The sequence below is a fragment of the Saccopteryx bilineata genome, chromosome 1 (assembly GCF_036850765.1).
Source record: "Saccopteryx bilineata isolate mSacBil1 chromosome 1, mSacBil1_pri_phased_curated, whole genome shotgun sequence".
Taxonomy (NCBI): Eukaryota; Metazoa; Chordata; class Mammalia; order Chiroptera; family Emballonuridae; genus Saccopteryx; species Saccopteryx bilineata.
In genome coordinates, this window is record NC_089490.1 from 137,677,627 (window position 1) to 137,749,715 (window position 72,089).

The 72,089-nt window shown below is 44.1% G+C and overlaps 2 pseudogenes; both read left to right on the forward strand.

The window, feature by feature from the left end:
* The first annotated feature begins 8,071 nt into the window (after nucleotides 1–8,071).
* LOC136319339 (tubulin alpha-1B chain pseudogene) lies at nucleotides 8,072–30,451 on the forward strand (annotated as a pseudogene).
* LOC136321702 (U6 spliceosomal RNA) lies at nucleotides 12,865–12,934 on the forward strand (annotated as a pseudogene).
* Nucleotides 30,452–72,089: the final 41,638 nt, after the last annotated feature.

Sequence of the window (72,089 nt, forward strand, 5' to 3'; positions counted from 1 at the left end):
TTTGTACAAGTGTTGAGTCCTTCTTCCCATGTTGCCTGCGTGTGGTGGGGAAGGCAGCTCAGATGCTGACACCTCTTGTTTGCTCATAATTGATTTTTTCAGCAAAACATGTAAAAGGACTTTGAAAAGTTAGAAACTCTCTAAATTGAAGCCATTTATTTTCAGCACATGCACACAGTATCAGCTGATACAATTTCATGCTTTGTGACTGGTTACCAGGGGAACATTGGGAGGTGGAGGCCTTATGAAGGTCTCTCTGTTCACATCCTCTTCATGCTGGCAGCATGGCTTGTGTGTGAGGCATGCTCCACCTTACCCAGAAGCAGTGTGCCATAAGGGGAGGAACCACACATTGGTTGCCAAAATATCCGTTTTGAGGTTTACCTCTGTAGATAATTAACCATGTGACCCTCCTGGAACATGAAGGTAATAGCCTGCATTGCTTTTGGGCTGCTGGCCAGCATCCAGTGAGAAAGCATATGGTTTTCAACCTTTATAACAGGAAGGTGACGGTGAGTGCTAGACACTGAATGCTTGTGCCTCCCGAATTCATATATTGAAGCCCTACCCCTCAATGTGGTGGTATGGAAGGAGGGGACATTGAGAGGTGACTAGTGCTTTCATGAAAGCGACCCCCCAGAGAGCTCCCACACCTCTTTGTCCCTGTGAGGATAGAGTAAATAGATGGCCATCTATGAACAAGGAAGCAGGTTCTCACCAGACACGGAACCTGCAGGCACTGTGATCTTGGAATTCCCTTACCCTAGCACTGTGAGAAATCAATGTCTATAGTACTTCTGTTGCAGCAGCCCCAATAGGCTCTATAGCAGGGGTCAGGAACCTTTTTGGCTAAGAGAGCCATAAAAGCCACATATTTTAAAATGTAATTCTGTGAGAGCCATACAATATGTTTAACACTAAATACAAGTAAATGTGTGCATTTTATATAAAACCAACACTTTTAAAGTACAATAAGTCTCTGAATTCCTTTTAATAATGTTGTTATGCTATTGCTAACCAATGATGAATAAAGTACCATTAATGCGACTTCTGGTGCTGCATGGTTTTGCTGATGGCTTTATGGTCTGGTTGTTGATACATGGTGAGGTTAAGCTTCATGCAGGCGTTAACGGACTTCTATCCGTTAAATGTGATCGTAGGTTGTTCTTAACGTTCTTTAGATGTGAGAAAGACTGCTCACATGCATACATAGAACCAAACATTGTCAGTATAGCAATACTCACATGCTGCAGTGTGTGGTATGTGATGGGAAGTGCGTTTCAAGTTTTGACAGTCAGCTGGTCTGTGGGTTGAAATTTTTTCATTTCTCCCCACTTGTGTTTGCTCGCCAACTCTGCTTGCTGTTGTGCAAGTCTTTCTAAATCTTCATTCAGTGAATTGAACTTATTCACCCACATGTCTGAGACCTTCAGATCAGCAGCTTGTAGCTCAAAATCTCTGATGGAGACACCGGGGATGTAACTCAGGTTGGCGTTGTCCACTGCATACACGTGTGGATGGGTGATGAACTTAAAAAGACGAGTGTGTTCACAAAATTCTCCAAAGTGTGCATTGAATGACTGCAGAAGATTAGATGTGAAGCCCACTAGCTGCTGGAGATCAAGATGTTGAGCAGTGTCATTTGCTGTGCATGTATCTTTAAACTCTCCCAGTTTTTCAAAGTATAGTAAACTATTTGTTTCAATGTCGGCAATGAAGAGTTCTAGCTTGTTTTCAAATGCAAACACTGCTTGTTGAAGGGATAAGACTGTATTTCCAATGCCTTGAATTTTCACATTGAGCTATTTCACATGTTCAATCATGTCCATAGATAGTAGAACTTCAGGAGCCACTCAGTGTTAGCTAACTCAGGATGTTCGACATTTTTCATTTCAAGAAAAGTCCGGATTTCACTCAGACAAGCCACAAAACAGCTGAGCACCTTCCCTCTTGACAACCAATGCACATTGCTGTGCAGAAGCAGACCAGGATAATTATTCCCAACTTCATTCAGCAGTGTTTTAAACTGGTGATCATTTAAAGCTCAGGCAACAATAAAGTTGACCACCCAAACGGCCAGCGATGTCACCTCACCAAGCTGCTCGCCACACATCTGAGCACAAAGTACCTCCTGATGTAGATGCAGTGAAAACTTAGGATGGGTCTCTTTTCATGTTCATGAAGAAGCCCTATGAATCCTGATTTTCCCCACCATGCACGGAGCACCATCAGTACACACCTAAATAAGTTTATACATTGGTAGATTTTTTTCTTTAGCGAACTCAGTGAAAGACTTGAATAAATCCTCCCCTCTTGTTTTCTCTTTCATGGGCAAAATAGCAATACTTTTCTCATGTAGTGTGTCACCGACAGCATACCTTGCAATCACGTTGAACTGGGATAAATGGCTTACGTCTGTTGACTCATCCAAAGCGAGAGAAAAGAATGGTGCTGCATTTATGTCCTTCACTTGTGTTGCCTCAATTTGATTTGCCATCATGATGGTATGATCGTGAACAGTTTTTGCCAACAGAGGCATGTCTTTTATTTGTTTGATTATCTTATCTTTATCTGAAAAGTCATAAAAAAGTTCATTGGCAACATCAAGCATGAATGTTTTGGCATACTCCCCATCTGTGAATGGCTTTCCGTTTCTCACAATTGCTAAAGCACCAGCAAAGCTATTTGAATTCCAGTCACCTTGTTGGGTCCAAACACAGAGTTGCTGCTGACTAGCTTGCACTCTGCACAGTAGCTCTTGACATGCTTTCTTCCTGCTGTCCCCTGCTGGATATTTTGATGCAAATCTAGTATGGTGTGTATCAAAGTGCTGCTTTATATTTGACCGTTTCATCATTGCAATTTTATCATTGCATATTAGACACACTGCAGAACCTGCTCTCTCCACAAAGGCGAATTCCTCTGTGCATTCCTGTTGAAAAGTACAATACTCCTCATCTTTTTTCTTTTAGCCATCTTCTTCATCAGAATTGTTTCTGCAGTTAGCCAGCTGACTACTTGATTAAAAGGAAGGATATTTACTTCCTGACCTCACAACAACCCATGTATGTTACACATTATCCAATAAAAATTTGGTGTTGTCCTGGAGGACAGCTGTGATTGGGTCCAGCCACCCGCAACCATGAACCTGAATGGTAGGAAATGAATGGATTGTAATACATGAGAATGTTTTATATTTTTAACGTTATTATTATTTTTATTAAAGATTTGTCTGCAAGCCAGATGCAGCCATCAAAAAAGCCACATCTGGCTCACGAGCCATAGATTCCCGACCCCTGCTCTATGGTCATGATGGTGGTGGTGGTGGTGATGATGATGATGACAAGGATATGTTTGCTCCATATGACCCTCAGAGAATTATAAACATAAAAATTGAAGAGGGTGGCAGAAGGTCACAGAACAGGTGGAAGATCTGTGAACCCTGCAGTATGAAGCCTCCAAAGGGTAGATCTCAATGCTGCTGAGAAAAGCCCTCAGAGAAATGTTTGTGGACCTTTCTAACGCAACACCGTGAGCCTCCTCAGGATGGACCCAGGGCCTCTTTCTTATTCTTTGCTCTAACCCACTCAGAAGAGTTTCAGTCAAGTGGACCTTTGGTCCTAACCCTCACAGTCCAAATGATGGCAGGCGCTCTGGCCAGACCTCCCCTTTTTGGACCCACCAGTGTGCTGAACATGCCCTGGATGCCAGCAGAGCCTCTTTCTTTTCCTGATTCTGGGTGAACACTTGGGCATGACAATCCTTTTCTTACAAACGTGCCTCTTTCCACAAAATCAATGACTTTCTCTAAATATATCAATCAAAGTTCTGTAAATTGAGCCATCCTGTCAGTGTGGTAGGAAAGCTTGCTAGCTCCAGGAATCTCGAGGAAACCCCTTAGATGCCTCAGCACAGCAGGTAAGGAATAAAGGTTTGAGTCTAACCAAGTCAGATCATTCAGTGTCCAGTGTGCTATCTGTCCCAAATATTTTCATCCATTTCTTTTTCATGATCCTTCCCTCCCGACCTCTATGTGATTTACATGTAGGCACACTGGTTCCTCATCATACCAGGCACGACCACTTTCCAGCTTGGTGAACTCCTACTCAAGCACCAAAGCCTACTCCAATTGTCCCCCTTTTTCTGCAGCTTTCCTTGACTATTTCATTATTAATGAATTATTAGTTTTCTCTTGATCCCCCAAGAATTTTCAATACATCTTCACTGTAGCACGTATCACATTGATAGAGGTATTCATTTACCTGTCAGTCTCCCTCTGTTAGAATATGAGTTTCCTAAGGGCAGGGATCGTGTCTTAAATATCTTTCTTATCACCTGCACTGGCATGGTGGACTGCATACAGAAAAAGTAATCAATAAACATTTGTTGAGTTAAATTGAATTTGTAAATTAGATTTACTTAAGGAAGACATACTTGTTTTCATTTCACCAATGGATTCTTGCTTGGTCTATAAATTATTTCACCATGGGATCTCTTTAAAAGGTAAGTAAGCCCCCTGGTGTATCTGCAACAGGAAGCAATTTCAAATAAGCCACGCACCCCCCCATCATTTTTTTGCAGGAGTGTTTTCCCTGCGTAAAATGGGGTGGGCCAACGTTCACATCTCGAGCCTGCAATCAATACCTTCCTCATGTGTAGGAAGAGCTTTCATGAGTTCAGAGATTGGTAGATTTTTCCTTCTGCCCTTCCGCCCATGAAGACAATGCCTGGGCCTACTACCCTAGTGGTGGTGTGGTAGGGCATCCAGGGCACAGCCTGAGCTGCTGACACAATCGGAGTCTGCTGAAGACACGGGGTGGAGGGAGGGAGACCGGTTCTCTCACTGGGAAGCATGTGCTGCTACTCACTGCTTGGCCCTCACAACAGCCCATCTCCATCCTGCCCAAGATCACTCATTAAAGGTGTAAGGAACTCTAAACTATTGAGACTGATGCTTCTTGGCACTAACATTGCTATTAATATTGATATCCCTTGTAATGCCAGCATCGCATGAACAGGACCTTGTGCAAGCTCCTCAGATTCTGTCTTCTCCTCCATTCTTAGGATCCCTAGACTTGCCCTGTAGCTTATTTTTAAGCATTTTAAATTATCAATCACACTATAAAAGGGAACAAGAAATCAAACCTGGCCTTTACTCCTCTGTAATATGGCGTGTGCTGGAATGGAACCTTCTCTACGGCTAAGCTGGGGGGTAGCTTTTGTTTTTGACCAAGACGGAGCATGATGGATCTGTAATCACTCATTCATCCCCTGGAAATTTAGGGAGTACTGCTGTTTCCCTAAAAAAGCACTTGGGCCCCAGGAATGAAGAGTCAGGGTTCTGCCCTTCTCATGGTCAAGGCTGAGTGGGACTCAGTGGTGAGACATGCCTAGGGAAGGGGCATCTCTTGGTTGGATGCAGGGGGCTGTGCTCAGGAGAGACTTTCTGGAGTCGCTGACAGCAGAGACCAGCCTTGTTGTGGGCTGACTTGTGTTCCCTTCAAATTCAAATCAAACCCCAGGACCTCAGAATGTAACTGTACTTGGAGTCTTTAAGGAGGTGATTAAGGTAAAGTGAGGTCACTAGGTTGAGCTCTAATCCAAATAACTGGTATACTGATAAGAAGAGGAGATGAAGACACACATGGGGGACAACTACGTGAGGTCACAGGGAGAAGATGGCCGTCTACACGCCAAGGACAGAGCCTCAGGAGAAACCAACCTTCTTGACACCTTGGTCTTGGACTTTCAGCCTCTAAAACTGTGAGTAATTAAATCTCTGTTGCTGAAGCTGCTCGTCAGTTGTGCTCTGTCCTGGCAGCCTGAACTAACTAACACAGACCTTAAGACTGATGCCAGTAGAGGTGTTTGGTAGGCGGTGCCCGTCCAGGATGATCTGGGAGTCAGAACACGTGGAGGGCATCTGGAGCCAGAGGGGTGGGCAAAATTTCACAAGGAGAGGCTATTAACATAAAAGAATGAGGGACACCAACACTTCTTGCGAACAGAGCTTCTCAGATGTCCCTTTCTCCACAAAACCTAGCGAAGGATGCAACATGAAGTCAAAGGTACATGGAGAAGTCATTATCAAGCAGGCCTGGGCTAAGTGGGCACTGAGGGCATGGAGCACACTCTTCTGGTGGGCAGAGCAAGAAAACAGGCCGTTACAATGTGTTGTGGTCTTTCCAATGATCTGTTAGTGGCTTTATGTTTACAGAGTCTTCCCCATACTCATCTCATGCACGCTACTCTTGGTGTGCATGGAGATGTGTCCTCCATCACCCTTACTTTGTGAATGAAGAAACGCCAGTTCAGAGGAGGCCCATTGAGGGCCCATGTCCTCTTAGCTGGTGGACTTCTTGTAGGAACACCTTCTGCCTGGTGATCAGCAAAGGGACGGGCCTGGGTCCACTGGATGACACAGGCTACCTCGTGCTGATTCCACCCCACTTGGCTTCCCCACCCGGGGTGTGCTCCGGCTTTTAGCTCACACTTAAGCAATTATTTTATCATGGTAGGACTTTGGGTTTACTTGCTCCCTTATTTTCACAAGGGTTGGATTTTCTTACAAAAACTTCCTTGTTTCAGCAGGCTCCTCTTACTCCTGCTACATCATGTTAAGTTCGGTGTTCCTTAAACCCCCTCTTTCTATGCGCTCCCTGTCTGGGTCTTGGCCTTCTGCCCTGGACCTTCTGCCTTCGCTGACCACCACTAAACTGGCCGCATCCCCGAGCCCTGTGTCTCCTGTGTGCTGCTCTCCAGGCTCCAGGCAAAAGCCCACGGGGCTTGCACGGGTGAGCCTTCACCACCTCGGAGGGATGAGGACAGCAGAAGCCGGGGAAGCCTCACCAGCGTCCCCCCAGGTCCGTGTCCCTGCGGCCGAGCTACTGCAATTTCTGCCTGCCATCCCAAATGCAAATGGAAGTCACCTTCTTGAAGATATATTTTCTTGATAGATTCCTAAGTCTAGGTTACAAGAAGAATTTTTCCTCTAGTCTGGGGAAAACCAGCTAATGCGTCCCTACTCCTTGAAAAATAATAACCCTGACCTTGTTGTGCTAAAAGGCTTACTCTCCTTATATCTTGGCCTGGTTTTCATTACAAAATGATCTTGTATTAACTCTGAGCTATCTGGGGTGAAGGGCACCATGTGCAGAGTTTCTCTCCAGCCCCAGACTTCTCTCCTGAGAACAGAGGAGATTTAAGTGCACCCCACCCCCATCTATGCCTTATCTAAAACTGTTGCTACTCTAGGGCTTGAAGCCAGGCATGTAGGTTCAATCCCACATCCTTTCTTGCCAGTGTGTTTTGAGGGCTGTTCAGCCATGCTGGGTGAGCACAGGTGAATTCTGACTTGGTGAGAGCTTTTCTGACTTGGTGAGAGCTTTTCATATCCTGGCACAAGTGAGTCATTTGTCCACAAGCTTGGGCTGTAGCACTTTTGTATTATAGATACCAGGTGATGCACAATGTATTGGCACATTGTATCGAGATAAAAAGTCCCTGCTTTCAGGGAAATTACATTGGGGATAAGAAACATGTAATAATTTGATTTTCGGTCAGGGCACACAGGAGAAAGGACCATCTTCTTCTTCACCCCTCCCCTTCTCCCTTCTCTCTCTCTCTATCTGTCTATTCCCTTCCTGTAGCCATGGCTGGAATAGTTCAAGCAAATTGGCCCCAGGCATTGAAAAAAGCTCTATGGCCTCAACTCAGGCACTAAAATAGCTCGGTTGCCAAGCAATGTCCCAAGATGGGCAGAGCATTGGCCCCATAAGGAGCTTGCTGAGTGGATCCTAATTGGGGTGCATGCAAATCTGTCTCTCTGACTCCCTGCTTCTCACTTAAAGAAAAAAAATAATTGCAATAAAAAGTCATAACTCCCTGTAAGTCCCTCTCACACTTTTGCCCTCCAGGAGAACCACCTTCCTTAGTGAACCTTGGGGACAGTACAACCCCTTCACTGTGCACATTATACAAATGCAGAATCTCAGCCCAGAGTGGAGAAGAGAGAAGGAAACACACCTGAGGAGCTAGTGTGGCTGGCCCTGTGCTGTCTCCTATGTGTGCAATGACTGGTGGGAACAGCCCGCTGTCCTCCAAGGTTCAATGCAGGGCTCAGGGATGGACCAGGCATTCCCATGCTATCACGAGCTCCACCTCCCGTGTCCTTCCCTTGTTCCCTGACCACCATGCTCTTGTGGAACCCTCTTCAGATCCTGCATCCTTTCAGGCCAAGCAGTCCTCTTGTCCTGCCTCCTCACTTCTCAGGTAGGAGAGGAGGGAGGGAACTCCTTACTCTGTCAGGCAGGTGGGGAGACAGAGACTCCACACGGATTCATGGCCTGTCGCATCCACCCTTTATTTTGGCTCCATTCCTGATCTCTCCTCTCAGTACCCCCAGGTCGAAGACCCCCTTGGTGTGGCCACTCTGTGCCCTCATCCCAGCACCCATCAGTGATGTGCGTCCAAGCTCCCTGGTGGCCAGGAGCAGCAGTGAGAAGCAGACTTCCATCTCCACTTTCTTTTTTTCCCTTCTCTGGGGATGACCTGCAGGTCTCCCCCGACCCCCTGCCAGTGTGCTCACTCCCCGCTTCCCAGTGGGAGGGCCTGAGCCCAGCACGGAAGATGTTTTTCTGTTGGTACAGTTGGTGCTGGTCTGAGTGGGCAACTCTGGCTTGATTTGTGGCCCTCTCCACAGGTTGAATGAGAGGGCCTCTGTTCTCTACTGCCCCTTGGGGAAGGCTGAGCCTGTGTGTGGCCGGACCCTCCGCTTTGATCCCACATCAGACTCAGGCTTTATTATTTTTCCAAGCACCGTGATTATGCCCCTAATCATGTCAGGAAATGAAAAGCCACAGACACTTTTCGGCTCAGCAGCCCGGCAAGTCTTTGTTGTATTATGAATGTGAAAGTGGATTGCGCCAGGGAAACAACGGGAAGGCAGTGTCCGAAGCGACCTTGATAAGAGGAGGCTTCCCCCAAGGTCTAGGGCAGCTCAGGCTGCTTTGAGTCAGGAACCAGAGAGGTCCGAAGGGCACAGGGAAGTCAGGGGGCCTCAGGACTCTTCCAGCTCAGTCTGCAAAAGGCACAGGGAAGACAGGCTGAGCCCGCCCCCCAGACCAGCCCACATGTTATGGCTGCTCTGCTCCTGCTCCCTATTTGGTCTGTTTGGTAATGGACCTGCTGCACAGCTGTCTCCCTTCCTCACAGGGGAGCTTTCTCCTTTTCTCTGTCGTCCTCCAGGAGAGGAGGGTGACGTACATGCGGGTTCGATGCTTGTTTGATGAGCAGATGTCAGTGTTATCAGCTCAATAATAACAATGACAATGGGAGTATGTAGATAACACTGACAATGCACTCTAAGTAATTTATTTATTTTTATTTATTTGTTTGTTTTTCCTCTGGGTGTCTCAAATGTCGCCACTTAGTCCTCACCACCAGTCTCAGAGGATCCCATGTTTATTGTATCCCCAGTTGATCATCTTTCCAATTCTCCTTCCCCACACTCCATGCTATTTTATTAAGATCTAATTGCAGAGAAAATAAAGGCGAGAGAAGGTCTTTTTTCTCCTTCTGATCCTTAATCTGAAACAAAAATCTCTATGTAACATTCACTGCTGATTTTCCTTCCTCTTCCATCTCTCCTTTCTTGCTGTGTTCCATCTCTCTTCCTCTCCTTCTTCCCCTACCTCATGTCTCTTCTCCCACCTCATGTCTCCTCCCGCACCTCATGTCTCCTCCCCCACCTCAGGTCTCTTCCCCCACCTCAGATCTCTTCCCCCACCTCAGATCTCCTCCCCCACCTCAAATCTCCTCCCCCACTTCATGTCTCCTCCCCAACTTCATCTCTCCACTCCCACCTCATGTCTCCTCCCCCACCTCAGGTCTCCTCCCCCACCTCAGATCTCCTCCCCCACCTCAGGTCTCCTCCCCACCTCAGGTCTCTTCCCCCACCTCAGATCTCCTCCCCCACCTCAAGTCTCCTCCCTCACCTCAGGTCTCCTCCCCCACTTCATGTCTCCTCCCCAACTTCATCTCTCCACTCCCACTTCATGTCTCCTCCTCCACCTCATGTCTCCTCCCCCACCTCATGTCTCATCCCCCACCTCATGTCTCCTCCCCCACCTCATGTCTCCTCCCCCATCTCATGCCTCCTCCCCCACCTCATGTGTCCGCTCCCACCTCATGTCTCTAGTGCATCTGCCTGCTGCCCTGGGTGGCCTCAGCTGCATCCCTATCTTGTACTTGCTCAGGAGCCCACTCATCCTCTGTTCTTCGGTTCCTGCCATGAATATCTTTAATTTCATCATTTACTTCTTGCCTTCCTGATTGAATGTCATAGATAGTGTTTCTGTTGATGGCCTGCTCATTTCTAAAAGCACATTTGCTCTTTTGTGGGCCCACGTGCACATGAAGAAAGCAGTGTGTGACCTGCACATCATGAGGCCCTGCCTTCCTCCCAAAGGCAGTGGGATCAGCAGCAGAAATGAAGATGCACACATACCTATGGGGCGGGGGGTCAGGCCTATTTGCTGGGGCCTGGTCCGCAGGAGCCTCCACTCCCCAGTAGCCCCAACATCCACAGTGTCGTAAAGCTCTCTTCCTGGGCATACAACAGATGCTCACTGAACACACATGCATGGGATATTTTTCATGAGCAAGGCTCCATGAGAAAACAGAGGTGAGAGACCCACCCCAACCTGGGGTCTGGCTGCAATGATGGCTGTGCTAACAGCTTTATGAGTCAGATGCTGTTCTGAGTGCCTGGCAGGCAGTCACTCATTGAATTTTTGTTTGACAGCCTGAGCAGCTGGGTAATGATAGTATCATCCTCAGCATTTTACAGACAAGAAAACTGAGAAAGAGTGAGGTTAAATAAATTGCTCAAGAGGGCAATGCTGGAGGAGTGGAAGATGGCAGCAAAGTAGGCAGATGCACAGACTCCCAGCTCACACCACTGAACTGGATTATAAACTAATTTATGAACAATCAGTGCAAAAACCCAAATCTGGACTACAAGAGCAGCTCTCAAAAAGCAAGAAGCAAAGAAGAAGCCACAACAAACCTGGTAGAGAGTGCCTGAATCTCCCCTGCTTACAGGAACAGAGGGGGGGGGTTGAGGCTGGGCTCTCACTCCAAGGAAAAGAGCAGTAAATACTGCTCACAGCCACTTGCCTGGCCATCAGGGAATGAGGTGTGTTGAAAGGGCCTGCTTGTCTTCCAAAAAGAAAGGAGGGAGAGAGAGACAGATGGTGAGGGGGAGAGGAATGCAGGTGATGACTTGAAAAGCTGACTCATTCAGTGCTGGAGGCAGCCATAATTGGGGGAGGGGCTGATCCTTCCACAAAAGAGAATACAAAGTGCTTTCAGGTCACAGAGATACAGACATCTCTCCAGCTCCAATCAGTGCAACAAGACACAGTTGAAAACAAGAAGTGGGGAGGAGGGGCAGTAACTCAGGTCTTCATGGAGATCTGAGATACACCTCCCCCTACTGAAGCTGTGAAAGCAATCCACCCCCAGAGAGATTAACTGGCAGAAGAGGACTTCAGAGCCTCAGGTCACACCCACCGCAATTCTGGATACAGTTTCAAATAAGCCCCTTGCTGAGATCAGCAAACAGGACAATCACCTGTTAAGAAAACAAAAAACCAAGACTTCAAAGTGGCCCAAATCTAAAAGTGGATTACAAATAATAGCTGATGCCAACCCAAGAAGACCTAGAAATAACACAATTGAAAACTGGAGGTAGACAACACCAAGCCTAGACTCAACCAGATCTACAAACAAAACACCCAAATACATAGATATGAGAAGACAGAGAAGTGCAATCCAAATGAAACCACAAGAGAAACATCCAGGAAATGAACTGAGTGATATGGAAATAACCAAACTTCCGAATGCAGAGTTCAAAATAATGATTGTAAGGATGCTTAGGGATCTTAGAACAACAATGGATGGTCATTACGAACACCTAAAGAAAGAAATAGCAAGTATAAAAAAGAAGATTGAAATATTAAAAAAGGAATCAGTCGGAGATGACAAATACAATATCAGAAATGAAGACTACAATGGAAGGAATTAAAAACAGGATGGATGGAGCTGAGGATTGAATCAGCGAGTTGGAGGACAACTGGAATGAAGGCATGAAAGCAGAGAAGAAAAAAGAAAAGAGACTCAAAAAGTCTGAGGAAACTCTTAGAGAGCTCTGTGACAACATAAAGAGAAATAACATCTGCATTATAGGGGTTCCTGAAGAAGGAAAGAACAAGGGATAGAGACTTTGTTCAAGCATATCATAGCTGAAAACTTCCCTAAATTAATACAAGAGAAACTCTCACAAGTTCATGAAGCACAGAGAACTTCATTAAAGAGAAACCCAAAGAAACCTACACCAGGACATATCATAATTAAAGTAACAAAGCTAAGTGATAAAGAGAAAATACTAAAATCTGCGAGAGAAAAAAAGGCTATCACCTACAAAGGAGCCCCCATAAGGATGACATCAGACTTCTCAACAGAAACACTTGAGGCCAGAAGGGAATGGCAAGAAATATTCAAAGTAATGCAGAACAAGAACCTACAACCAAGACTACTTTATCCAACAAGGCTATCATTTAAAATTGAAGGAGAAATAAAAAGCTTCCCAGACCAAAAAAAAAAAAAAATTATGAATTCATTACAACCAAACCAGTGCTGTAGGAAATGTTAAGGGGCATGATGTAAACAGATCAAAGTGGTAAAAGAATATAGCAAAAGAGGAATAAAGCTTTGAAGAATAAAATGGCAATAAATAACTACATATCAATAATAACCTTAAGTGTAAATAGATTAAATGATCCAATCAAAAGACATAGGGTGGTGCTCACTTCGGCAGCACATATACTAAAATTGGAATGATACAGAGAAGATTCGCATGGCCCCTGCGCAAAAGACATAGGGTGACTGCATGGATAAGAAAACAGGACCTGTACATATGTTGTCTACAAGAGACACACCTTAAAACAAAAGATGCACATAGACTGAAGGTGAAAGAATGGAAAAAAATATTTCATGCAAATGAAAATGAAAAAAAAGCTGGGGTAGCAATACTTATATCAGACAAAATGGACTTTAAAACAAAGAATATAGTAAGAGATAAAGAAGGCCACTATATAATGATAAAGGGAGCAATCCAACAGGAAGATATAACTATTATAAATGTCTATGCACCTAATATAGGAGCACCTAAATATATAAAGCTGACTTTGATGGATATAAAGAGCAAGATCAAAAGCAATACTATAATAGTAGGGGATTTCAATACCCCACTAACATCACTAGATAGATCCTCAAGAAAGAAAATTAACAAAGAAACAGCAGACTTAAAGGACACACTAGATCAACTCGATTTAATAGATATCTTCAGAACCTTTCACCCTAAAACAGCAGAATATACATTCTTTTCAAGTGTTCATGGTACATTCTCTAGAATAGACCACATGTTAGGGCACAAAAGTGGTCTCAACAAATTTAAGAAGACTGAAATCATATCAAGCACTTTCTCTGATCACAATGGCATGAAACTAGAAATCAACCACAACAGAAAAGCTCAAAAATTCACAAACACATGGAAACTAAAGAACAGGTTGATAAATAACGAATGGATTAAGAATGAGATCAAAGAAGAAATAAAAAAAATTCCTAGAAACGAATGATAATGAGCATACAAGAACTCAAAATTTATGGGACACAGTGAAAGCAGTATTGAGAGGGAAGTTCATAGCACTACAGGCATATTTTAAGAAGCTAGAAGAAGCTCAAATAAACAACTTAACCCTGCATCTAAAAGAAATAGAAAAAGAACAGCAAGTAAAGCCCAAATGTAGTAGAAGGAAGAAAATAATAAAGATCAGAGCAGAAATAAATGACATAGAGACTAAAGAAACAATACAGAGGATCAATGAAACCAGGAGCTGGTTCTTTGAAAAGGTAAACAAGATTGATGCACCTTTAAGTAGACTCACCAAGAAAAAGAGAGAGAGGACTCAAATAAATAAAATTAAAAATGAGAATGCAGAAATAACAACTGATACAAGAGAAATACAAAATATTGTAAGAAAATACTATGAAGAACTGTATGCCAAAAAACTAGACAACCTAGATGAAATGGACAAATTCCTCGAAACATCTTCCAAAAATCAGTCTGGAAGAATCAGAAAACCTAAACAGACCGATTACACCAAATGAGATTGAAACAGTTATCAAAAAACTCCCAACAAAGAAAAGTCCTGGGCCTGATGGCTTCACAAGTGAATTCTACCAAATATTCAAAGAAGAACTAACTGCTATTCTTCTCAAGCTATTTCAAATAATTCAAGAGGAAGGAAGACTTCCAAGCTCCTTTTATGAGGTGAGCATAATTCTGATTCCAAAACCAGGCAAAGACAACACAAAGAAACAAAATTATAGGCCAATATCCCTGATGAATATAGATGCTAAAATCCTCAACAAAGTATTAGTAAACTGGATCCAACAATATATGGAAAAAATCATACACCATGATCAAGTGGGATTTATTCTGGTGAGACAAGGCTGGTACAATATTCTCAAATTAATCAATGTTATTCATCACATAAACAAAAGGAAGGAAAAAAACCACATGATAATTTTAATAGATGCAGAAAAAGCATTTGATAAATTCAGCACCCATTCTTGATCAAAACTCTCAGCAAAGTGGGAATACAGGGAACATACCTCAACATGATAAAGGCCACAGCAAACATCATACTCAATGGGCAAAAATGAAAAGAAATCCCCTTAAGATCAGGAACAAGGCAGGGGTGCCCCTTTCACCACTCTTATTCAACATAGTCCTGGAAGTCCTAGCCACAGCAATCAGATAAGAAGAAGAAATAAAAGGCATTCATGTTGGAAAAGAAGAAGCAAAGCTATCATTATTTGCAGATGATATGATATTGTATATAGAAAACCTTAAAGTCTCAGTCAAAAAAACTACTAGACCTGATAAATGAATTAAGCAAAGTGGTAGGATATAAAATTAATACTCAGAAATCAGAGGCATTTTTATACACCAACAATGAACAGTCAGAAAGTGAAATTAAGGAAACAATCCCCTTCACTATTACAACCAAAAAAATAAAGTACCTAGGAGTACATTTAACCAAGGAGACTAAAGACTTGTACTTGGAAAATTATAAAACATTGATAAAAGAAATCTAGGAAGAGGCAAACAAGTGGAAGCATATACCGTGCTCATGATTAGGAAGAATAAACATCATTAAAATGTCTATATTACCCAAAGCAATTTATAAATTCAATGCAATACCAATTAAATACCAATGACATACTTTAAAGATATAGATCACATATTCAAAAAATTTATATGGAACCAAAAGAGAACACGAATAACTTCAGTAATCTTAAAAATGAAGAATAAAGTGGGAAGTATTACACTTCCTGATATCAAGCTATACTACAAGGCCATTGTACTCAAAACAGCCTGGTATTGGCATAAGAACAGGCACACAGATCAATGGAATAGAACGGAGACCCAGAAATAAACCCACAGCTCTATGTACAACTAATATTTGATAAAAGACGTAAGGCAATACAATGGAGTAAAGACAGCCTCTTCAACAAATGGTGTTGGGAAAATTGGACAGTAACCTGCAAGAAAATGAAACCAGACCACCAACTTACACCATTCACAAAAATATACTCAAAATGGATAAAAGACTTTAATGTAAGGCGTGAAACCATAAGCATCTTAGAAGAAAACATAGGCAGTAAGCTCTCCGACATCTCTCGCAGCGATATATTTGCTGATTTATCTCCACAGGCAAGGGAAATAAAAGACAGGATAAACAAATGGGACTATATCAAATTAAAAAGCTTTTGCACAGCCAAAGACAATAAGAACAGAATAAAAAGACAAAATACACAATGGGAGAACATATTTGACAGTACGTCTGATAAGGGGTTAATAACCAAAATTTATAAAGAACTTGTAAATCTCAGTACCAGAAAGACAAACAGTCCAATCAAAAAATGGGCAAAAGAAATGAATAGACATTCTCCAAAGAGGACATACATATCGCCAATAGGCAGATGAAAAAATGCTCAACATCACTAATCATTAGAGAAATGCAAATTAAAACCACAATGAGATATCATCTCACACCGGTCAGAAGGCGCTCATCAACAAAACAACACAGAATAAGTGCTGGTGAGGATGTGGAGAAAAGGGAACCCTCCTACACTGCTGGTGGGAATGCAGACTGGTGCAGCCACTGTGGAAAACAGTATGGAGATTCCTCAAAAAATTGGAAATCAAACTGCCTTTTGACCCAGCCATCCCACTTTTAGGAATATACCCCAAGAACACCATAGAATGGTTTCAGAAGGAGAAATGCACCCCCATGTTTATAGCAGCATTGTTCACAATAGCGAAGATCTGGAAATATCCTAAGTGTCCGTCAGAGGACGAGTGAATTAAAAAGCTTCGGTACATATATACTATGGAATACTACTCAGCCATAAGAAATGATGACATCGGATCATTTATAATAACATGGATGGCCCTTGATAACATTATACTGAGTGAAATAAGTAAATCAGAAAAAACTAAGAACTATATGAACCCATACATAGATGGGACACAAAAATGAGACTCAGAGACATGGACAAGAATGTGATGGTAACAGGGGGAGGAGGGGGGGAGGGGGTGAAGAAGGAGAGGGAGGGGGGAGAGGGAGGGGAGGGGCACAAAGAAAACCAGATAGAAGGTGACAGAAGGCAATCTGACTTTGGGTGAGGGGTATGCAGCAAAATCAAAGGTCTAAATAATCTGGAGATGTTTTCTTGGAACATATGTACCCTGATTTATTAATGTCACTGCATTAAAATGAATAAAAATAAGATTAAAAAGAAAAAGAGGGCAAAGCTATTCCACAGCAGAGCCACAACTCAAACCCAGCAGTATGAGGCTGACTGCATGCTCCCTGGCCGGTCTGTCCTGGAGGAACAAGCCTGGGTGAGGCATGTGTGAGTACTACTCACAGGGGAGCACTGTTCCGGGGAGAAGAGCTCTCCTCGGCTTAGGGAGATCAGTGGAGTCTTCTGGGGAAGGGACACTGGAATGAGGTCTTCATGGAGGGGTAGGATTCAAAGAGGTGAAAAAGTGGTGTTTTAGGCAGTAACAATGAAAATATCAGAGACATGGTTTTAGAGGAGATAGAGTGTGGGAGTATGTGTGTGCATGTGTATGTGTGTACACACATGTGCACAGGTCTATATATGTGTACACATGTGTGCGTATGTCTATATGTGTGTGTTCATGTGTGCACATGTATATGTGTGTGTGTGTTTGTGCATGTCTGTGCATGTGTGTGTATGTGTGCTGGCCTGCAGGGGCTATGAAGGAGGAACAAGGGTTCAGTTCATCCAATAAGTCCCCTGTCATTTTGTTGGGAGGAGGCAGGGCATTCAGACTCTTATGGGGGAGGTCAGAGCTGAAGTGGGAGCCTGGCAGGCAGGCAGGTGACCGGCCCCTCTCTAACCCTCTGCGGCCTTGCTGCGCATGCTCTGCTTCCCCTGCTTGTCTCCTGTGAGCCACCGGCCTGCAGCAGACCGGCTTTCCCAGCTTTTCTCGGCTGTCATGGTATAAGTGTAAAAAATCAACCACTTATATTTATTTAGGGTTATTTACAAACGGTAATGTTCAGTGGGAAAACAAATTGAGAGATCTGAGCAGAGAGGCAGCATCTGACGCTGGAGTGAGATTTGTTCAGACGGGGTGGCAGATGCCCTTGGTGGATATGGAAGCAGCCCTGTCTGGTGGCAGGCAGGAAAGCTGTGAGGGACAGGAGCAGAGGACAGGACTGGAAGGCAGAGGGTAGGCAGTGAAACCCCTAGTGTGGTGTGCCTAGGATCCAGCCACCTGGGCAGAAGCACGCCACCTGGTTGCGATGATGAGCTGTGGCCGTGCTCCTACTGGTGGGCCTGGGTGGCGTGCTGCATGCATACCGTAGTGCGTGCGTGTGTGTGTGTGTGTGTGTGTGTGTGTGTTCTTGGGTGATGCTGTGTGGTCCTACCTCTACCTTTATTCTTGATTCATTCTGATCTTCCTTCTCCAGCACGAATCAAGTGTAATGCTCATTTCCTGGGGTCTCATTGGACAGCTGTGACTCTTTCCCTGAGGAGGAGTCAGGTGGAACAGGTGGGACACTTCTCATCAGGAAATACAAAACTGTGTTACTAGAACCCCAGAGTAATGGTAGGCGCTCTCCCTTTAATGGTTGCTTATTTCTGCTGGGCTCCAAGTTCTCCTGTGGTCCCATGGCCATGACCTGTGCCTCTACCCAAACGGTGCTCCACACCCAGTCCTCCCCTCCCACAGGGCTGCCTCTTGACCTGAGCTGATCAACTCGGGCCCATCTAGGACTTGTATGGGATTCACTGGGTGAGAAAACTATTGTGTTCTCCTGGAATTGAACCAGAAAGAACGGAGGGATTGCAGCAGCCACCTGACCACCCCAGAGGAGGACCCTGTCCGAGAGTGACCCCCGAACAAGTGAAGGTTAAGTTGATGGATGACAAAGAGGGCCTTGGTGATGTTTGAAGCCCTGAATATAAATCCATGAAGCTAGTCAGTCCTAGGATTTCTCAGCTGGGTAAGGTAATGGGTTCTATTTATTTCCTTTCCATCACAGATTAAGTCACTTGAATCTGTGACACAGTCCTAAATGACATAGTGCTGACCACTGTTTGGTAGACAGAACAGCTGAGTGTATCTGTGTGGGGGAGGGGGAAGTGTCATAGAAAAGCCTAGAAGTAAGATCCCAACTTGCTCACCCAAGGCTGCTCAGGAATCATTATTCAGAGAAGTGCCCACCTGCAGAGAGAGAGCAGACGGTGGGGACGAGATGTGAGTTCTGGCCCCTCCACTCGCATCCATCATCATACTGGTTATGATGGGCGGAGGAGAGAGGGCAAACACTGTCAGGGCCTTGGAGACTTCCCAACTCCTCATTTTATGGCTGTGAAACTGGAGACCCAGGGAAAAGCCATGCCTTGTTCAAGACCACACACTGGATTAGTGATGGATTCTTTATTTTAACTTGATTTTGCTGGAGTACAAAGTTGTTGGGGGTCAAGGGAGAGCAGACAGAAATAGTTATGTGCCCATTTTCATGCCCCTGAGTTGACCGTGGACTGGGAAACCCATCAACGTGGGTGCATTTCTTACAGAAGGGGACTGGAGGGGGCAGCACTGGGGCTGGACTGGAGGGGCAGTATTGAAAGGAAGGACTCAGGGTCTTCAGGGTCTTGTCCAATCGAACCTGAGCCCACCCCGAACCCATTTTTAAAGTGAGCCTCTGCTGGCTCTGTTTTCGCCATCACATTACTACCTGGCTCCCAGAGCTTGGACCCTCCCCCTGGCCTCTCATCCTTCCATCTGAGTGGAGTGGGGCTTCATTAGTAGTTGGGTATGAGGCTGACCCAGGCTGAGGACTGGAGAGGAAACTGGCTGTGAGCTGGGGAGGGCAGGGACAGGCGGGAGAGCATCATCAGAGAGGATTCTGCTCAGAGTAGCTTCTGATCTCCAAATGGTAATACCAAGCATTCACGAAGATCAATACCAGGTTCTTCTGTCAGATCACACTCTGGGGGAAGGCAGTTTCTTCTACTCCAGGCATAAGTTAGTTGTCTCTGACCTTCTGGAAGAAATGACCAAAGATACAAATATACACACACACAAGCAACACATAGAAATACACAATAGGAACATGCATTCACACACCTGCACACACACACACATACACACACATACTCACATACATGCACACACAATGCACCAACCACATACATGCGCACACACACAGCCACACATACACATATGCATATACAATGTGTACACACATACAGAAAAACATACCTATATATGCAGACATGTACACATACTTACACACACATGCAAACACATATGCCCATGTGTATACATACATACATGCATGCATTCATCTGAGCACACAGAGGTGGGGGAATGTGGCTCGGGGACTGCCTCTTCTTTCAAGTCTTCCCCCGTAGCCCGGCTCCGGGTCCATGCCCCCCACAGGAAGCAGCTGCTGCCAGTCTCCAGGGCTCCTCAATGTGTTCAGGCAGTCAGCAGTACCGTTCCTTTCAAAGCTTCCAAACCTCTCCTGTTTGGATGTTTGGCAAAGCACCCTCTGCTTTGCGGACTGCCTCTGGCTTGCAGAGGGTGTGAGAGTCCACTTGCCTGGAAGACATGCTGAGCAAGGGGCGGCGTAGCTGTGACCGCAGTACCCAGGGCTTGTCTTTGCCTTTCCTGGGCCTGGGGTTCTCAAAAACCGTCTCTTTGTGTTCACGTCTATCTTTAAGGTTCTTGGCTTTGACGCCTAGTCTCTTCTCTCGTCACTAAGTTTGATTTTTATACCTGGCTCCTCATAGTTCACCTGGCCTATCTGCCTCAGTGCAGAGAGAGTCTCCCCTGAGGTCAGGGGTGCATGGGTGCTGGTGGCTAAAGCTGACAGCCAGCGCACTCACCACAGAAAGAGCCTTCAGGGCCTGAGCAGGGGCCTGTGAGTGGAGAGGCCCTGGGACAAGTGGCCAAAGCTGAGTTGGAAGAGGCAGGCAGTGTTCATAGTAGTTATATCTGATTCCAAATCCTGAAAAGATGACTTCAAATTGCCACATGCAAGAATTGTTGCATTCTAAACTTTATTCTACAACCCAAGTAGTGTCTGTATGTGTGTGTGGTTGTGTGTGTACACATTTTTTTTTTTTAAATTCAGTGAGAGGAAGGGAGGCAAAGACAGACTCCTGCATGTGCCCTGACCGGTAGACACCCGGCAAGCCCACTAAGGGGTGATGCTCTGCCCGCCTGGGGCATTGCTCTGTTTCTCAGGAACAGAACTCTTCTTAGTGCCTGAGGCAGAGGCCATGGAGCCATCCTCAGTACTCAGGGCCAACTCACTCCAATCGAGCTATAGTTGCATGAGAGGGAGAGAGAGCGAGAGCGAGAGTGAGAGAGAGAGAGAAAGAGAGAGAGAGAGAGAGAGGCAAGAGGGGGAGGGGTGGAGAAACAGATGGGTGCTTCTCTTGTGTTCCCTGCTGGGAATTGGACCTGGGACAGCCATACACCAGGCTAACACTCTACCACTGAGCCAACCAGCCAGAGTGTGTGTATACATTTTCATTCTCCTCACTCAAAAAGTTCTTCACTCCTTATTAAAAGTAGAGGCTGAGTGGCCGATAAATTGCTGACACCTTTGACATGAATATTGTTCAGTTATTCACAGATGTGTTTGGGCAGACAAAGCTCTGCTTCAGCACATTTCCCCTGTTAACCGCAGGCATTCACGTTATCGCAGACCCAGCCATCGTCAGCGCACACTCAGCAGCTCAACTAGTCCAGTGTCTTCTTCTTCCCTCCACCGTTTTCTCCTATGATTTAATTAGTGTGAGGCTGGAGTCCTGGGCTCTTAATTTACCCAGGAAGTTGAATGAACTGAATTTTGACACCTGCTGAATTCCCCCAGCCAGCAGTCTGCTCCATTCTTCACTTGCTAAATTCAACAGTGGGATGTTGGCTGTGTGACCCTCCCACACAGGCCTTTGGGGAGACCAGTTGACTGGCCCAGAATTCAGGACTCCTGTTCTCCAAAGTCTTTCTACTGTAGTGTGGTTTCACCCCTGAGGCAGGTGGCTTCCTCCTTCTCATGCTATGGCCTGGGTTGTCCACTGGATGTCCTGATGTCCAAGGAGGGACAGTTGCCTTAGAGACCACCAAGGACAATGGTTATCGAGCTTTTTACTTTTAGCAGTGTAACACTTTTCCAAGAAAATCTGTGGAATGCCAAACGTCCAAGAGAGACAGACAAGGTGACTATTCTCTCTTCTATTGCCCAGCCCCTGGAGCCCCTTTCCAGAACTGCAGGGCTCTGCCAGTGCCAGCTGCAATCAATATGGGATCAGTCAAAGCACTGCTGTGAGAGGCTGGGGCTTGACTAGGCTCAGGTGCCATCACTCACAGAGCTGGACAGGGCTTCAGTTGTTCAGAGGGCTCCTGTCAGTCTTCCATTCTCTTGGCAGGGCCTCCTGAGTCCCTTCCCAAACACTGTCTTCTTCACTGAGGCTCTCTCCATACTTATACTATGTTTTGTTTATCTTTATTTTATTTTACTTATTTATTTTTTTATTCAGAGAGAAGAGAGGAGGCAGAAGGACAGACTCCCACATGCGCCCCAACTGGGGTCTATACAGCAAGCCCACTAGGTGTGATGCTCTGCTCTTCTGGGACATTGCTCCATTGCTCAGGATCCAAGTTCTTAGCACTTGAGGCAGAGGCCATGAAGCCACCCTCAGCACCCGGGGCCAACTCTCTTCAAAGGAGCCATGGCTATAGGAGGGGAAGAGAGAGACAAAGAGAGAGAGAGAGAGAGAGAGAGAGAGAGAGAGAGAGAAGCGAGAGAAGGAGGTATGGAGAAGCAGATAGGCACTTTTCCTGTGTGCCCTGACAGGAAATTGAACCTAGGACATCCATATACTGGGCCGATGCTCTACCACTGGGCCAACTGGCCAGGACCTGTTTTATTCATTTTTTTACTCCACAAATATTTGTTGAACTCCTCCTGTGTGCAAGGTGCTGCTTTATGTTCTGGGGAAACAGCAGGAGATTGAACATGTGAAGATCTTTGCTCTCTTAGAGTTCATGGTCTATGGAGAGAGAAACAAGAAAATGGTTACTTTGATAGGTGTTTGGAGAAAAATAAAAGAGAGAAAGGAATGCCAGGGATGGAGCAAAGTTGCAATTTGAAATAGTTGTCCCCTTACAAGAGGAAGACACTGAAGTACTGACTTGAAGGTACCAGGAGAAAACTTATGAGTGTCTGGGTGGAGAACATTCAGGAAGATGAAATAGGAAATGTGAATGTGCAAAGGTCAGAATGCAACTAGAGAATGGAGGAAGAGTGATGAGGCCAGTGTAGCTAGAATGAGGGATTCAGGGGAAGACGGGTAATCAGAAGTTTAACAGGTAAGGGGGCCAAATCATTGAGGACATTTCATGTCACTGGAAAGGACGTGCTTGCACCTGGTGAACAGGAAGCCACTGTGTGGGCTGAGCCAAGGGACCCTATGAGCTGACTGGGTTCCGAGAGAATGACACTTGCCTCAGGGGTGGGGAAACAGGCTGAGGTGCACAGGTGGGGCGGGGAGACTTCGTGTCAATAGTGATGGTAACTTGTGTGCCAGCCAAGGTAGTGGTGAGTATTTGCATTCTGGGTGTGAGCCAACAAAATTTGCTGGAGGCTTAGTTAAGGGGCTGAGAGAGTAAAAGATTAGTCAAGGGTGACTGTGCAGTTTTTAACCTGAGTAAACAGAAAGACGTTAACTGAGACGGGGAAGAAGGTGGAAGGATTGTGTTGGGGCAGGGTATTAGAGGCTCAGTGTTGGAAAAGTTCACCTTGAGTTATCTGTCACATGCCCTGGTGATGAGGTGATTTGAAGAGCCTGTCCAGTTGTGAAGTCTTTCAATCCCCAGAACACTGTTGTACTTTTCTTTTTTTCTTTCTTTCTTTTTTTTTTTTCTGAAGCTGGAAACAAGGAGAGACAGTCAGACAGACTCCCGCATGCGCCCGACTAGGATCCACTTGGCACGCCCACCAGGGGCGACGCTCTGCCCACCAGGGGGCGATGCTCTGCCCCTCTGGGGCATCGTTCTGCCGCGACCAGAGCCACTCTAGCGCCTGGGGCAGAGGCCAAGGAGCCATCCCCAGCGCCCGGGCCATCTTTGCTCCAATGGAGCCTTGGCTGCGGGAGGGGAAGAGAGAGACAGAGAGGAAGGAGGGGGGGGGTTGAGAAGCAAATGGGCACTTCTCCTATGTGCCCTGGCCGGGAATTGAACCCGGGTCCCCTGCACGCCAGGCCGATGCTCTACCGCTGAGGGCCCACTGTTGTACTTTTCAAAGTTACAGGATCATATTTACACAGGCATCTGCATGTTGTTAGGGCATTCACACATCATGGGGCGGGAACCTCATTCATTCTGGTCTCCCCCATGCCTCAGCGCAGTGCTGGACAGATGGCCTGGGCTTAATAAATGCTCATTGTTGTCGATGCAATAAACATTCTGGAGGAGTTAGAGAATTAGGAGAAGAGTATGACATAGCCTGGCATCTTCCAAGTTGTTTTCTGCTGAACATTAATCCCTTGAGATGTTCAATTAAAAGCAGATTTCACATTTGGATAAGTTTGGGAAACTCTGCATTCTACGACCCTCTCTTTAAGCATCACAATGCACAGTTGCATTTTAAAAGGGATTTTAAAAAATTTAAAACACGTCTAATCTTGTCCACCTTCATGGGTTCCAATCACATCTGATTACTGATGTCTCTCTTTATATAACATTACAGTCCCTTCTGGAACTGGTGTTGTATGGAACACACTGTGGAATATGTTAGGAGATAGAAATAATGGTGAAATTTAGAAATCTGCAGACCTAGATTTGAACTCCCAGAGTGGGTCTTAGACTAATACCATTACCCATCTGGATTTTGTCTCCTCATTTCAGAGTCAGAGTAGCTTGAATTGCTTGAATGTGCAACATGCAAGTTTTATTTATTTCTTTCATTTATGTTTCTCCCTTAGGTAGGGCTGGATTTTAGAAAGTTAGTAAAAACACCATGGATTGCATTTAATATCTGATTTCTCTCTTCCTGCTTCCAGTCTCCTCTCAGTTTCCCTAGGAAAATCCATGTTGTCCCTAGCATCTAACCTCCCACCCTCAGCACCGATGTGCATCTCTGTCTTTAATCTCCACCCCTACTTGCTTTCTCTAAGAAATGCACTGGGCTTCTGAGCTCTTCTGCCTTCTCCTTGCCCCCGCCCCCCCCCCAGTCCTAAGTGTTCTATGGATGCCTGGCGAGGTGAAGGCTAGCTGATGCCTGCTGGGTGAGCAGGTATCATGAGCATTGTTCCTCTCTCCCAGGAAACTTCAGTTTAGTAAGCTTTTCTGGATAGTAGTGCTTGGATCCAAAGAATTATGTTTCTGATGGTAAAAATTTCAAGACCGTGGGGTAACTCACATCAGTGGGGTCCCGTAGTCCTCCATAGCAGGCTGGAAAGAATGTAACATCCTGGGTTTATGTGTAGGAGTTTCGTTAGTGTGTGAAGAAACCAGGCCAATGAAGTCTAAGAAGGGCAAGAATAGAGAAAGGATGTTCATAAGAACTCCCCTCAATATAGCTTAAACTGGATGTAAAAATATAAGTCTCTCAAATGCATGGCTGAGCTGGTGGTGAATAATGGAATTCCTCAGAACCAAGTACAAGAAAGTCTGAAAGAATCTGAGTTAGCAAGCCCTGGAACTGGCATTTGTCCTTTTAGGTTATGCATGGAAGAAATCAGAGAAAGGGTTGGGGATCTAAACAAAGTGGGAATACCCATACAGAAAGCTGGGTCTCTTAGTGGGTGACCAAAGAGTGACCCATCACACAGAGAGAGATAAGAAGCAGGCCCTGTGGTTCTGAGTAGAACAGAAAAGAAGAATCTCTCCTCGGAGACCTCTGCTTTGCAAACCTTTCCTCATGCAGGTTTGGTCTGAATTTGTATTACACGTGACCTGAAAAACTGTATCTGGAAAATTTAGTTTAAGAAATCCCAGGTTGGTAATGTCCCTAGATATTTGGGAGAAACAAACACAGACACTCTCTGGAGAAAAACTCTGCCTGCCTGCCTGCAGACTTTGCTCAGAGAAACACCCCTGGAACACAAGCCCACAGTGGGAAATCAGTAAACAGATTTTGTTCTCAAACCTCTATGGGAGACGGGCTGTGGGCTGGCGGGGTCATTGTAGCCTAAGGCTTGGTTTGGGACTGAGCTTCTCCCACTCTCTTAATACTAAGATCTTTTAATACTAAGATCTTTTCAACACTAAGCTTTTCCCCACACCTTTGACTGTTGCATGATGTGGGGTGGTGCACTCTGAGGAATTTAATTTATGCCTCAGATGAGTGGCTTTGTATCAGAGACTTCCCTATTTGTACATTGGATTAAAGGCTTTAATAGTCTATAATAAAGCAAGGACTGGGGGCTCCCTCTCTCTGATATTGCCATCAGCATTGAAGAGGCCTCTCAATCCCATCCTCTTTTCTCAGTGAATCTATTTTCTTAATTCCACACAGTTCTCCCTCAGGACCCAGAATTACTAGCTGCGCCTGTCCTCGGCAAACCTCCATTAGCGAGAGTCAGCAGAAAGAACCAACCACACAATCAGAACTGCAAAAGCTGCAGGGATTAGAATCGGCAGGTAGGGGACTCAAAGCAAGGGTGTTTAATACATCCTTGGATTCAAATAAAATTATGTTAAAAATTAATTAAGAGATTATAAAAATTGATTAAGAAGACTTATTAAAAAAGCCAAATAGTCTAGAAATGAAAAACCTTTCTAGATGAAATTAATATTTAGTGGACAGTTGGAGAGAGGATTAGTGAACTTTAAGATAGACCTGAAAGATAGTCTGAGAGGCATAGTGAGAAGATCTAGCATCTCCATTATTGGAATTTAAAACAGAGAGAAGAGAGGAGAGGTTACAACGGGCTATCTAAAGACTGAGAATTTTGCAAATTTGACAAGACACCACAACTTACGTTCATTAAATTCACACCATGGTGAAATTGCAGGACACCAGAGAAAGAGACCTTAGCAATAACCAGGCACAAAAGACAAATTATCCCAAAGGAATAAAAATTAGACTGACAGATAACTTCTCAGCACTGACAATTATACTCAGAAACTAGAGGAACAAGACCTTCAAATATGGAAGAAAATATGATTCTCATCTTAGGATTCTACAATATGTCTAATGAGACTTCTTTTAAAAATTGAAGCCATTAAAAAGAAATTTCCAGACAACCAAAATGGAGAGAGTGTACTGATAATGTATCACACAAAAGGAATTTCTTAAGGTTTTTAACTTAGATGAAAAACGATTTCAAAAAGAAGGTCTAAAATATTAGAAGGATTGGTGAGCAAAGGAAAGAATAGATGGATACATTTAAACAAGCATTGACAGCATAAAACAACATTAATTATGCCTAATTTGTAGTGTTAAAAAGTCAGTATAAAACCCAAAATCCTGGACAATTACATGTGCCAGTATGAGAAGGATAGGATTTAAGTCCTTCTAAGATCTTTATTTTCTGAAGGAAGAGTAAAGATAGTCAATCTGTAACAGGCACTGCAGTGCAGTAACCGGTGACATCATGCTCGTGCTGCCAGCACCCCATGTTTGATCACCATGCTCCTTGCCTTCTGCAAAGCCACGGGGGACCAGCAGGCTCATGTACAAGTGCAGCACAGAGCTTTGGGTGAGTATTGCCCCTGTGGTGACTTAACCAATGAGGAATGAGAGTTTGGGTAACTGCCTGTATTCAGATGTCATTGCTAGAAGTCATTCATCATGTTTCTCAAAAAACCTGGAAGAATCATTTCCCCATTGTACATGGCAATGACGCTTAGAAGGGCTTTCTCTCTTCCCTCTCTCCCCATTCCCTCAGTCGTGCTTCTTTGGGTTGCGTGACAAATATGCTATTTGCCTCTGAGCCCTTGTCTTAGATTCTGTTGACTGGGGAGCTGAAACTGAAATGGTAAACTTTTCACTTTAATATCTATTAAACTTAACGGCTGTAAGAAAGATAAAAATAGAGGGGCTAACTTTTAAAACCAGTATAAGAAAAATGGAATGGAGGGAAAACTCAATCTTAAAGAAGGAAGAAATAATTTTTTTAAAAAAAGTTTAAACTAAAATGCTAAAGATAAACTCAAATATATGAGGAATCACAATCAATGTAAATGGTTTATATGCTCCGGTTAAAAATACAAAGGTTGCCAAATCGGATTAACAAGCAGAGCAAAACAAAGTATAGATATATGCCAGTTACAAGATATGTGTCAAAATGCAAGAATATAGAAAGTCTGAAATTAAAATATGGGGAAATACCTGGTCAGATAGCTCAGTTGGTTAGAGCACTGTCCCGAAACCCAGAGGTCATTGGCTGAACCCCTGGTCAGGGCACAGACAGGAGCAGATCTCTCTCTCTCTCTCTCTCTCTCTCTCTCTCTCTCTTCCTTTCTCTAAAGTCAATAAAATAAAGAAAAAATATATGGGGAAAAATCATACACCAGGCAAATGTTACAAGAAAGCTGATATAGTATATATACCTGAGCTAGGGCAGCCTTTAAAGCCAAAACCGTTTTTTGGGAGATGACAAGAAACTCACTGCACATTGATAAAAGGTTCAATTTACTATAAATATGTAACAATTTTAAATTTCATGTATCTAGTAGTGTAGCTTCAAAATATATAAGACACAAATTGATCCAGCCATGAGGACAAATTGACAGATTCACTCTCTAAGTGGGAGATGCTAACATCCTGCTCTCGGAGACGGATAGGTCAAACAGATCAAAATCAATAAGGGAGAGAGACGCTGAACAGCACATTTAACAAGCATGATTTAGGGATATATATTTAACACTGTACCAATAATTAGAAAATACACATGTTTTTCAAGCACACATAGAACATTTATAAAAATTGATCAGGCACTAGGCTGTACGCATTTCCAAAGATCTATATCTAACAGACTGTATTTTAGGCAACAATGAAATCACATTAAGAAAGAATCAAAGGGAAGGAATTATAACAGAAATGAAAGAAACTCTGTAATGAATATGTAGTGAAAAAACAACAGTGAGAATACTATAACACACACCTTGTAGGATTCAGCTAAATTGGTGCCTACAGATAAAACTAGGGCTCGAATGCTTTTTTTTTTTTAAAGGAAGAGAGGCTGAAAAGAAATGAGCAGCTAAACACCCAAGTTTAAAAGGTTGAAAATAATTCTAGAGAAACATGCAAAGAAAGAGGGAAGGAAATAGTAAAGGAGAAGCCAAAAATGAAGGAAGTGGGAAGTCCTCTTACATAAATCACCCAAGAGTGGCACTTAAGGAGAAACAGCCTCTCTTCTTCCTCTCCACATCCATTTAGCAGCTCCAAAACAGCAACCACGTGTGCGTGTATCTCCACTCACGCTGGCCAGGCTGGTGTCCAGATCGATAATGCCTGCTGGGAACTCTACTGCCTGGAACACAGGATGCATTCCTATGACCAGATGCCAAGGAAAAAGACCATAGTGAGGCAGAAAGAGATGACTCCTTCAACACCTTCTTCAGTAAGACAAGAACTGGCAAGCATGTGCCTAGGGCAGCATTGGTAGACTGGGACCCAGTCATTGGTGAAGTTCCCATTAGTACCTACCGCCAGCTCTTCCATCCTGAGCAGCTCACCACAAGCAAGGAAAATGCGTCCAATAACTATGCCTCTGGGCACTACACCATTGGCAAGAAGATCATTGATCTCGTCTTGGACTGAATTCAAAAACTGGCTGACCAGTGCACAGATGTTCAGGGCTTCCTGGTTTTCCATAGCTTTGGTGGGGGGATTGGTTCTGGGTTCACCTACCTACTGATAAAATGTCTGTCAATTATGGCAAAAAGTCCAAGCTGAAGTTCTCCATTTACCTAGCACACTGGTTTCCACAGCTGTAGTAGAGCCCTACAAATCCATCCTCACCACTCACACAACTCAGGACCACTCCGATTGTGTCTTCGTGGTTGACAGTGAGGCCATCTACAAGATCTGTCATAGAAACTTGTATATTGAATGCCTAACCCATGCTTACCTTAACCACCTTATTAGCTGGGTTGTGTCCTCCATCACTGCTTTCCTCAGGTTTGGTGGAGCACTGAATGTTGATCTGACTGAATTCCAGACCAGCCGGGTGCCTTATCTTCATGTCCACTTCCCTCTGGCCACATATGCCCTTGTCATCCTTGCTGAGAAAGCCTACCACGAACAGCTTTCTATAGCAGAGATCATCAGTGCATGCTTTGAGCCACCTAACCAGATGGTGAACTGTGACTGTCACCATGGTAAATACATGGCTTGCTGCCTGGATATACTAGGTGATGCGATTCCTAAAGATGTCAATGCAGCCATTGCTGCCATCAAGACCAAGTGTACCATCCAGCTTCTGGACTGGTGCTCTACTGGCTTCAAAGTTGGCATTAATTACCAGCCTCCCTCTATGGTACCTGATGAAGACCTGGCTAAAGTACAGTGAACTGAGTGCATACTGAACAACACCACAGCTATTGCTAAGGCCTGGGCTCACCTGAACCACAGGTTTGACCCTGATGTATGCCAAGCATGCATTTGTCCACTGGTATGTGACTGAGGGCATGGAGAAAGGAGAGCTCTCTGAGACTCAGGAGGACATGGCTGCCTTTGAGAAGAATTACAAGGAGCTTGGTGAGGATTCTGTTGAAGGAGAGGGTGAGGAAAAAGGAAAGGAATACTAAAGTTAAAATGTCACAACAGTGCTGCTATTACAGGGAATCTTATTTTGTTTTGAACTTTGAGAAGTTGTGGTCTGACCGTTAATTTGTATGTAGTAGTATGTACTCACATATACAAGTACTGGCCTATGCTTTCAAACACGATGCTTTGTTACAGACCCAACCTGTCCATTTCTCTGATGGGTTTGAATAAAGCATTCCTTGTCTTAAGTGAAGAAAATAACGAAGGCAATAGAAAGCAAATGTTTAACAAAAAAGAGCAACAGGGTATATACATCACTCCTCTGAAACTCCTAATTAAATTGACACCCATCTGCAAGACTGATCAAGTATAAAAGTGAAAAGAAACAAGTAAACAACATTAAAAATGAAAAGGGGCCAGAACTATGCACCAAAACATCAGAGATTAAAAACTCAGAAAAGAAGATCATAAAAAATCATACCAATAATTTTAAAACTTATACATGCATTAATTCCTAGGAAAATAAAAATCATTAAAACTGACACAAGAAGAAAGGGTTCTATAGCCATGAATGACATTGCTACAATGTTTAAGAACATCTCTTCATAGAAGAGATGGCGATGGAGTAGGCGGACGTACCAACTTCCACCTCCCAGAACCAAAGTGGATTGGATTACAAACTAATTTTAAGAACCATCATCTGGAAAAACCAACTTTGTCTCTGAGTACTTTTGCTGTCTTGTAGTCAGCATTATCAAATGAGTATTGCTACGCCTGCTTTTTTTTTGGATGTTATTTGCTTGGAGTATTGTTTTCCAGCCTTTCACTTTGAATTTGTTTTTATCCTTGTTACTTAGATGAGTTTCCTGTAGGCAGCATACAGTTGGATTTTCTTTTTTAATCCATTCTGCTACTCTGTGCCTTTTTATTGGTGAGTTTAATCCGTTTACATTTAGTATAATTATTGACACTTGTGAGTTCCCTATTGCCATTTTATGTATTGCTTTCTGTTAGTTTTGTGTCTTGTTTGATCCTTCTCTTTCGTTTTTCTATCTTTTGTTTTTATTTGGTTGTATTCCATACATCTTTCCTCTGTTGCTATCTTTTTTATCTTATGTGCTTCTGTGGTGGTTTTTTCAATGGTGGTTACCTTTAAGTAATGAAAAGAGTTCCTACCCTGTTCATTGTAGTGCACTATTTTGTGAGTACTTTTGCACTCCATCGTCCTTTGCTACTGTTAATCTCCATCCTCTCCCCCCCTTTCTTTTTGTTGTTGTCACAGTTTAAATTTGGTTTTATTTTGTTCTTCTTGGAGCTTTTACTTCCCCAACAAACCTACTCCAAGGCACATCATAATGAAATTGGCACAAACCAACGGCAAAGAAAAAATTCTCAAGGCAGCCAGGGAAAAGAAGAATACAACATATAAAGGAAAGCCCATTAGATTATCATCAGATTTCTCAGCAGAAACTCTACAAGCTAGAAGAGAGTGGACCCCAATATTTAAAGTCCTGAAAGAGAGGAACTTTCAGCCACGAATACTATACCCATCAAAGCTATCCTTCAAATATGAAGGAGAAATAAAAACATTCACAGATACAGAAAAGATGAGGGAATTTATCATCAGAAAATCCCCACTCCAGGAATTACTAAAGGGGGTTCTCCAATCAGATACAAAGAACAAAAAAAAACAAACAAACACAAAGCCACAAGAAAAACCAACTTTGGACTAAACTAAGAGGACTCTTAAACCAAGGAACACTGAAGAAGCCACACTGAGACTGGTAGGAAAAGCAGAAACGTGGAGAGGGCTGCCCAACTCCCTGGAGGAATGGCAGCTGGGAGAGACTCGCGTGGCGGGAAGTGAGTTTAGCAGACAGGGGAGGGTTCTGAGTCCCAGGAACAAAGCCCTAGCCTGCAACCCCAGAGCCTAGAAGAGGCGTATGGACAATATTTAGCTGGAAACAAGTCAGAATACTGTTTGTGAGAAAGAGACTGATTTCACAGACCCAGGATTCTTCTTAAAGGGTCCGCGCAGAACATCTCTCTCACAACTACTCACCCAGGGCTCCAGGGGATGGGGAGAGAGGAGAGGATTGGAGTAGCAGGAAGCGAGTGTAATCCAGGAGGCACAGGGAAAAACATTTTGAGAGACAGCCACTGTAACCTCTGGGATGAGTCACTCCTCAAATCTGAAGCAAATATTTTCCCTGGAAACAGCAATACCAGCAAAGGGAATCAGAACACCAGCCAAACAAGCTCTCCCGTGGCACTCAGAGCAGAGTCGCTTAGAAGGAGGGAGCTTTCGGGACTACAGTAGTGAGTGTTAGGGTCTGAGCTGCAGTGCCCCCACCCACACTGCTGAGGGCTCACCGGAGGGTGGGAAGCAGTGGGACATGGAAGCACGGTCCTGTTGGCAAGGGTGGAAGGCAGCTGACCACCACTGAGGCCCAGGTGTGAGCTCAGTCTTGCACGGCTGGGGAGGAGGGAGTGTGCAAAAGTGGTCAAACCCAGCTGCGGGCCATCTGCAATCCAGCCTGCAGGGGGAGGGCAGGAGCCCCAGAAGGGGCAGAGACCCACCCATGAGCAAGGGCGCAGGAGCACAGCCTTGCTCTGCCCGCGGAACTGAGGCTTGTGGCCTGACTTGGGAGCCAGCTCCTCCAGCGGGGGTGGAGACAAAAGCCCAGAACAGGTGGAGTCCTGCTACTGAGTGAGGGTATGCAGTCCCACCTAGCCTGTGGAGCCAAGGCTTGCAGCCATCCCACAAGTGGGCTCTTCCTGCAAGGGCGGGGCAAAAGCCCAGAATCAGGTGGAGACCCGCAGCTGAGCAAAGTCCTCACCCTTGCCCTCAGGGCCGAGCATAATGCCACCCATGGAGGTGGGGCGAAGGACAAGGCTACAGAGGCTTGTACACCCGAGCACGTGATCACAGCCACTCCCATGAAGGAGAGGCAGAGACCACAACAACAGCCCAGGTGGGCAGGCACTGGCAACACCCATACCCAAATGCCCTAGGCAGCAGCAGCAAAGGGAGTGGCTGGCCTGCAGACAGACCACACCTAGGGAACACAGAGGCCACACCCAGTGGACTCCAGTGGCCAAAACCTTTTTTACACAGACAGAATGAGAAGGCAGAGAAATGCAACACAAATGAATCAAGAGAAATCCCCAGAATAGGACCTGAATGAGTCAGATATAACCAAATTACCAGATGCAGAGTTTAAAATAGTGATTGTTAGGATGCTCAAAAATATTAGAACAATAGATGGTCATTACTAACACCTAAACAAAGAGATAGCAAATATAAAAAAGGACATTGAAATAATAAAAGAGAATCAGTCAGAAATGACAAATACAATATCAGAAATGTTATTGGAAGGAATTAAAAGCAGGATGAATGAAGCTGAGAATCGAATCAGCGAGTTAGAGGACAAGATAAATGAAGGCATGGAAGCAGAGCAGAAAAAAGAAAAGAGACTAAAAAAGTCTGAGGAAACTGTAAGAGAGCTCTGTGACAACATGAATAGAAATAACATCCACATCATAGGGGTTCCTGAAGAAGAGAAAGAACAAGGGATAGAGACTTTGTTCAAACATATCATACCTGAAAACTTCCCTCAATTAAGGAAGGAAAACATCTCACAAGTTCAAGAAGCACAGAGAACACCATTAATGAGAAATCCAAAGAAATATGCACCAAGACACATCATAATTAAAACACCAAAGCTAAGTGATAAAGAGAAAATATTAAAAGCTGCTAGAGAAAAAAAGACTATCACCTACAAAGGAGCCCCCATAAGGATGACTTCTGACTTCTCAACAGAAACACTTGAGACCAGAAGGGAATGGCAAGAAATATTCAAAGTACTGCAGAACAAGAGCCTACAACCAAGACTACTTTATCCAGCAAGGCTATCATTTAAAATTGAAGGAGAAATACAAAGCTTTCCAGACAAAACAAACAAACAAACAAACAAAAAGAAAACACAAAACCTCAAGAAATTCATTGCAACCAAACCAAGGCTGCAAGAAATGCTAAGGGGCCTGTTGTAAACATATCAAAGGAGAAAAAGAATATAGCAAAAGAGGAATACAGTTTTAAAGAATAAAATGGCAGTAAACAATTACATATCAATAATAACCTTAAATGTAAATCGGTTAAATGATCCAATCAAAAGACATAGGGTAGCTACGTGTATAAGAAAACAGGACCCATATATATGTTGTCTACAAGAGATACACCTTAAAACAAAAGATGCACATAGACTGAAAATAAAATGTTGGAAAAAAATATTTCACGCAAATGGAAATGAAGAAAAAGCTGGGGTAGCAATACTTATATCAGACAAAATGGACTTTAAAACAAAGAATATAGTAAGAGATAAAGAAGGCCACTACATAATGATAAAGGGAGTAATCCAACAGGAAGATATAACTGTTATAAATATCTACACACCTAATATAGGAGCACCTAAATATATAAAGCAGACTTTGATGGATTTAAAGGGTGAGATCAACAGCAATACTATAATAGTAGGGGATTTCAATACTCAACTAACAACACTAGATAGATCCTCAAGAAAGAAAATTAACAAAGAAACAGCAGACTTAAAGGACATACTAGATCAACTTGATTTAATAGATAGCTTCAGAACCTTTCAGCCTAAAACAGCAGAATATACATTCTTTTCAAGTGCTCATGGTACATTCTCTAGAATAGACCACATGTTATGGCACAAAAGTGGTCTCAACAAATTTCAGAAGATTGAAATCATATCAAGCACTTTCTCTGATCACAATAGCATGAAACTAGAAATCAACTACAACAGAAAAAGTGAAAAATACTCAAACACTTGGAAACTAAATAGCATGTTACTAAATAATGAATGGGTTAACAATGAGATCAAAGAAGAAATAAAAAAATTCCTAGAAATGAACGATAACAAGCATACATCAACTCAAAATTTATGGGACACAGCAAAAGCAGTCCTGAGAGGGAAGTTCATATTTAGGATTACAGGCATACCTCAAGAAGCTAGAAGAAGCTCAAATAAACAACTTGACCCTGCATCTAAAAGAACTAGAAATAGAACAGCAAGTAAAGCCCAGAGCTAGTAGTAGGAAGGAAATAATAAAGATCAGAGCAGAAATAAATGACATAGAGGCAAAAGAAACAATACAGAAGATCAATGAAACCAGGAGCTGGTTCTTTGAAAAGGTAAACAAGATCGATGAACCTTTAATCAGACTCACCAAGAAAAAAAGAGAGATGACTCAGATAAATAAAATCAGAAATGAGAGTGGAGAAATAACAACTGACACAACAGAAATAAAAAATATTGTAAGAAAATATTACGAAGAACTGTATGCCAAAAAACTAGACAACTAGATGAAACGGACTAATTTTTTGAAACATATAATCTTTCAAAAATTAATCTGAAAGAATCAGAAAACCTAAACAGACCGATTACAACAAATGAGATTGAAACAGTTATCAAAAAACTCCCAACAAAGAAAAGTCCTGGGCCTGATGGCTTCACAAGTGAATTCTACCAAATATTCAAAGAAGAACTAACTCCTATCCTTCTCAAGCTATTTCAAAAAACTCAAAAGGAAGGAAGACTTCCAAGCTCCTTTTATGAGGTGAGCATAATTCTGATTCCAAAACCAGGCAAAGACAACACAAAGAAACAAAATTATAGGCCAATATCTCTGATGAATTTAGATACTAAAATCCTTAACAAAGTATTAGCAAACCGGATCCAGCAATATATGAAAAAAATCATACACCATGATCAAGTGGGATTTATTCTGGTGAGACAAGGCTGGTACAATATTCACAAATCAATCAATGTGATTCATCACATAAACTAAAGGAAGGAGAAAATCCACATGATAATTTCAATAGATGCAGAAAAAGCATTTGATAAAATCCAGCACCCATTCATGATCAAAACTCTCAGCAAAGTAGGAATACAGGGAACATACCTCAACATGATAACGGTCATCTATGACAAACCCACAGCCAACATCATACTCAATGGGCAAAAATTAAAAGCAATTTCCTTAAGATCAGGAACAAGGCCCCCTTTCACCACTCTTATTCATAGTCATGGAAGTTCTAGTCACAGCAATCAGACACAAAAAGAAATAAAAGGCATCCATATTAGAAAAGAAGAAGTAAAACCATCATTATTTGCAAATGATACGATATTGTATATAGAAATCCCTAATGTCTCAGTCAAAAAACTACTAGAGCTGATAAATGAATTCAGCAAGGTGGCAGGATATAAAATTAATACTCAGAAATCAGAGGCATTTTTATACAGTAACAATGAACTGTCAGAAAGAGAAATTAAGGAAGCAATCCCCTTTACTAATGTAACCAAAAAAATAAAGTACCTAGGAATAAATTTTACCAGGGAGATTAAAGACTTGTACTCGGAAAATTATAAGACATTGATAAAAGAAATTAGGGAAGATACAAACAAGTGGAAGCATATACCATGTTCATGGTTAGGAAGAATAAACATCATTAAAATGTCTATATTACTCAAGCAATTTATAAATTCAATGCAATACCAATTAAAATACCAATGACTTACTTCAAAGATATAGAATACATATTCAAAAAATTTATATGGAACCAAAAGAGAACACGAATAGCCTCAGCAATTTTGAAAAGGAAGAATAAAGTGGGAAGTATCACACTTTCTGATATCAAGTTATAATACAAGGTCATTGTATTCAAAACAGCCTGGTACTGGCATAAGAACAGGCACACAGATCAATGGAACAGAACTGAGAATAACATAAATAAACCCACACTTTTATGGACAACTGATATTTGACAAAGGAGGTAAGAGCATACATTGGAGTAAAGACAGCCTCTTCAACAAATGGTGTTGGGAAAATTGGACAGCTACGTGCAAAAAAATGAAGCTAGTCCACCAACTTACACCATTCACCAAAATAAACTCAAAATGGATAAAAGACTTAAATGTAAGTCGTAAAACCATAAGCATCTTAGAAGAAAACATAGGCAGTAAGCTCTCTGACATCTCTTGCAGCAATATATTTGCCGATTTATCTCCACGGGCAAGTGAAATAAAAGACAGGATAAACAAATGGGACTATATCAAACTAAAAGGCTTTTTGCACAGCTAAAGAAAATAAGAACAGAATTAAAAAACAAACTACACAATGGGAGAACATATTTGACAGTATGTCTGATAAGGGGTTAATAACCAAAATTTATAAAGAACTTGTAAATCTCAACACCAGAAAGACAAACAATCCAATCAAAAAATGGGCGAAAGAAATGAATAGACACTTCTCCAAGGAGGACATACAGATGGCCAATAGGCATATGAAAAAATGCTCAACATCACTAATCATTAGAGAAATGCAAATTAAAACCACAATGAGATATCACCTCACACCAGTCAGAATGACGCTCATCAACAAAACAACACAGAATAAGTGCTAGCGAGGATGTGGAGAAAAGGGAACCCTCCTGCACTGCTGGTGGGAATGCAGACTGGTGCAGCCACTGTGGAAACCAGTATGGAGATTCCTCAAGAAATTAAAAATTGAACTGCCTTTTGACCCAGCTCTACCACTTTTAGTAATATAGCCCAAGAACACCATAGCACTGTTTGAAAAGAAGAAATGCACCCCCATGTTTATGGCAGCATTGTTCACAATAGCGAAGATCTGGAAACAGCCCAAGTGTCCGTCAGTGGATGAGTGGATTAAAAAGCTTGGTACATATATACTATGGAATACTACTCAGCCATAAGAAATGATGACATTGGATCATTTACAACAACATGAATGGACCTTGATAACATTATACTGAGCGAAATAAGTAAATCAGAAAAAACTAAGAACTATATGATTCCATACATAGGTGGGACATAAAAATGAGACTCAGAGACATGGACAAGAGTGTGGGGGTTATGGGAGGGGCGGAGGAGAGGGAGGGAGTAGGGGCAGGGAAGGGGCACAAAGAAAACTAGTTAGAAGGTGATGGAAGACAATTGGACTTTGGGTGATGGGAATGCAGCATAATCAATTGTCAAAACAACCTAGAGATGTATTCTCTGAACATATGTACCCTGATTTATCAATATCACCCCATTAAAATAAATTAAAAAAAACCCCAAAAAATATCTCCTCAAAGAAGTTACCATCCACAGACAGTTCTATGAGTTATATAAGCTCTATAGGACTTTCAAAGAACAGATAATTCCAAATTTACATCACATTTAAGAGAGTCAGAAAGAGCCCAGCTTATCCCCCATGTGAAACATTGATGAACCCAGTACAAGAATGGAAATTAAAGGCCAGTTTCACTCCTGCCTATTGCTGTGAACATCCTTAACAAAATATTAGAAAATGAAATTTAAAGCCAAAGATAACACATTAGGACCAAATCTGTATTATTTCAGAAATAGAAGATTAATTCAACATTAAAAACATACATAGATGTGATTTACCGTATTAACAAATTGAAATCTCTGGTAAAATCATCAATTTCTTATTGTAAGAAGCCTTAGCACACTCAGAATAGAAGGAACATTTTCTTAGCCGGTGAACTACGTTTATCTGAAATCTCTAGTCTACATTTTACTGAGTTAAAAGTATTTCCTTTAAAGTTAGGAACAAGGAAGAATTCTTGCCACCACTACTTCTACAGTGTACTGGAAGTCCTAGCTAGTGCAATAAGTCAAGAAGAAAATGCCCAAGGACTAGAAAGGAAGAAGCAGTATTATTAGCAGATAATTTAAGAAGCTAAAAATAATCTGCAAAACATGATTAAGATTAACAAGAGATTTTGGCAAGTTTTCAAGTTTTGATTAATACAAATGTCAATTATATCTATAGACATTGGAAAGAATCAGAAAATGCAATGAAAATGCTATTTATGGTAGGAAAGTAAAATATAATGTGCCCAGGGATAATCAAAGCAAAGACTTATATGGTGCTTATCATGGGCCAGGCACTGTTGTAAGTACTGTTTGGATGTTAACCCATGTAATTCTCATGACAATTCTAGTCCTATTTTACAGCTTTAAAAAGTGTGCCAAAGTGCCTGACCTGTGGTGGCGCAGTGGATAAAGTGTCAACCTGGAAATGCTGAGGTTGCTGGTTCAAAACCCTGGGCTTGCCTGGTCAAGGCACATATGAGAGTTGCTCCTCCCCACCTTCTCTCTCTCTCTCTCTCTCTCTCCCCTCTCTATAATGAATAAATATTAAAAAAAAAGTGTGCCAAAGCGATTGTGTAAGTTGTGCATATCGTACAGTTAGTAAATTGTAGGGTAGGAATTCAAATGTACCATCTGTTTCCAGAATATGCGCTCTTAACCACTACTGTACAATTTCCTTTTTGGAGAAAATTATAAAACTTTATTGAAACACATCTTAGAAGTTTCAAACAAATAGAAAGAAATACCATGCCTATGAATAGGATGATTAAATATCATAAAGACATCAATTCTCCTCAAATTGGTCTATATATTCAATGTAACTCCAATCAAAATCCCAATAGGATTTTTTTGGATCTTGGCCACTTAATAATAAAATTTAAATGGATGACAAAGGGTCAAGAAAAGTCTATACATTCCTGAAAACTAAGAACAAGGGAGGGAAGAATACTTACCCTTGTTCAGAGCACAACATTAAATGTTACAACTATAAAAATAGAGGCTGTGGTTTGGCACAATGATACACAAATAGACCAATGGAACATAACAAAGAGCTTATACCTTGATCTGAGCATGTGTGGAAACTGATAGGTGGGCTCTTCAGTGTGTGGCACTATTTATCCAGATGGAGCGCAGTGAAAATGGATGCCTGCTTTACACCATGCACAGAAATTAATTCCAGGTGGGTTAAGGGCTTAAAGGTGAAGGGCACAAATTGAAGACTTTTAGAAGAAAATAAGAAAGAATATCTTTATGACCTTAGGGTAGTTATTTCTTAAACACAGCACAACATCCCTAAGGATGAATAAAAAGATTACAAAAGCAGGATACATTAAAACTGATAACTCTAATTTATTAGAAAACAACAGGCACTAGAAAGACCAGTCACAAACCGAAGGAAGAGATTTACAACACACATAACTGACACTGGCTCATAGTCTAGAATATAATAAAGAACTTCTGTGCCTAAATGAGAACAGGACTAACAGCTCAGAAGAAAGTAAAACGAGAGATCTAAACAGAATTCTCACAGTAGAGAACATTAATGGCCAGCGAACATATGAAAAGCTGTTTAGCTCTTACAGGAATCACGTGGGGCACGTTAAAATCATATTGTGATATAATTTCTTCACGTCTAGATAAACAATAATCAGAAAGCCTGATAATGCCAAGTGAAGTTAGTGAAGCTATAGAGCCATGGAAATTGTCAACACTATTGGTAGGAGTATAAACCGACACCCCACTTTGGGAAGTAACAGTCATTGCTATTGTCAAATGTTGAAAATGTGAATACTCTGTGATACGACAACCCTGCTTATCCATCTATGTCTCAAAAGATTTCTGCAGATGTGCGCCAGGACAACGGTACAAGAACTCTAACAGCAGCACTTTCTTAATATTAGAAAACTGGAAACAACCCAAATGTGCATCAATGGCAGATGAATAAACAGATTTTTGATTTATTCTTACATAGGAATACGATACAGTGAAGGAAATGAGTGAATTATGGCTCCATGCTCCCCTATGAAGAAATCTCAGAAGTGCAATATTGAGCTTAGGAAGCACTTGCAGAAGAAAAAATAGGATATAATTCTATTTATATGGAGTAAAATCAGAAAAAAACTAAGCATTATTTTGTTGAGAAATTACAGATATGTAGTAAAGTTATAAAGCAAAGCAAGGTAATGGTAAACATGCCAGTAAATCAGAGCAGTGGCTCCCTCCGGAGCAGAGGTAGGAGAACGTGATGCAGGAGGCATACACATGGGCTTTCAATAAAATTGCTTATGTTCGATTTCCTAATCTGAGTAATGGGCGCAGGCTGTTATATTTTGTTATCTGATTATTTTTATACTTCAGATGTTATATATAATTTATGTATACTGCTTTGTGTGGATGGTATCTTTCCAATGAGAAAGAGAAAAAGAGTCTTTGAAGAGAGTTTCCATTTCAGATTGTGGAGTGTTGCAATCACCTTCCACCGATTCCCGAGAACAGCACAAAAAAGAAAATAGAAAAAAACCCCACCACGTTTTCATACAGCAAGGAAACTGCCTGACTGCTCACAGCCAAATATGAAGTGTCGCTGTCAGAAAAGGGACACTGGATGAAGCAGAGGAGGCATGTCGAAGCTGACCTCGCCACCTTGGGCTGGGAGCCAGTGCAGACTTCCCTGAAGTCAAGTGTCTTCATCCTGAAAACACAGCGACACTTTGTGGAATCTCTGAGATCCAGGGGATGGCCCAGTTCCAGGAGGGATAGAAATGTCCCTGTGGGGCAGCCTGTATAATGTACTGATTCTGCAGAAAGGGAAGGCTAGGGGAGCAGAGGAGATGAGAATGGAAGGTCATTTGTATGACCAAGTTATTGATGTCCTGACCAACTATCCCAGGATGACTACTTAAAATACAGTGAGTCGCAAGAGAGATGGAAAGGAGGCACACAGGATGTCCAGACAGCTGTCACAGCCAGGGCTTTCATTCTGCAGCAGTGGGGAGTGGGATGCTGTGGTCCACACCCTGAACAGAGTTGTCCCATTCTGAGATGCCTGGCAGGCTCCACCCACTCCCTGTGCTGGGGTTAGGACCCAAAGGGTAACTCACACTGGACATTCTGTGACAGAGTTCATGCGCCAGAGCTCCCCAACCATGCGGCTGAGACACGATTTCAACAGAAACCATGTCCTTGCTGAGCTTCCTCTTCTCGGTCCAACTCTCTCATCCCCCTGCAGTTTCCTTGTAAGAATTTGCCTCTTAGTCTGTGCTTTTGGGGAACCTGATGTGCGTGAGCTACAGTGATCTGCTCAATGCCTGAGAGGCAGGGTGAACCTACTCGAAGGGAAGACAGGCCAGGTTTGTGAAAAGAAATCATTCACAATATACCCAAAGTCATATCTAGATGGTCCCACTCTTTTCCCCACCTCCTCAGACTTATTCGTCAGCAGGCAATTAACCTCACTCACATATAGTTTATTATTTTATAAAAGGAAACAGCATAAGCTCTTTGTACAGGAATGTTGAATAAACATGGGGTAGGGCAGAGAGATATAAAAACACTAGGAGCCCAAAGCAGATGAGGACCATACATGTCAAAAGGAATGAGCTGAAAAACCACAAGAAAACGTCAGATAAATATTAGATTGAAGCAAGTGAAATTGTCAAAGTTTGACCACTTTTGACTCACAAAAAGGCAATTCCATCTGGTCCAGTTTGAGCAGTTTTCCAAATTCTTACAGAAGTTACAGAAAATTTAATCCCTCTAAAACAGAGCTAAAAAAAGAAAGGGATGGTTTGAAGAAAAAAGGAGAAAGGAATAGCATAGAAGTTAGTATTCCTGAAGAAAAATGGAAGATAAAACAAAAAGCTAACAGAGATGAAAGCTACATTAAAAGCAATAAAAATAATGAAACTAATGGCAAACAATGGCATGTGGCTTGCAGAACTCATACGAAGTAGAATGGTGCGATGTTGTAATGGTGATGATAGAGAAGGTGATGGATAATGTTTCTTTGATGGATTTCCTAATGACAGGCTCTGAGTGAAGAGTTGCAAGCAAAGGGTTTTATTGAAGAGTGTCATCAGGGCAATGCCTCTAAGGAAGTGAGAAAGGCAGACCTGGGTGGAGGGAAAGTTGACCTGTGATAAGGTTGCAACTGAGGTGTAAGCAGATGCCAGATGGAGCTCTGAAGAAAGATGGCCCTTCAAAGTTGTTCTGAATGGGGGACAGAGGGCTAAGCTTTGTTTCCTTCTCCTTATTCCAGTCCACTATTGTCCATGGACTGGTCTCTATGGGAGTCAGTTTCCGCAGGCAGAAGGCTAGTCCCAGAAAGACACCCAGGTGTGAGCCCTCAGCCACTGATCTGTCTAGAAGCTGAGGGCTAGGTTACTTGGCCGAAGAAGGAAGCTGGTGGAGTGAGCACCCTCATAGCCACAGAGTTCACCTCTCGCACCTGTCAGATCCACTTGCTTCTCTTAGTACATTTGCCCACTCTGGGAATCATTTCTTCAGGATTCTCATTGTTTTTGCTCCTGCAGGTCTTGCTTCTCTTGAGTCACATGCCCCAAGCAACCAGGGCTGTGGGCACTGCAGCCTTGACCTGCTGCTGAGTTCCTCCCTGCCCTGGGCATCACCCAGAGCTGGCAGCCTTCTGTGTCACCCCATAAGTGGGTTGAACATGTGGTCTCCTGAACTCAAAGATGTCTGTGTTAAGTGTGGTGCTTCTTTCTCAGGGATGTCATGGAATGCAACAATTTGTCCTTTACTTTCAAGAGGTCAAGGATGTCCCAAATCTCTGGACGTTAAAATCTTCACTGAATCTTAAAATGGTTTATCTCTCTGTAGAATGCATGTACCTTACTAAGGCTGCCAATGTAGTTGACACTTACTGCCCATCCACTGCAGTCAACAGAATGGATGTCTTGTTGGTCTAGTTCTGTGAGCTGATCTTTGTAGTTGGTCTGGTTGGTAGGAGCAGAGGTGGGGGAGATTCTCAGAGTGATGAGCATTATCTTGGTCTCATTTGAGGCTCCTCCATGATCTTCAAGCAAGGGAGATTGACTGTCTTCTAACAGAGGGGGCCACTTCTGCAAGTCTAGCAAGTTCTGGGGAATCTGAGGGTTCAAGATTCTCTAATGTCAATGTTTAAGTACCCTATCCCAAGTCTCAGGGTCCCACTCCTTTCCTATGGCCCTGACTTTTGCACAGAAGACCTACTGGGGCCAGGGATTCAACTTTTCTCCCAATTTCTTCTGAGCAGCTGAACCTAGCTGTCCACTCTGTGCCCAGTGGCTGTAGTAGATAAGGGCTGCCAAGGAAACCTGTCTGGCTTTTGCATTTTGTCTTGAACTGGGTGTGAATCATACTGAGCCAGTCCTTGCTCTTCTGCACTCAACGGGACTCACAATAGCTGTCCACTCATGCCCACGTATTCATCCACCACTGTCATTTTCTCATGTAGCCCATTTAACCACGTCCCTGACATATTGTTCTGTATAACTTATCTTCTGATCTTAAGAAAAGGCTGTAAATCTTATTATGCTGATTTTGGCCCATTATTCCAACCTGACAACATATTGAATCTTGATTTCTCATTCACTGTATTAGCCTCTCAGTATTATATCATTTTGATTCAGTTTATTGACAAAAATGTTGAACAGGACTGGGTCAATGTTGATAAAAATGTTGACGAGGACAAGGGTAGAGATAGGTCCTTGAGACATGCCATTAGCACACATGCCTCGTTAGTTTCACTAATTTAGCAAGTAATATGTATTGAATACCTACTCTCCCCTGGGCCTTGGGAATATAACAGTGAATAAGCAGTGTCTGTGACTAACCAGGAGCTCCCGTGACTCTTCATACAGGCTCACAGACATCAATTTATTTACTCTTTTTGTGCTTGGATATTCAGCAAGGCTATAAAGACACCAAAATATACAATTATCTAGCCAGTGGTTTTCAGAAATTTTAATTTAATGGCTCAGTAAAAATCTTAATACAAATAATAAAAATAAGGGGGGTTACAAATAGGGCTTTTTTTTCAACTGGTAACTTTACAAAATAAGGATATTATCTTTAAAAGTCCTCTCTAATAACACTATTATTTTATAATATTAAAAGGTATGATCCCTGCCCTCATGGAGTTTAGAGTCTAGTGAGAGCCAGATCTGAACATGGAAACAAAGGGAGGAATATCAAGGGGCACATTGTGATACTTGTCACGAAGGAAACGAACTGAGCCCAGAGCAGAGACTAGTAGAAGTAGCCAGGAAAGGCCTTTCTAGGAAGGGACACTTTAGCTTACTCGTGATGGACCACGAAAGGCCTGGTCACCAGGAAGGACTGAGAGAGGAGAGCATGTGAGAATTGCTGATTGGAGACTTGGTATGTTTGTGGCCTGAGAGGAACCAGTGGAACTGGCGCACAGTGAGCGAGGAGGGGTACCCTGGGCTAAAGGCTGCAGAGTGTGGGAGACATCATCAGGGTTAGCTCTGAGTGATGCCAGGATACAGGTCGTATCGCCTGCAACCATTTAGGATGACTGTTCCCCTCAGTGAAAGGCTGAGCGTGACCTCAGCATACCGCAGGACCTCAGGGTGAGGTTAGTGTCAGGCTGCTGGCCTTCCTGAAAGTAGCATGCATCTCCCCTGAGCATCTTGCCTCTTCAAAGCCACTTTTACAGAAGCCCAAAGGAAAGGGATAGAGTAGGGGATGGTGTGCAGCCTAGGACGCTGCTGGACCAGAGTCCCCTGTGGCCCAGCTGCAGAACATCTGTCCATGAGCCAGGCTTGCGCCATGTGGTTCGCCTGAGCCCTGCATGGTACCAAGAAGTCGGCTGAGGCTAGAGAAGATGGGGCTTGCTAAGCCACAGCCAGGGGCTTGGATTTTATTCAAGGTGCAAAAGGAAATACTGAATGGTTTTGAGCAAAGAAGTAATACAATATGATTCATGTTTTAAAAATTTTGCTCTGTTTGCCAGGTGGGGAATGGATTGTATGAGGACATGAGCCAAAGCAGGAGAGCCAGTTGGAAGGCTACTGGATTTACCCGGGTGAAGGAAACTGACCCAGGAATGAGTATTTGCATTGGGAGTAGAGAGAAGTCAATGAAACTCAAGATAGAATTGGGAAGAAATGAGAAATTTGAGATATCTGTGGGACTTTTACATGGAGATGCCAGATGTCACCTGGGCTGTTGAATGTATTCATCTGGAGTCAAAAAGAGGGATTTAGGCTGGAGCTATAAATGTTGGCATATATATTGTACACATTGGATTGAGCCACGGGATTAAGGAGAATAGAGCGAGAGAAAAAAGAAGAGACACCTACAGAATTTTTGAGGATGTCATCTAAGATGTCAGATAGAGGAGAGGGACAGAGGAAAGAAGAAAGGAGGGAGAGAGGAGAGGACAGCAGAGAAGAGAGAAGACAGACCCTGTCAAGTAAGAGGAAGTTCCCAGAAGCTGGAGATTTGTGGCCATCAAGAGCGAAGAGTGTTTGGGAAGAAAGTTCTGGGCAGCCACATGCAATACCAGCAAGACTCAGGGAAGATGAGACAGAGGACCAGGAAATGCAGATGATAGAGACTTTGACAGTAGCAGTTTCAATGCAGGGAGGAAGGACCACTTGAGGTGGGTTGGTAAGCTGTCAACAGAGGGAAAAAGAACAGGAGCAGGATGTATGGAAAAGTCCTGTGAGGAGTCTAAGAAGAGCACAGAAGCAAGCAGAGCGTTAGCTGGAGAGAGACGAGCTGGATGAGGTTTCTGTAGAATGGGAGGCCCTGGGCATCGTAAGCGCTGGAGGAGATCCAGGGGAGAGGGAGCGTTTGATGGGGAGGAGGAGTGAAGTTGGTGGTCCATGTTAATGAGTCATATCTTTTCCCAAAGTTTTTTAGAAAGTTAGGTTATCTGTCTCTCTATTCTTTGAATATTTAAGTATATAATTAGAGGTACTCTATTCCCAATCACAGGTTCTTTCAGGGCTCTGTGGTAAAACCGGTCTGAGTTTAAACCCAGAACTCACCGAGCCTGTCTGGGGAGCTTTTCATTGTCGCAGGATCCCTTCCGACCAAGGCGCTCTGCCTGATGGCTCTGCTGTTTCCAAGGCAGACAGCGGAGAAGCCAGTGGCAGAGCCTGTCCTGTGTCTGCGGCCGACATTGCACTGTCTGCCCCAAGCATGGTGTTTCTTTGTCTCATTAATACAAATGTATATGAGAGAACACATGTGCTGTCTTTTCCAGTGTCACCCCACTCATTATTAGCGGTGACCTCTAGATGCTTCTCTTATCCGTATATACCACACTGGCATTTTGTTTTGCAATGTGCCCAGTTTGGATGATAATTCTGGCTGATGCCTCGACGAGTATTACATCCTGGATGATTATTCTACTCTGATTCTATGAAACTGTTCTTGTCAGTGATGGGGTTAGGGGTGACCGTATTATCCAGTTTCATCCAGCCTCAAGGTGAAGGCAGCACACAGGTGAGGGGAGGACTGAGGAAGTCACCAGGAGTGGCCTTCTCCCACCAGGCGTGGAGCCCACCCACCTGATGAACTCCGATGTTATACTAGGTTTCCTTCCTGCAAGTTAATGTGAGTTGGTGCGGTCTCTGTTTTCCAAAGTAATCTTTTCTCTTACACCTTCCATCTACTTTTTTCCTTACATCCTTTTGAAATCAATGTTCATAAAAGAGCTCCATGTGCAGGCATCATGGTTTCTTTAGCTGTCTCTAAGAATTTTTAATTGGTATCAATTATAGTTACATCCTGAGAATTTGTTTTAGGGCTTCCCAACATATGTATTTTTCAGTATTCTGGTGTTATAAAATCTGAGACTTCCAAATTTTAGATCACCTATCCTGTTATTCTCACAGACTGTTGATGTGCGTTCTAGAGTCGTTTTGGCCACCCTGTCCTCTGTGTGCCCCCTGCACTTTCACCAGCTGCCAGATAAAACCTGATGGCCTATGACACCTTCTGATTGGGGTTTGCATATATGGTCCCTGTTCATTTGAAGTCCGTCCATGGCACAGATTGATCTGAATGTTTCCAAACTGGCTTTTCAAAAGCGACGTGTCTGACTATATCCAATGTCTCTTTCATTCACAGTAACAGCCTCCGATATGACACAGTCCTTTTCTCCCAAGTTTCCCGTCACTCCTACTTTGCCTATTTGTTCTTCCTTGTTGGTCAGAATTAAGTCCACAGTAGCAGCTTCATTCTTGCATCCTTCTCCTTTGGAGAGACAAAATTGTCAGCACTGTGTGTGAGTCAGTCCGGCAGCTCAATGGGATGAGCCCAAGGGACGTATTGGCAGTAATTCACACGCCTGGGAGAAAAGAGTTCGCTGTGAGCTTCAGGGTCAGCAGAGAAATTGGATTTATTTTGGACATTGTATCAGAAGGGAAAGGACCAGACTCACTGGGAGAAATTGAGGTGATTGACTAGATCCATCCAAGGCTAAAGGCTGTGTTCATTCTCTGTGAGAAACAAAACACTGGTTGTAGGAGACTCTGTGTCTGCCTTAGAAAGACACTGCACAGTGTTGACAGTCCTGAGAAAAGATGCAGGTCAACTTGAGGTTTGGTTTGGACTGGTGTGTGTCATTGTGAGATGGGGCTGTGGCAGGAGAGGCAGTTACTGGCCACTCACCTGGTGCTTCTGAGGGTGAGCCAGGTAGCTCTTGCTGGCAGAGAGGATAGTGGTGGAGGGCTGGCCAGGGGCAGAGGGCAGGGGTACCGGAGGCACAGCAGAGCTTTCTATACAAATGATCAGTCCACCCTGGATTGCAGTACACCCTGGGTTGGTAAAGTACACAATTCCTTTGCACATCAATATCCTCCCATGTAAGATGTGATGATAACACTCGCTCTGTAGGTTAATGAAGATTTAATTATAAGGCATGGACAGAACTTAATGCAGACTGGCCCAGAGTCAACTGGCACAGGCCAATGTACAGTCAGAAGATTGCAGTGAGCTCACTGGAAGTGGGAAATGGAACTGGGGGCAGCAAGAGAGGGAGAAACAGGCAGGGATGAGAGAAAGGCATCTGAGGGAATGGAGAACATGTGATGGTAGCAGAAATAGGGCCGAAGGGATTTCTGTGCATGAAGAGGAGTGCAGAGAGCCGGACGACGAAGCTCTTGCCTTCTGTGGGAATGAACATAAAGAAGGGAGCACTTGCCCTCAAGAACCTATACCCCCAGGACAGTGTTCTGGCTGGCTATGAGTATCTTATTGCTAAGAGAATACGTAGAAACACAAGAAAGAGCAGAATAGAAAATTGATTTATTATGTATATAAGTACGACTGGCTTAAGCCAGCTGAACCCGTCACTGGAAGGATAAGGTCGCTGAGAGGCCCTGCATCTGTGCCCGACTGGAGACACATGTAGACCTTGGGGACTATGGCAAATAAGCAGCTGTGTAAGTAGCTATGAGGACCAGATTCCTGTCCCTGTGAGGTTTTCTCATGTGCACATTAAACTTACAGGGATTTGGCCAACATGCTTTCATGGGAAAACCATTTTAATATCACTGATTACAGCAGCCATCCTACACCAGGAGTGTCTTTCCAGAGCAAAGCTGAGATGGGAGATTTGAACTGCTGTTTCTCGGTTTCCTTCCCGATACACCCTGGAGGATGAGCATTCCTTTGGCGGTGGATGTTGCTGGTATACACAGTCCTGGCAAGCTGTGGTTTCCCTGGAAGCATCTCATCACATACTGCACATCACTGTGTACTGCAATATGTGTTACCTTGTAAACTATGTCAAAGATACACACACGCATGCACGCACACACACACACACTTAAAAGAAGAAGAAAATTGACTCTGGAAGCCTTCACCCAGGTTAAGAATCAGAAGAGTGCCTACACTTTCAAGCCTCCTACATTCCCTCCCACAATGTTCTCTTCTCACCCCCAGGAGCAAACCCTATCTTGACTTTTGCCATACAACTCTCTTGCTTTTCTGTGTAGTTTTCCCATATATTTACATATTTCTAAATACAATATTATTTTGCTTGGTCTTGTGTGTTTTTGAAATTTATACATGTATTTTGTTGTTTATGTATCCATAAATAATTTTTATGTGTGTATATTATATATAACCTATATGCATGCATATAATGTGTATATATAGTATATGTATGTAAAATAATGTGTTTACATTATCCATTTGTACTTATATAATAATAAACAGAGCTGTATTCTTCAAACATTGCACAATACACTTTATGAAAAATTAAAAAAAATTATTTAAGTATAGTTTGTATATGAAAAATTTAAGGAATTTGCAAGAGTAATATTGTCCATATTCAATTTCCTTTCTTGCCTTTGATTTTAGAATATGCTTCTTACATAAAACAGCAGCTCTTCTATTTGGGAAATTCATCTGATGGTGGAACACAGAAAAATTTCTGAGACAGGAGACCCCAGGATCATTGAGGCATGCTCCTAGCCCCCTTTAATCCTTGATCAGTGCACCCCCCAATACACCAAGTTCATGCTGACAGGGGCTTCCCAGTTGGGAGAGTCAGCCTGTCCTGTGAGAAGTTCTGGACCCTTGGGACCCAGTGCTGGCCCACATGGAGGCATGAAGGGACCCTGAGGCTGGCAATGACTGGTATTGAGTGTCTTACTGTAAGATTCAAGAACCATCCAACTGTTCAGGACTCCAGACCTTCTCAGAGCCCTTACCCTTTGTGCTGTGTAATTGAGTTACATGATGAGGGGGTCTTGTGTGTAAACATAACAGTATTTTTGTTTTGTTAATGGTAGATCAGAGATCAGAGATTGCAAGCGTTAAGAGAATGAATACATGTGTTATCATAAATCAGAGCATACCAAATGGTGCTGTAGCCTATGCTTACCTATATTTTTTGAATTTCTTAAAAATTTTTTTTTGTTTTAATAGCATAAGCTTTCATAGAAATAAAGTGTAATAGGGAGTTATAGGTAAAACAAATGGAAGTATTACTTTATTGGGAAAATGTTTAACACTTATAAAGTCAGTAAATGAGAATAGCTATAAAAATCTAGATTTACATAAATAGGTGGTTACAAAAGGTAATAGCTTCCTTTATTTATTTTTTTGCATAGACTTTATTTCTAGGGCACTCTTAGGTGCACAGCAAAGCTGAGCTGAAAGTACAGAGAACCCTGGCCACGTAACTCAGTTGGTTAAAGCATTGTCCTGATTCGCAAGGGTTGCACACAGGAACAGATGGATGTTTCTGTCTGTCTGTCTATCTGTCTCTCTTCTTCTCTCTCTAAATCAATCAATAAAAAGAATTTTGAAAGTACAGAGCGCTCCTGCACACCCCCTTGCCCTCCTCACAGCCTCCTATCAGTATCTTCCACCAGAGTGGTGCATTTGTTACAATTCATGAACCCATTGTCCATACTTGTGTACGTCCTATGAGTTTTGACAAATGCATAATGACATGTATCCACCATACCATATTATACAGAATAACTTAACCAACCTTAAAATTCCCTGTGCTCAGGCTATTTGTCCCTTTCTCTCTTCCTCCTCTACCTTTATTTTGTCAACAAAACTCCACAAACAGTAGAATTTGTTAAATCAAAATACTAACAAAGTATAACACCACTGGCATTTTCAAAAATTGTAAAACTAAAAATTCCACTAAGAAATTAAAAAAACAAGCCACAGGCTGGAAGATAATGTTCATAATACACATATCTGATAACAAAATTGTGTCTATAATATAAAATAGAACTCTAATCCTTCAAGAGTAGAATGACAAACAAGACTCCAAGAAATGGGCAGAAGATTTGAACAGACACTTCACAAAAAGAGAAATGCAAATGGCCAGTAAGAGTAGAAAAAGATGACCACAAAAAAACTAAAGCATCAAATGTACATATTATCCTCTTTAATATATATATATTTATACAAATTTTTCTTACCGTCAATAAACTTTATTAAATAATATAATTGCCATTATTATTAATGATTTCTTGTCAGCGTGAGGGAAATTTGTATATCCCATTTTTGAAAAATGTTTTATCTTTTGATGTGAAAAATGGAACCAGTGCTTGTTTGATATCTTCTTCATTTTTGAATTTTTTGCCCTTCAAAAAATTTTGTAAGGACAAAAACAAGTGATAGTCGGAGGGTGCTAAGTCCAGGGAATATGGTGGATGCAACAGACATGCTTCTGTAGCATTTCTTCCTTGTTGAAATTCGTAAAAATTACAGTGGTGTAAATGAACTTTTATCAGTAGCCATGGGTACACTATCGCTTCACACATATGACTAATGTGAATCAACTTTGTTTTAGTTAATTTGCTACATCAGTATGTATACATTAAGTGATAAAAATAGAGAGGCACACATGCGCCAAATAAACATGTACTTACGTGTCGAAACTTGTGATAGAAACAGACAGAACTTTCCAGTAGACCTTATATATATACATATATTTTTTTGTGACAGAGACAGAGAGAGGCAGAGTGAGGGACAGATAGGGACAGACAGACAGGAAGGGAAAGAGATGAGAAGCATCAATTCTTCATTGCGGCACCTTAGTTGTTCACTGATTGCTTTCTTACATGTGCCTTGACCGGGGGCTAGAACAGAGCGAATGACCCTTTGCTTAAGCCAGCTACCTTGGGCTCAAGCTGGTGAACCTTGCTCAAACCAGATGAGCCTGCGCTCAAACCGGTGACCTCAGGATCTTGAACCTGGGTCCTCTGCATCCCAGTCCTACGCTCTATCCACTGCACCACTGCCTGGTCAGGCTGTATTAGTTTCTTTATATCTAGTAGAATGAGTAAGAGAAACAAGAATGACAACTCCAAATGTTGGCCAGGATGTGAACTGCCCTGAATTCTCATACTTTGTGGGTGGGAAGGTTCCAAGTGCTTAGGAAAACTGTTCACAATCTTTTCTAAGGTTAAACATTCATCTCACCTGTGACTTAGAAATTCTATTCTGAGGTATTTATCCAAGAGAAATGAAAATGTATGTGTACAAAAAAATATTTACGTAAGTGTAGAAATAGTAGCTTTCTTCATAATAGCCCCAAACTGGAGGCAACCCGGAAGTCCACGTCCTAGTGAATGAGTAAACGATGCGACATATTCATATAATAGAATTCTACTTAGCAATGAAAACAAATAAACATGGGTCTATGTGGCAACATAGAAAAATCTTAAAAACATAATGTCGAGCGACAGAAGGAAGACAAATGTGTCTGCATTGAGGGATTCCATCTACATCAAGTTTGAGGACCAAAGAAAACGAATCTGTGGTAATAGAAATAGGGCATATACAGGTGGGAACTGACTGGAGGAGGACACGAGGGAACTTTCTGGGATGACAGAAGCGTCTTATAGTTAATGTGGGCATTGTTTCCACAGTTATGTATACATATGTGTTAAAACTATCAATGAAACTGTTATACTCTGTCCATTTCACTGTATGTAAAATTCACCTAAAAAAAATGACCAAAAATTTCTTATGGCCGAGAAATATTCCATTATATATGTGTACCACATCTTCTTTAGCCCATCCTCTTATCAAGGGACACTTTGGTTGTTTCCATGTCTTGGCCACTGTGAACAATGCTGCAATGAACATGGGGCTGCAGGTGTCTTTACGTACCAGTGTTTTTGATCAATGTCACTCTGATAAATTTAATTTTCTAAATAAAAAAAAATGACCAAAAATGCCAATTAAGAATCACCCATGATGCCTGACCTGTGATGGCACAGTGGATAAAGCGTCGAACTGGAACGTTAAGGTCACCGGTTTGAAATCCCGGGCTTGCCTGGTATCTGCTTCCTGCTCCTTCCCCCTTCTCTTTCTCTCTTTCCCCTCTCTAAAATGAGTAAATAAAATCTTAAAAAAAAAAAAAAAAGAATCACCCACAAGTTATCAGAAGTACTTAAGCTATCACCATATAATGTTACAGTGATGTTGTAAGGCACTCTTTGCTTGTGATGTCGTGAGGATTAGGCCACATGAGAGAGGATGCTCCCAGCTTGGACCCAGCCTCGCCCCATACTGAACTATTGTGCACAAACATATGCGGCAGCACGTGTTTTCTCCAATAACGCCACACAATGAGTCACACGAAGATCTAAGTTGAAAAGCAAAACAAAACAAAACAAAACAACAACAACAAAAAACAACGTGAAAAAAGACCCCAAAGCAAAACCACTTTCCTAATTGGTCACACATTTACCAAGAGTTTAAATATTTCTCACAGATGGTGGAAATTACTCTTAGGTCTAAACAGAGATGATTCGACCTGGCATCACAAATTGACTTGCTGGAGGTCTTCCATGTACTGAAATGTATTATGTTGCCCATTTTCAGGATCTTGCTATTTGGCGTTATGCTTTTAAAATATTTATATATATGTTCATAATAAGAATCAAATGTTTGCAAAGCCCCTGGAGTACCTCTGAGGTGGCAAAACATGGGTCTAGCTGCACTGTCTCTGTGTTGGAGGCCAGGACACTGCCTTCTGTTTATGCTAAATAGTTTTGTTAATGGTTGGATTCAAGTGCAGACAGTTTAGCAGTAATGGGGAAGCAGGCAGTCTGAGAGACTAAATGACCCTGTTAAAAAATTGGTAATGGCTCCTCCCGGGCAGGCGCAAAGGACAGATAAATAAAGAGAGGCTGCAGGCTGGCCAGTGACTCTGAATTAGACGATGTTGGTCAAGCCACTATTTCCACACATTCTTGGCTGTGTGAACATTTCCTAGGCCTCCATTCCCTTGTGTGCCCTGTCTTGTTCTCTGGGGCAGCACAGAGCTTCTGAGACTTTAATATGCATACAGTCACCTGAGGTTCTTGTCCAAATACAGATTACAACCCAGGAGGTCTGGGGTGGGGCCTGAGGGTCTGCATTTCTCAAAAGCTGCCAGGTGCTGCTGATGCTGCCGTTCCAAGAACCACAGCTGGAGTGAGCCAGGCTGCGGGACACAGTGGGCCCTGGGAGTGGAGAGTGGGGACAGCACTCACACTCTTGCCTCCTGGGTAGGGCTCTCAGTGATTCTTCCACTTAGATTGAAGGTGGAGAGCAGGTGGACGTGGGAAGGAAATACAGACCCTTTAGGCCTGTGCTGTCCAGTACGGGATCCCGCCAGTAGCTCCAACTGTCTATTTAAATGAAATAAAAAATTCAGTGTCTTAGTTGAAATAGCACAGTTCAAGTGTTCAGAAGCCACACCAGGGGAACGATGGTCAATCGTTCAATCAATAGCATAGAATCAGAGGATTTCCTCTACCACAGACAGTTCTATTGTTTGTCACTGTGCTGGGGTATTGAAGAAGAGAACTGGGCCCAGGAGCAGGTTAGGACCTGGGAGACGGACAGTCCTCGAGGATGAAGAATCTTTCACACCATATTTCTGATCTAAGCTGGGTGACACTAGGCAGTGGATCTCTTGGTAATTAATTAGTGTCATTCTAAGTGTTTGGACCTGGAGAAGAAGACTGCTCAGCTCGTCAGGTCTGCTGGTTAGAATCTGACCTTGTACAGAGCCGTAAGTCTATTCCATTCAAGTAGCACATGTGTTCTGCGTTAGAGCAAGGCTGGTGGACCTCCAGATGAGTCGGAGCCAGGGGATCCTATTTCAGTGTTTTCTAAACCACATTCTGGGGAGGCTGTGGCGTCCTGACCCTGGGGTCCTTCTGCTGCTCGAATAAACCAGCTTTACTTTTATGTGTTTTGTATATTGGAAACATCTCTCTGGGGGAAAAAAAAATTGGACCTACTTTTATACAAAATTTCAAAATTTATAAAGTGAGATGGCTGGTTCCAGTTCAGCCATCTCACTTTATAAATGATGATACTGAGGTCCAGGGAGGTGAAGGGTGTGACCTTTCCAGGTTCATATGGCCAATTAGCAAGAGAGCCGAAATGAGAAGTCGTGTCTCCTGACCTGAGCAGGGCTCCTTCCACTGGCTCACTGTTAATTATCTTCCTGTGCTATGTGTCTGGCTGCCCAAGCTGGACTGCTGGCTGCTGGGGGTGGGGAGGGGGGGGCTGATGCATTTTGGCACCACTGTTGTTCCATTGCCTGACCTGCTTCTGGGGACATAGTACCATCTAGTTGACTGGGTGCTGTGGTCACTTCCTGGAGCTGAGATGCTGGGCGGGAGGGGGAGATTTATGGGCAGGACACAGGCTTACCTCTTGACCTTCAAGTTTACAATTTAGAGTTGATACTTTTTCAGTACAAGTAGGCTTTCCAAGTAACTGTGACTTTTCAACTCCAAGAACCAGAAAAGGGTCATCAGAAAGTAGTCGTGGTTCTTTCTTCCTCTGGTCTTGAGCCTCTGCTCCAGAACTGGCCTCCGGGTCAGGCCTGAGCTCCCTGGGCTGGAATGCAGCTAATTTCCAGCCTTCATCTCGAACTCGGTGCGTTCCGTTGTTGGCCTCATTAACTGCGCGATGATGATTGCTGGCTCCCCAGCCGGCTGTCTTCTTCCTTTTCGGTTTTTATAGTAGATCTTTCCTGATCTTCTATCTGTCCCTCTGGTCACACTTCATCTCCATAGTCACATATGTTAACCATATGCCAAGGAACGGAAGTTTCTGAGCTTGTCCTAAACAGCTGACGAGGAAGTGGATCGACCTGAGCCGCTGCACGCTGAGTGGATAGTTGAGGACCATGTGAAACCAGGCTCTGACAGCGGAGCGTTCCTCTCACGTCGCCTTCTGCCAAAGAGAACCAGGACAAATGGTCCAGACAGGCAAAGCTCCGTGCCTCACAAAAGGGTCACACTTACCAGGCATGTATAATTTAGGTTAATTAGAAATTTATTCTAAATTGAGCAGTCTTTTTGCTTACTCCCAACATAATAATGATTTATTGGCATATGCATAATGCATGAGATCCCATGAATCCACAGGGGCATTCACACCGCACCTACAGGGGCCCTTTCTCCAGAGATCTCTGTGCCTCAGGGCACCTCTACATACACCCACCCTACTCACACATGCATGCACCCCCCCCACACACACACACACTGTTTGGGAGGCAGGCCAAGTTACTCATCCTAGTAGCCTATGAGGTAGGCTCAGAATTAGACCTCAGCATGTAGAGGGCAGTGTCATTCATACCTTCTTTTCTCTCTGCTTTGCTATCCCTCTTTTGAAAGATGTATGACAGATACTACCGACGGGTACACTAAAACCCATTTCATTTTCCTCTCCCTTGTATTTCCGTCTGATAGACTCTAGAAAGCAAAATAGTTCTATTTCTAGCCTCACTTGTCACCCAAACAGGTCCAGGTTGGCCATGTGACAATATTCTGGACAAGGGCATGTTGGCAGAAATTCCAGGGAGGGCTTACATTCCTTGATAAAAACACCAGCCTTGTAAGATGAAGGATTTTTTGTCTTGTATTTTACCTATCTTACTTCTTCCTGCTTCTGAGATAAAAGCAATGCTTGGAGGTGTGGCAGCCTTTTTGCACATGTGAGGATGAGAATGAAAGCCATGCGTCCAAGATGACAGAGCCCAAAGGTGGGAAGAGTCTGGCTCCTTGGTGACAGTTGTGAGTGGCTGCTCTGGCCCTGGAATGCCACCTCTGAACGTCTTACCTGAAGAAACAAATCCTACTTCCTTAAACTGCTGTGTGCTGGGATTTGGATGACACTCAGTCAAATACATCCCTAAATGATGAAGAATATATGGGAATTTTTGAACATCCCACTTTTCTCACAAGGGAATTTCTTGGAGAAGCCACATGACTACCAACAGAAGCTCTATATCAGAAGTCAGAGTCTGACATTCTACTTCAGAATTTCCTGTAAACTCGGACCTGCAAGGGTGTCAGAACGATGCATCCTGCAGGGCTTTTTTGGACAAATCATTTCTGCACTCGTGCCCTCATCTCTAAGGTGACTTCTCTAGGATGACATGACAGTGTCCCAGCCCTCTGGTAAGGGACACACTGGGATGTCCTTTCTCTCAGTATACAAGACCCTTTCTGTCAATGTCTCATCGGCTATGTCTCCATCTAATCCAGCAGAGAGTTCAGAGCACAAAATGGGCAGAAGGTTGATGTCAGTAATACAATTCTATGTGAACTCCCCCAATACTTCCGGTTTAAAATGAAATGACAACTACTTGTTAGTTCTTATAACCCTGTGGATGGGCTGGCGGGTCTGCTGGGTTTGCCTCACCGCACTTACACAGCTGTATCTGCGTTCCCGACAGCCTCACCCTGATGGTGGAGTGCTCCTCCTCACCTGTATCGGTCTGATGTCAGCTGGAATCTTGATTCTCTCCACTCGGCTTCTCCATCAAGATGGCTTGGACTTCTTTACACAATGACTAAGGGTTCTAAGAGAGTGAAATAGAAACTGCAAGACATTTAAAGGCCTAAAGCCGGCCTGGCCAGGCAGTGGCGCAGTGAATAGAGCATTGGACTGGGACGTAGAGGACCCAAGTTCGAAACCCCAAGGTCGCCAGCTTGAGCGTGGGCTCATCTGCTTTGAGCAAGGCTTACCAGCTTGAGCCCAAGGTAGCTGGCTTAACCAAGGGGTCACTTGCTCTGCTGTAGCCCTCCCCCAGTCAAGGCACATATAAAAAAGTAGTCAATGAAAAACTAAGGTGCCACAATAAAGAATTGATGCTTCTCATTTCTCTCCCTTCCTGTCTGTCTGTCCCTATCTGTCCCTTTCTCTGTCTCTGTCACACACACACACACACACACACACACACACACACACACACACATGCCTAAAGCTGAGAAGTTCTGAAATGCTACTTGCACTGCATTCCATTCATAAGATCCCTAAAGTCTCGCTATCACAGAATTAGGGCTGATGTCCTCAATCTTGTTCTGCATTAGGTCCAGGTGGAGGTGAGGTCCCACAATTTCTGCTACTAGAGATGAAGAGAACTGTGAATTAGAAAGGTAAGTGTTTTGTCACCCACACACGCAATATGCAGTGCACCGGTATACAATTGAGAGGCAGTCAAAGAACAGGCACAGTAAAAGGCTGGAGAATGGGAGACACACTGGTCCATAAGATTCTGAAATCTGGCCAAGCTCATGCTGCCAAGTTCCCCAACTCCAGGGGCATGAGGTTCCCTTAACTACAGCTCAGTGCTTTGCCGTCAGGGTGGTTTTCGCATTCCTGACCCCTTTGCTCTGTCTTGTCCTCTTCACTTTGGCTTTGTCCTTTGAACTCTTGGTGTTATGCTAAGCTAAGCTGTCTCCTTTTCTATAAGAATTGACCCATGTTCCCAACTAAAGCTTTCTTCAATCTGCTTTCTACATGTAGGAAATTGGGATGAGGACAGAGGCCCCTTTTCACTGTGAACTGTCATTGTCAGTCCAGTAAGAGTTGATACATGTCCTTTTAAAAACATTGTGAGTTTTTTGTATGAGATTATTATAGCCCTTGGTAAATGCCATACTCAACATTTCTTCTGAGGCAAAGCCTTTCTCTGTCTTGAGCTGTGCGTTAGGGTGGCTATGAGTTTCTTAGATACCTTCTTATCATGCTGAAAAGGACTACAATGCACTATCTTCACTCTCTCTCTCTGACTTCTTAATAAGGTCTAATGGCCACACTCTTGATTTGATCTTGACTGTGTGGCTATTTATTACTTGGAGAATCTTTTGCTAGTTGGAGAGACTACTTTGGGCTCTCAACATTTCTCTAAATTTTTCTTGAAAACAGTTTCTTATCTCTTTATGTGCTTTATGCAATTAAAAGAAGTCACTCAGCATTTGCTGCTTTCTTTCTGGAAATCTCTTTTGCCAGATCCACAAATTCATTAGTGAGTAGTTAATGTGTCAACTTACTCAGCCACATAGTGCCCAGATTAATTAAACATTATTTCTGGGTACATCTGTGACAGTGTTTCTGGATAAGGATTTGAACTGGCGGACTCATTAAAGAAGGCTGGATTTCCCAGTATGGATGGGCTTCATCCAATTCATTGAGGGCCTGAATAGAAAAATAAGTGGAGAAAGGAAGAATTCACCCCTTTCTGCTTTCTGCCTTTCTGCATGAGCTGAGACTAGTCTCCTTCTGCCCTTGGACTGGGACTTATACCATTTACTTTCCTGGTTCTCAGGACTTCACATTGGACTGGAATTTCACCACTGTCTTTCCTGGGTCTCCACCCTGCAGACAGCAAATTGTGGGAGTCTTCAGCTTCCATAATCACATGAGCCAATTCTTCTTCATAAATCTCTTCAATATATTTGAATATATATTGGTTTTGTTTCTCTGCAGAACCCTGACTAATATGAACAGGTATTATTTCTTCCTTCCAAAACATCACAGTCCACAGGGTTGCCAGACATTCCACTTCTATGTGTCATGAGTCACCCGTTTCTCAGCCTCTAGAGACTGGGACCTGTAAGTGGGGTAGTGTCCTACCAAAAGTTCAAAACTGCAGCTAACAGAGGCAGGGAGGACAGGAAGGAGATAATTCATAGGGATTGGAAGAGAGGAAGGGATTTTGTATTGGAAGCTGCCATCCTGCTCACACTGTGTGTTGGCCGTGGAGGGGCAGATAACTGGTCTTTTTAGTTCCCGTGTTTCTGGATCTGTGTAGCTGAGGAATGGAAGGATCCTCATCTCCATTGACTCTGATTCGGATGATGAGATTTAGAACTTCAGGCAGATTCTGTGAGGGGACAGAGAGTCAAATGTGTGCATGTTCAAAAGGGCTGTAAATCTTATGGTCAAAGCACAGACAATGGTAGTAGGTTGCTTACGAAGATGGCCACAAACATCTTTCCATTGTGCATACGCTCTTGCAATGTGACTTTGCCGTTTTTATCAGCAAGAGGCATAGTCTCCTTTACCTCCCTTTGAATCTACATTGGCCTTGGGGCTCCCTTTGGCAGCAGAGTGAGGTGGAATAGAACTTGCAGTTAAATTTTCCCTTCTCTCGGGGCCTTAAGCCACCTTGCAGAGAAGTTTAGCTGTCCTTCTAGAAAAACAAAGTGAAAAGGGAGGCCTGGTCTGGCAGAGCCAGGTACATGGGGCCACCTGGAGTCATCAAGACCTGATTGAGATTGCCCGTGACTGCAGCCCCGTGACTAACTCCAGCTGGAGATGCAGGGACAGGGGGGCTCAGCTGGCCCGGCCTGCCTACAGAATCAGGAGAAGCACATTGTTTTCACCCATCAGGGTTGGAATGGTCTGAGGAGCCACTGAGCCACTTCACCCGCAGGTGTTGTAAAGTACCAAAAGCTACAGAATTAATATTAATATTTTAAGGGGCTTGGAGAACATTTTATTAATTTGGGTTAAGGTGTGCAGAGAAATTGTGAGAATAGTCTCAGTTCTGTGTGATTGGCATTGTATTGTAAATGCAAAAGGGAGGAAAACATGAATCCCCACACATTCCACCACACCTGTGGGGAAAGGGGTGAATGGCTAGCCAGGTGCAGGAAGAGAAAAGCCAAAATAAACCTTTTCTTATAGCAATGAGCCATTTGCGGACATTCGTCCCCACAGAAACTACCTCCCCTATGTAAATGCGTGTGGTTAACACGTGTGACTCTAGACAGAGAAATAGCAGAAAAACACTAGATAATATAGAAAAGCCTTTTAATATGTAAAGAGACATCATTCTACCAGTGTGTTGATTTGTAAATTTTGTTTTCTCCAAAAGGATGTATGGCTTGCAAATTGAACATGGTCCTATCATGTTAAAGGACATATGACTATAACCAATAGTGGTAAGGGGCTCCTAATTACAATTTTTGCTTCTGTACTTCCCACTTACAAAACTATAAAAACTAAGTAGAACAAAGGGCCGGCGTGCTCTCCCTCAGATTTCTGTTGGAGTTCCCGCCGCTTGGCCAAGCTAGACAATAAAGCTTTGGTGTGTAATCGATGGACCTTGTTCGTGTCTTCAATGTTTCGGGTCCCTCTGTATTAGGATTAACATGGTCATTATGCATCAATAGGTCACTGACATAGGGGTGCAGGCCTTGGTGTTTGGATCTCCAAAGACTCAGTCCTTCAAGTGCTTGCTTGTCAAAGCAGTAGTTTTCTTTGCAAGGCTCAAATCACCTGGAGCCCAGAAATCACCTTTATGAACCTTTGGATGGGGGCCCAGCAGATGGCTAATAGCTCTCTCTGGAGTCCCCACCTTCCTACCCAGCATCTTGTTCCCCATGGACTTGGGAGGAGAGAGTGAGAGCAGACACAGCAGTTGTGGGAACGACTGTAGGACAGAACGGCACTGGGACTACCATTACTCAGCAGTGAGCAGGTGCCAGGGGTCCGGGCTGCACCATGAGCAGCAGCCGGGAGGGCCAGGATGAGCTCCAGGAAGGTCTATGCCCTCAGGGCGTTTGCCAAGATTCCGGTGCCCCCTATTCCCTGAATAAACCGTGTACTTTCCAGTCTCCCTGCCTTGAATACCCTGCTTTTCTTGTTTACTAGAGGAAACCACACTCCACTTTAAAGGCTCACTCACATGTCTTCCCAGCAATGCTTTTTTTAGCCCATCTAGGCAGCCAGTAAATCCTCACTGTTCCCACCGTGCACTGCTCAGGACGCAGATAGCTCTAACCAAAGTCTGACTTGTCTGTGGGGTGTTTTCTTAGTAAGAATTCTGTTTAACTGAGTGTAACAGAAAGCTCTAAAATAACAACATCTTAAGCAAGGTTGAACTCTCCCTCTCATACATAGGAAGCCTGCAGGGAGGGAATCAGGGCTGACGGGAGCCCCATGGTGTCTGGGGCCAGACTCTTTCTGTTCTGTATATAAGTTCCATCCCAAGGGTCACCTCAAGGGCAAAGGTGTCTGCTGGAGATCCAGCCTTGATTTCACATTCCAGGCAGATGGAGAAGGAAAGTTTAAAAGGGGCACATTCCTTCCCTTTAAGCACATTCTTTAGACATTGCACATGTCTCTTCCACTTATGCTTCTGGTTTTAGCTTCAGGCAACACTGGGAAATACAGTCTTTAATCCCAGCTAAATCCCAGAGTTGTGTTTCTAAGAAAGAGAGAGATAGATGGTTACTCTAAGAGGGGTAATTAGTGGATTTTGTCAATGTCCTATCTGTCTTCCTCATTTGAATGACCTTCTTGAGACCAGAAAATACACCGCATTCATCCGTGTTCCCCCATAATGACCTACTCTGTGTCTGATGGGTGATGATGAAGAGTTCAGCGAACAAGGACAGAGCAGCTCGGCTTCTGATTGGCAGCCAGCCCCTCTGGGAGGGGCAGCACAATTCAGTATTAACAATGCAGCAGAAATTTGTCTCTGGTCTTCAAGTCCCGGCTGCATGATCTCTGCATTGCTCTCTGACTGAACCATACTTACTTTCTGTTGCCCCTGGGCTCCCAGACCCTGACTCAGGGTTCAGGGTTGCTACTGGAGGGGTTCTGAGAAGTGTGAGTTGCTTCTATTAGGTGAGGGGTCCTGTGCATTTGAGCTTGAAGTCAGGGAACCTGGGTTACAGGTTTGGTTTAGTCACCAGGAAAATCTGGGGCTCTGGTAAATTGTGTTTGTTATCTGTAACTTGGTTTCTTTCCCTGTAAAATAATAGAGATATACATTATCCTCATCCTAGAAGTTTAGAATGTACAACAGCATATTAAAGGCTATGTCTATATTCTATACACACATTATGTATGTATATGTGTATCCTGGGGGTAAGTTTGGAACAAATCCATATTATGTGTGTGTATGTGTGTGTGTGTAGTGTTGCAAGTTATTATTTTTATATGAAACATGCAAACAGCCATGAATAAAAAGATTCTTTGTATCCTCCCTCATTGCAACTGGTTTCCAAAACAGTATTGGCTTGAAAGGTATAGGAGGAGCCTTGATGTTTACCTTCTTCCTCGGTCTTCCATGTTTTCGCTGAGCGTCCTGTGCTGCAGCCCAGAGCCTAGAAGCCCTCTGGCCTGCAGGCACTCCTCCCAGTCATTTCCACTGATGGGCCTGGACTGACAGGGTGATGGATGTTGCTGCTGCTGCACTGAGATAGGGACATGTTTCTCTGGCTGGCCCTGGAAGCCTCCTGCCATAAATTTTTCTTGGGGCTCAGAAGCTTGACAGATGTGAGCCAAAGGTGGCCAGCAGGGCCCTAGGGGTGGATTGGTCCAGCCACCCACCCTTTGGGTGTTTTTAAGCACTGTTTGGTCTTTGAAGAATTTACTGTGTCATCAAAGTTTAGAGAAGAAAAGAGGAAAATAGATGATGGAGGAGGGCTGAGGTCCTTGCAGGCAGATGGCGGGGAAGGCTCACTGTGGCTGGTTGGCTCTCTGCCCTCCTCAGCCTGGGGATGTGGAGAGTGGGAGAGAAAGGAATCCTTCTAGAAAGCTCGTGAATATTAGGAATGGTCGTGTGAGCTGCCACTCCAGGCTGCCCTGCATTTGAGGCATGACTCTGCCATGCTGCACATCCCTTTGTAAACAAGTGGGAGTGAGTGAGAAACAGGATGAAGTGGCATAATGAAGGCAGGGCAAAGTTAGTGACTTGGGCACTGCCGGAGGTGAGCTGCCTGGGTACCATAGGAGGTGAGCTGCCTGGGTACTTCCCGGGGTGAGCTGCCTGGGCACTGCCAGAGGTGAGCTGCCTGATCACTGACGGAGGTGAGCTGCCCGACACTGCCAGAGGTGAGCTGCCTGATCACTGATGGAGGTGAGCTGCCCGACGCTGCCAGAGGTGAGCTGCCTGATCACTGATGGAGGTGAGCTGCCCGACGCTGCCAGAGGTGAGCTGCCTGATCACTGATGGAGGTGAGCTGCCCGACGCTGCCAGAGGTGAGCTGCCTGATCACTGACGGAGGTGAGCTGCCCGACGCTGCCAGAGGTGAGCTGCCTGATCACTGATGGAGGTGAGCTGCCCGACGCTGCCAGAGGTGAGCTGCCTGATCACTGACGGAGGTGAGCTGCCAGACGCTGCCAGAGGTGAGCTGCCTGATCACTGACGGAGGTGAGCTGCCCGACGCTGCCAGAGGTGAGCTGCCTGATCACTGACGGAGGTGAGCTGCCCGACGCTGCCAGAGGTGAGCTGCCCGATCGCTGCCGGAGGTGAGCTGCCTGGGTACCATAGGAGGTGAGCTGCCTGGATACCATAGGAGGTGAGCTGCCTGGATACCATAGGAGGTGAGCTGCCTGGGTACCATAGGAGGTGAGCTGCCTGGATACCATAGGAGGTGAGCTGCCTGGGTACCATAGGAGGTGAGCTGCCTGGATACCATAGGAGGTGAGCTGCCTGGGTACCATAGGAGGTGAGCTGCCTGGATACCATAGGAGGTGAGCTGCCTGGATACCATAGAAGGTGAGCTGCCGGGCACTGCCGGAGGTGAGCTGCCTGGATACCATAGAAGGTGAGCTGCCGGGCACTGCCGGAGGTGAGCTGCAGGCTTGGCTGTGTCTCAGCAGCCGAAGAAAAACAGGAACACAACACACAATGAGAAGACCAAGCACAGCCACCTGTAAGATCAGAATCCTACGTCCATCCTATTTACTTACAGGAGCACAGCTTTTTCTGCAGTGAAATGGGTTCTTCTGAAATCTGAATTGTGACTTCCTTAAGCTCACTGCCATTATGCATAGGACACAGCGTGACATCCCATTTTATTACTTAAAAGGAAAAATACAATTCCAATAATAAATAAGGCAGAGAACAAGCCACATAATTCTAACCAGGAACAATGACAGTCCTTCGTGGCCTCCCTTTTCCCCAAACCCTTTTATTTGTATATTTACCCCCCTTTTAGTCCCTGCAACTCCATATTGGGCCCTTGTGCATGAAAAAATTAAAAAACGAACAAACAAACAAAAAAACAAAACAAGAAATATTCCTGATCTAGTGAGTCCAAAATGAGGCATCTGGTCTTCTTGGGAGGTCTGCAAAGGAGAAAATATAAGACTCCAAAGATTTCCAGGACAAGAAGGGGTTGGGCTGGGAGGGAGGAACCTCTGTGAGCTCTAGTCCTTTGCCTGTCCCCCTGCAACTGCCTCTGGCTGCCCGTTCTGGTCCTGGTCTGAAATAAGAGCTGGGTAGAGTTGCTGGATCTAGGCTGGAAGAAGGCTGTCTGCTCAGCTGGACTAGCCTGTGGGGCAGGCAATGCGGGGCTGCAAAGAGACAGATACTAATGCCAAACCCTGGCCCCGCTGGGAAGTGGCAGGAAGGCAGCCCAAACATGCTGCTGGAGCAGATGTGGGCTCGGGAATGTTCTTGAAATATAAAGCTGTGAGGATAAGGGAGCCCAGGGCCCAGCAGGCTCCATGGAGAGTAGTTAATTACATGGCCAGTTCCACCAGATGAAGTGAGATCGTGCTGTGTAACCTGCTTCCTGGCAACACTCATTGCCTGGTGATGACTTTCCCTCCCTGGCCCTGTACAGCTCCCGGTTGGCAGGGGCAGCCAGGGGCCGCGAGGTCATAGCCAGGATTCTGGGGAAGCAAAGCTCTAGCAGCCATCAACCTGAGGGTCAAGCAAATGCTGAGGCGGAGCCAAGAGGTTTCAGTTGGACTTAGCCGGGTGAGCCACCTGTGCCACACAGGGTCGGAGGGAGGAAGGGCTGGCAAAGAGGACCAAAGGGAATGATAAGGGGAGCAGGAAGATCGGGGCCCAGCTAAGGAGAAGGGAAAGGCTCCCTGGGAAGAAGGAAGAAAACTGGGGGTAAATTTGGCAGAAATGCACCTGTTTGGGAAAAGAAACTCAAATATGTGACTGAGAAAAATCCTGGAAAAGCACTTAATGTTTTTGGAACATTCATGGCTCTGCCGTTTATCCTCCAAAGAAAAGGCAGAGCCGGGCATCCCAGAGGGCCTCTCTTTCCTTGAATAGTTTAGTCCCGGTGGATACTGCAGCTCCAGGGGCCAGCTGGTTGCCAGGGCCTGCCCAGTGGTTCTGGCTGCATGCAGAGAGCCTGCTGCATGGGCCACACACTCTGCAGGAGGAATCCTACCCAGGGAGTCGGGACAGACACATATGCAGGAGCCTGGGAAGATCACTTAACTCCCTGTGTCTCAGTTTCCCTATCAGTAAAATGGGAAGCATAATAACTCTCTTGCTCATTTCCTTACACTTCTGCAAAGACCAAATAAGACTATTGCTTGCCTGCCTTCCTTCCTTCCTTCCTTCCTTCCTTCCTTCCTTCCTTCCTCCCTCCCTCCCTCCCTCCCTCCCTCCCTCCCTTCCTTCCTTCCTTCCTTCCTTCCTTCCTTCCTTCCTTCCTTCCTTCCTTCCTTCTTTCCTTTCTTTTTTTCTCACTTCCTTCTTTCCTTCCCTCCATGCAGACAGGCAGATCCTATCTGTGCACCTTGGTGTATATTGCTTTTCAAGAGTGAGAAACCAGCCTCCTCTCCACTCCCTGTCCTAACTCTGACTCCCAGATGTGCCTCCTTATTCTCCTCTGGAGACTGTTTACTCCTCCCCACTCACCTCCCCAGGCTAGGGGAGATGCCTCTCATCTTGTTCAGAATTTCTTGTTTCAGAGGGAAGGGGGCCCCCATTGTAACTCCTGCATACTCTCAGAGCATGTTCACAATGTAGGCATTGTTGAATGAAAGCTTATTGAATGGAACTGAGCTGCTCTGATATCACTGGGGAAAGACAGACTGAGGAATCAGGACAGCACCCATGAACTGGGTCTTGATGTATGACTAGGAGTTCAAGAAGAAAGAAAGAAGGGAAGAGTGTTCCAGAGAGAGAAAGATATATACAAAGGCCAGGGATATGAGACCAAGTGACTTGGTCAGGGGATGTGAGTCATGGGGGCTGGAAAATATGCATGGTTGAAGAGTGTGATGGTTAATTTCCTGTGCCAACTTGACTGAGCCACAGTCAAGGTATTTGGTCAAACATCATTCTGGGTGTGTCTGTGAGGTTGTTTCTGGATGAGATTCCTGTTTGAATGGGTAGATGGAGTGAAACAGACTGCCCCCCCCCCAGATGTGGTTGAGCCCCTTGGAATCCACTGGGGGCCTTGATAGAACAGGGAGGCTGACCTCCTAAGTGTGGGGTAGTGCCTCCCTGCCTGATTGTTTTGAGCTGGGACAGTTGTCTTTTCCTGTCTTTGGACTTGAACTGAAATAGTGAATTCAGGTTCTTCCTGAATTTCAAGCATGTTGGGTTTAAAACTGGAACTCCACTTTTTGCTCTTCTGTGTCTCAGGCCTTTGAACTTGGACTCAGACTATGCCATCAACTCTCCTGGGCCTCAAGCTCGATATTTTTGATCTTGGGACTAGTCAACCTCCATAACTGCATGAGCCAAATCTTTACAATGCACCTCTTTGTCTCTCTGTTTGTCTGTCTCTCTCTCTACACATACACACCCACAGTGTGATTCTCTGGAGAACCCTGTCTAATAAAAGGGGGTGATTCTAGAAGGCTCTGGGCCTGCTAAGGTGATGGGGTGGCACTAGGGGTAAGTCGGGGACAGCAGGGAGGGCATGATGAGGTCTGTGCTTTGAATGACTGATACCAGGGACAGGAGATCACCAGGGCCCTGGCCAGCTGCTCTAACCCCCAAGGCTCTAACCCCCAAGGCTCTAACCCCCAAGGCTCTAACCCCCTCTCTGTCCCAGTGACTGTTGCCCAATGTCCACCTCATGGGTGAGTCTGAGACACCACCTCCAGTGGGCTGGGGGTGCTCCTTGCCTGTCTTTTCTTCTCTGAGGCACGGTGACCTTGCTTGGTTGCAGGGGGACCATGGGACCCTTAAAGAGAGGGAACCTGTGAGCCTCGATACTCGATATGAACTCAGTCTGGCAGGATCAGAAGCCCATGCATTGGACTCTACTGTTTTTAGTCTTTCTCTGTTTTCCTCACCCATTTTCCTGTAATATTTGGTAAAATCTTCTTGGATATTCCAACTGCCTCAGCTCTTGGAGGAGAAAACAAAGCCACAATTTGTATAAACGTATGAACTAATGCTTTAGTGGCCTCTGGGGCAGGGAGGTGGCTGCAGCAGGCTGCAGGCAGCAAGACCCCCAGGAGTGGGCTGTGGAGAAGGTGCCAGTCCCGCCTGCCCAGGCCAGCCACCCGGAGGCTGTCTGAGCTGAGATAAGACCTTGGAAAGTGCCGTTTCATCTTAATAAGGGGGTCCCTTTAGAGTCTGACACTTGGCAAAACCACACTCTTGGCAGGAAGAAACACCTGTTCCCGCAAACCCTGGAGTTGGTGCTCCTGCCTGCATGGCTGCACGCTCATCTCATATCCTCCTCCAGGCCTCAGGCCTCAGGCCCCATCTTCCTTGTCCGTCTGTTCATCCATGGGATGGACAGAATCGCGCTGACTCACAGGCTGGTGGCAAGAACCATTTAATGAGGCACATCGTGAAAGTACTTGCCACGTAGGACATGTTCCATAAGACCACATTCCTTCCCCTCCTTTCCCAAGTCTTGAGATAAAGCTCTCTAGATAAAGTGCTCCGTTCTCCCTTATAAGGATCGCCTTTGGAATTCTTTTATTTCTGTTTCATTTATTCTGAAAATATTTGCTCCCTTCTCTGCCAAGGAACCTGAGCTAATGGCTGCAGTGTGGCTGGCTTGGGGTCCTCTGCCAAGCTGCCGCCAGTGAAAGCCAGGGGGAGTAGATGGAATGTTATACTCATTTCTAGGATACAGTTAAATGCTCGGACATTCAGGACCCACAAAACCTGACCGAAAACCCTTCTACTTCTGTCCAAACATAAGGGCCCAGAGAGAGTAAAGATGGCGGTACAGGGGGCAAGGAGAACCGTTCAGATGCAGACTGGGTGGGGCGTGCAGTTTGCCTTCACAAATATGACACATGATTGTGGAACCTCCTTGACTGATCACCCTGACGTGTGAGTTTGTACTTATCACTCACTAATTCATTCATCAGTCACCCTGCTTGTTTGGAGGGAGATAGCATGGCCTGAACTCTAATATTCAATCTGATATGTGAGAGCAGAAGAGATAAGAGCATTAATGCTTGTTGAGCAGTGTAATAAACAGTGTGACAGCGTTTTTCAACCTTTTTTTTTTTTTAATCTCTTGGCACACATAAACTACTAAAATACTGCAGTACACCAAAAAAATGTATTTTTTGCCAATCTGACAACAAAATAAGTATAATTTTGATTAATTCACATCAGACAGCTATTGTATGTTGGCTGTTGTCATTTTTTTTTTAATTTGACAATCTAAGGGAAAAAAGGTCAGTGCTCCTGACTAAGTAGTCAGGTAGTGTATGTTTTAAAAATTCTTGGAGCCTGACCTGTGGTGGCACAGTGGATAAAGCGTCGACCTGGAAATGCTGAGGTCGCTGGTTCAAAACCCTGGGCTTGCCTGGTCAAGGCACATATGGGAGTTGATGCTTCCAGCTCCTCCCCCCCTTCTCTCTCTCTGTCTCTCTCTCTGTCTCTCTCTCTCTGTCTGTCTCTCCCTCTCCTCTCTAAAATGAATAAATAAAATTAAAAAAAAAAATTCTTGTAGCACATGGGTTCATGAAAATTGCTGTGATAGAGGCATATACTGGACAGGGTTAACAGCAAGGGGAAGATTCCTGGATCTTTAAGAACAAGAAGAAATCTCCCAACACAGTAAAGTTGCATGGGGGTAGGGAGAGAGTTTCTGAACTAGAGAGATGAACTTGGGCAAAGCTTGGAGGGATAAGAAACTGTGGCCTGATTAAGGGGCTGGAACTAGGTGAGACTGACTGGAAGGTAGGGGCTGAGAGGGGACTGTGTGCATGTGGAGAGGTGTGGGTGTAGGGTGTGTGTATGTTTGGGCGGCGGCAGGTGGACCCATGTGGCAATCAGTAGCAGGATGCCCAACAGGGTGGAACTGAGATTGGACAGGTAGAGTCCAGATGACCCCAGGGAAGTTCAGCTTTGTTCTCTGGGTCAAGGGAACTTCTGGAGGGTTTTAAGCAGGAATATACTTGTGTATTACTTGTGTCCCATAATGTAGGTATTAAGGGGTATAATAGGAGTGTTTTCTGCTTTCATGGAGTTTAAGATTTGATTGAAACAAGTACACTCAATGCCAGTCTCTCCTCTGATTTCTGTCTACTTATTTGCAGTAGGAATGTCCTCGCCAGGATCCCCATATGTGAACTCCAGCCCCTGGGGCTGAGGCCATACTGTCCTTCCTAGAGGATGGGCCTGACCTCACCATACCGTGTCACTGTCTGGAGGTCTGCTATGCAGGATACACCCCTCCCCAAACCACAGCCAAAGGGCCCTTGGCTCCTGCTGAGCCCACCTGTGGTCAGTTTACCAGGCATTATGATTGTCTGAACAACCTCAGTGCAGGTGGGCAGGGGCGTCTAAGATGCCCCAGTTAGTCCGCACTATCCCTCCTATGCTCCAGAATCCTCCTGGCCTCCTTCCCTGTTTTGGGAACTTTCTAGAACCTGCCATATTTCCTGCTTGACTGTCTCTTCCCCTCAGCACATAATTTGTCACAGCCTGGACAAGGTGGTTCCCAACACTCCACTGAACCTCTGAGCAAAGCTAAATGAGAGAAAACAAAGGTATAAGGGCTGTCACAAACCATTAGGTGGAGAAGAGCCACAGGGTAGAGGGGTTTAGAGATGGGGTGGAGTGTTGGCTAGATAAGGAAATGAGCCAGTTCCCCCAAATCAGGCAGCTAAGGCCACCCTAAATCCTTGCTCTGCCCTGTGAGTTCTTCCTGCTGGCTCCCCAAACCCACGCTGTTCCGCCCCCTTCTGCCTGCACTCCAGTGCTCTGAGCTCACTCCTGCCCTCACTTCCAAACTCCCCAGTAGCACTGCCTCCTCAGTGGGAACTAGGGGATGAGCTGGGGGCTTCCTTCCAGCTGCCCCAGCTGCTCTGACCCTGCCTGGTCTGTGTGCCTTTGTCTCCACTGAGGGCTCCTTCTGCACGCGCATGCCTCTTATTCATGGTTGAATGTCCAGTGTCTTGTACAAAGTGAGTGCTTCGTCATTTGGCTTCTGAGGGTTGATAATATCTCAGTTGTCTTGAGTCACTTCCTTGGTGAAGGAACAGAGAGAACCAAGTCCACTTGAAG